The 71,537-nt window shown below is 46.7% G+C and overlaps 1 protein-coding gene across 5 annotated transcripts; it reads right to left on the reverse strand.

Annotated features, from left to right (window-relative positions):
• Window positions 1-24,096: 24,096 nt before the first annotated feature.
• On the reverse strand, window positions 24,097-59,005 carry LOC105493900 (WD repeat domain 13). 5 transcript variants are annotated; one of them, XM_011761859.3, is made up of 10 exons: window positions 58,879-59,005; window positions 58,456-58,535; window positions 57,547-57,787; window positions 57,044-57,153; window positions 56,790-56,920; window positions 55,873-56,180; window positions 54,537-54,717; window positions 54,295-54,436; window positions 52,239-52,357; window positions 51,441-51,780 (listed from the first exon to the last, which is right to left on the reverse strand). In XM_011761859.3, the coding sequence occupies exons 2-10, from the start codon at window positions 58,494-58,496 to the stop codon at window positions 51,596-51,598; spliced, it is 1,458 nt and encodes a 485-aa protein (XP_011760161.2). In that variant the 5' UTR covers window positions 58,497-58,535; window positions 58,879-59,005; the 3' UTR covers window positions 51,441-51,595. The 5 variants fall into 5 exon arrangements, with proteins under 5 accessions (XP_070945001.1, XP_011760161.2, XP_011760167.1 ...); XM_011761865.3 differs by having other exon boundaries at window positions 57,547-57,753; window positions 58,879-58,948; XM_011761860.3 differs by having other exon boundaries at window positions 58,340-58,535; window positions 58,879-58,923.
• Window positions 59,006-71,537: the final 12,532 nt, after the last annotated feature.

The following is a 71,537-nucleotide window of genomic DNA, read 5'->3' on the forward strand; positions in this document are numbered from 1 at the left end:
ATTCCAAAGTCATTTTGGGCATATTGGCATCCTGAGATTATAAACAAGATTATGATTATAGGCCGGGCGCGGTGGCTCAAGCCTGTAATCCCAGCACTTTGGGAGGCTGAGATGGGCGGATCACGAGGTCAGGAGATCGAGACCATCCTGGCTAACACAGTGAAACCCCGTCTCTACTAAAAATACAAAAACTTAGCCGGGCGAGGTGGCAGGCGCCTGTAGTCCCAGCTACTCGGGAGGCTGAGGCAGGAGAATGGCGTGAACCCGGGAGGCGGAGCTTGCAGTGAGCTGAGATCCGGCCACTGCACTCCAGCCTGGGTGACAGCGAGACTCCGTCTCAAAAAAAAAAAGATTATGATTATAAACGAGGTCATGGTTATGATCAGAGGAAACTGTATGCTTTGTAGCAAACTTTCCTTGAAAAATTTCTGAACTGTACATTTGTGAGCATTAATTAAGCTGAATGGATACAGTATAAAAACACTGTCCGCCAGCTCTTTCCAAATGTAGAGTAGTTAATGGGTAAAAAGGAAGCCACTACTCTTTGTCTTCATCCACTTCCGAGAGAGAAGAGCAATACTTAAATTGTCTTTGATGGTATTTGTTTGACACCATTAATTCTTGTCATGCACTGTTTTTCTCTTTCATTTCTCAGCATGGGAAAAAAGGTGGAACAAAGAGAACCCCAGGCCTGGCTCTGTGAGTCTTCTTGGCCTTCTGTTAAATCACTGGCTTTCTAATTGGGCGACAGCTGGGGAGGATCCCCGCTGCTCCCCAGGGTTTCCTGAGGCTGCACGCAGCCTTTGCCCCCAACCCTGTAAGGGAGAGGAAATGGCATGGATCTATCCAAGCTGAAGCTAAGTGCTCTCTAACCAGAAACTGCATCTGTTAGCTCATGTCAGAGTGACCTAAAAGTTGCCTCTTGGCAACGCCTGGGCGATAGAAGAGACTCCTGCTGCCACCCTCTGGGTAAAATGAATAACTGAAGTAGATATTTGAAATCAGAGGGGAAAACATATTGGGATCTTGTTGACAATTCATCCTTTCTATCCATTCCTTTATTTTATTTTTATTTTTAATCTTTGTATTTATTAATTTTGTACTTGGTTTAGCTCATGATTTCATTGTTTTATTTTTTGGGGACAGGCTTCCACTCTGTGACCCAGGCTGGAGTGCAGTGGCATGATCTCAGCTCACTGCAGCCTCGACCTCCTTGGCTCAGGCAATCCTCCCATCTCAGCCTCCTAAGTAGCTGGGACCATGGGCATGAGCCACCACGCCCAGATAATTTTTTTTATTTTTGGTAGTGATGAGGTCTCCCTATGTTGCCCAGAGTGGTCTTGAACTCACGGAATCAGGCGATCCTCCCACTTCAGCCTCCCGAGTAGCTGAGACTACAGGTGTAAGCCACCACATGTGGCTAATTTTTGTATTTTTAGTAGGGATGGAATCTCACTATGTTGCCCAGGCTACATCTTGAACTCCTGGGCTCAAGCAGTCCGCCTGCCTTGGCCTCCCAAAGTGCTGGGATTACAGGCATGAACCACACCATGCCTGGCCTCTATCAGTTCCTTTACTAGCAATTGACATACATTTGGAATCTTCCCTATAGAAATAGCATGCATTGGCCGGGCGCGGTGGCTCACGCCTGTAATCCCTGCACTTTGGGAGGCCGAGATGGGCGGATCACGAGGTCAGGAGATCGAGACCATACTGGCTAACACGGTGAAACCCCGTCTCTACTAAAATACAAAAAAAAAAAAAAATTAGCTGGGCGCCGTGGCGGGCGCCTGTAGTCCCAGCTACTCGGGAGGCTGAGGCAGGAGAATGGCGCGAACCCGGGAGGCGGAGCTTGCAGTGAGCCGAGATGGTGCCACTGCACTCCAGCCTGGGCGACAGAGTGAAGACTCCGCCTCAAAAAAAAAAAAAAAAAAAAAGAAATAGCATGCATTGTAGGTACTTCATCAGCCACTGACTTCTACTGCATACTTGGTTGTAGTTCCCAATGATTCCAAAGACATGAGAAATTGTTTTTTAAAAAATATGTATTAAATACCTGTTGCACATGGCAGCTTGCCAGGTAATGTGTAAGGATAACGAAACCTGCCTGGCCTCTCCTCTCCAGAAATGTATCATTGCAGAGGGGCACAGGGATGAAGAGACATCTATTTGGCCAAATCCAACGTGTATTAGTGTTAAATAAAAACACTCAAAAACATTTTAAAAAGAAGAGCACAGGTGCAAGAAAAATCAGAGTCGGAGTGAACCAACACAGAAGTGGAAAGCTACTTCCCGTTAACATATTCCAGCCACAGATGTGTACATTTTGGGAACAGGGTTAAGAAAGAGTAGAAAGCAAAGAATGCGGCCGGGTAAGGTGGCTCACAGCTGTAATCCCAGCTGTGAGAAAAACGGTGTGAAACCCTATCTCTACTAAAAATACAAAAATTGGCCGGGCACGGAGGCTCATGTATGTAATCCCAGCACTTCGGGAGGCCGAGATGGGTGGATCACAAGGTTAGGAGTTTAAGACCAGCCTGGCCAACATGGTGAAACCCCGTCTCTGCTAAAAATACAAAAATTGGCCAGGCGCGGGGGCTGAAGCCTGTAATCCCAGCACTTTGGGAGGCCGAGAAGGGCGAATCACGAGGTCAAGAGATCGAGACCATCCTGGCTAACACGGTGAAACCCCATCTCTACTAAAAAAATACAAAAAACTAGCCGGGCGAGGTGGTGGGCGCCTGTAGTCCCAGCTACTCTGGAGGCTGAGGCAGGAGAATGGCGTGAACCTGGGAGGCGGAGCTTGCAGTGAGCTGAGATCCGGCCACTGTGCTCCAGTCTGGGCGACAGAGCGAGACTCCTCTAAAAAAAAAAAATAAATAAAACACAAAAATTGGCCGGGTGTGGTGGCTCACGCCTGTAATCCCAGCACTTTGGGAGGCCGAGGCAGGCGGATCATGAGGTTAGGAGATCGAGACCATTCTGGCTAACACGGTCGAGACTATTCTGGCTAAAAATACAAAAAGTAGCCGGGCGCGGTGGCGGGTGCCTGTAGTCCCAGCTACTTGGGAGGCTGAGGCAGGAGAATGGTGTGAACCCGGGAGGCGGAGCTTGCAGTGAGCCGAGATCGCGCCACTGCACTTCAGCCTGGGAGACAGCAAGACTCCGTCTCAAAAATAAAATAAAATAAAATAAAATAAATACAAAAATTAACTAGGCATAGTGGCAGGTGCCTGTAATCCCAGCTACTTGGGAGGCTGAGGCAGGAGAATTGCTTGAACCTGGGAGGTGGAGGTTGCAGTGAGCCGAGATTGCACCACTGCACTCCAGCCTGGGCAACAGAGCAAGACTTGGTCTCAGAAAATAAATAAACAAACAAACAAAAATTAGCCAGGCGTAGTGGCGCATGCCTGTAATCCCAGCTACTCGGGAGGCTAAGGCAGGAGAATTGCTTGAACCTGGGAGGCAGAGGTTGCAGTGAGCCAAGATCACACCACTGCACTCCAGCCTGGGCGACAGAACCAGACTCCAACTCAAAAAATAATAATGTAATAATAATAATAAAGCAAAGAATAGGGCCTCTAGAGAACAAAATTTTGACAGAAGTGGTTCAGATTAAATCCTATGTGGTTAAACAAAGCCCCATTAGCCAAGGGTCTAAACTTTTCTACATTGTATTCTTTCTGTCATCATCATCACTTTTTTTTTTTTTTTCTTGAGACGGAGTCTCGCTCTGTTGCCCAGACTGGAGTGCAGTGGTGTGATCTCGGCTCACTGCAACCTCTGCCTCCCAGGTTCAAGCGATTCTCCTGCCTCAGCCTCCCAAGTAGCTGGAATTATAGGCACATGCCACTATGCCCGGCTAATTTTTTGTATTTTTAGTAGAGACAGAGTTTTACCATGCTGGCCAGGCTGGTCTTGAACTCCTGACCTCAGGTGATCTACCCACCTCAGCCTCCCAAAGTGCTGGGATTACAGGCGCGAGCTACCGTGCCTGGCCTCATCATCACTTTTTAAACTGTTAAATAGCATATTATCTACTTATGGTAGCTACCACCTAGACAATATGTCCCTTTGGTCACCTCTGGTTTTAATTCCACTGTCCCCAGAATTCTTGTTCTTTTCTCTGTTTCTCTGTGTTTGTAGGGCCAAGGGAGAAAGATGACAAGCTGACAAGCCCAGGCCACACAGCAGAAAATGTAACAAAGTCAAACAGAGGACATCCACTTTCTTAGAAGTCCCCTTAGCTCCCAGCAGCTGAAGATTCCTGCTGCCCGCAGAACCCCAGGCTTACCTCTCCCTGCCCGTTTCTTCCTCACTCCGTTCCTGAAAGATTGCCTCTGGCTGCTTCAGGCAATGCCCGGCACAAGACCCAAGTTAGAATTATTACCTTCTTTCATGTTGTTCTTTTAGAAGATCCTTCCTTCTGCAAAGGTTGCCACTTTTTTTAGACAATAGGGAGAATATTGGTGATGTCATCATAAATTATTAAGATATGGTATTTACATTTTGAAATTGTAAGAAAATTAGGCAGGGCATGGTGGGCTCATTGCCTATAATCCCAGCACTTTTGGAGGCCAAGGTTGGAGGATGGCTTGAGGCTAGGAGTTCGAGACCAGCCTGGCCAACATGGCAAAATCCTGTCTCTACAAAAAAAGAAAAAGAAAAAGAAAAATTAGCTGGGTGTGGTGGTGCACGTCTGTATTCCCAGCTCCTTGGGAACCTGAGGTGGGAGGATAGCTGGAGGCCAGAAGGTCGAGGCTGTAGTGAGCTATGATCACATCACTGCACTCCAGCCTGGGTGACAGAGCAACACCCCATCACTGAAAGAAAAGAAAAAAGAAATTGTAAGAAAATTAATACATGATATGGATACTACCTCCCCTGCAAAAAGACCTAGCTGTAAACATATGTGTGTATGCATGGTACATGGGAGAGGGGCAGAGTGGTGCCACCTTTCAATTTTGCCAAGTTAGGACATTAAACAAACTAACAAAGCCTCACTGTCTAACTATTCTTGCCATCATTTTATGAAATAACAAACATGATTTTCTCATTAAAAATGAAAGCAGGGGCACACCATCCTCTAGAGCTTCAGAGGAGAAAGAATGGGTTTTTAATGTTCTCACCACACAAAAATGATAAATTGGTGAGGTGATGAGTGTTAATTAGCTTGACTCTATAACGTGTATATAAATCAAAACATCACATTGTACTGCCTGAATAAACACAATTATTGCAAATTTTTAAAAAATCATAGGCTGGGCACAATAGCTCACGCCTGTAACCCCAGCACTTTGGGAGGCTGACGCAGGAGGATTGCTTGTGCCCAAGAGGTCAGGGCTGCAGTGAGCTGTGATCACGCCACTGCACTCCAGCCTGGATGACAGAGTGAGACCTAGTCTCAAAAATAATATATAATAATAAAAAGGGCCGGGCGCGGTGGCTCATACCTGTAATCCCAGCACTTTGGGAGGCTGAGGCAGGCAGATCACCTGAGGTTAGGGGTTCGAGACCATCCTGGCCAACATGGTGAAACCCCGTTGCTACTAAAAATACAAAAATTAGCCTGCTGTGGTGGCGCACACCTGTAATCCCAGCTACTCAGGAGGTGGAGGCAAAAGAATTGCTTGAACCCAGGAGGCAGAGGTTGCAGTGAGCCGAGATCACATGACTGCACTCCAGCCTGGGCGACAGAGCGAGACTCTGTCTCAGGAAGAAGGAGAAGGAGAAGGGGAGGAAGGGGAGGAAGAAGAATGGCTGTGCAGATGTCAAGCAGGAGAGTGAGAAGAAGGAAGGAGACCTCCAGCTTTCCAGCATCTGCTGAGAGGATAAGGAAATCAGTTTGGGGTACTGGTAGACTTTCACAGACCTTTGGAATGAGTTGGGAATTTCTTCCCTGGGACAAACAAAAGATGTTTATGATGGTGTTTTGTTGGTTTTTTTTGTTTTTTTGTTTTTTTTTTTTTTTTTGAGACAGAGTCTCGCTCTGTCACCCAGGCTGGAGTGCAGTGGCTGGATCTCAGCTCACTGCAAGCTCCGCCCCCCGGGTTCACGCCATTCTCCTGCCTCAGCCTCCCGAGTAGCTGGGACTATAGGCGCCCACCACCTCGCCCGGCTAGTTTTTTGTATTTTTTAGTAGAGACGGGGTTTCACCGTGTTAGCCAGGATGGTCTCGATCTCCTGACCTCGTGATCCGCCCGTCTCGGCCTCCCAAAGTGCTGGGATTACAGGTGTGAGCCACCGCGCCCGGCCTTATGATGGTGTTAAGGCCCAGCAGCACTTGTGCTCCATCACTTCTTGGTGTAAGAATTGGTGCTAAGGAAGGAGACCACTACTACTCCTGCTGCCCTCCTCCCCCCACCTTACCTAGTTCACAAGACAGGAGGAAAGAGAGAAACCAAAAAGTTAGAAACAAAAGTAAGATAAATAGCCAGACAACTTTGGCACCACCACCCGGCCCTAGGAGTTAAAAAAAGTAATAATAACATCAACCCCTGACCTAAACTACTTGTGTCATCTGTAAATTCCAGACACTGTATGAAAAAAGCATTGTAAAACTTTTTGTTCTGTTAGCTGATGCATGTATCCCCCAGTCACATTTCCCATGCTTGCTTGATTTATCATGACCCTTTCACATGGACCCCTTAAAGTTGTAAGCCTTTAAAAAGGCCAAAAATTTCTTTTTCGGGGAGCTTGGCTCTTAAGACGTGAGTCTGCCGATGCTCCCAGCCGAATAAAAAACCTCTTCCTTCTTTAATCCGGTGTCTGAGGAGTTTTGTCTGCGGCTGGTCCTGCTACAGTGCAGCTGGCTGGGCGCGGTGGCTCACGTCTGTAATCTCAGCACTTTGGGAGGCCAAGGCGGGTGGATCACAAAGTCAGGAGTTCAAGACCAGCCTGGCCAAGATGGTGAATCCCCGTCTATACTAAAAATACAAAAATTAGCCAGGCATGGTGGCAGGCACCTGTAATCCCAGCTACTCAGGAGGCTGAGGCAGAATTGCTTGAAGCCGGGAGGTGGAGATTGCAGTGAGCTGAGATTGTGCCACTGCACTCCAGCCTGGGCTACAGAGGGAGACTCCATCTCAAATTAAAAAAAAAAAAAGAGAGAGAAAGAATTAGCTTGGCCTGCACCTTACTTGTTTATAGCGATGATTTGGAGGGAAACAGGTTAAGAGCACAGGAACCACGGTCCATCTGAGAGAGCCTGGGAAGGTCATATTTAAAGCCAAAAGAATGAGATATTTCTCTGTGAAGACCCATGGAAAAGCTTCTTATAACTCTAATAGCAGTTTTTTGTTTGTTTGTTTGTTTTGTTTAAAGACAGGATCTTACTCTCTCACCCAGGCTGAAGTGCAGTGGTGTGATCATGGTTCACTGTGGCCTTAACCTCCTGGGCTCAAGTGATCCTCCCACCTCAGCCTCCCAAGTAGCTGGGACTACAGGCGAGCATCACCACGCCACGCCTGGCTCATTTTTTATGGGGTTTCACCAAATTTCTCAGGCTGGTCTCAAACTCTTGGGCTCAAGCCATCTGCCTGCCTAAGCCTCCGAAAGTGCTGGGATTATGGGTGTGAGCCACGGCACCTGGCGCTCTGATAGCACGTCTTGGAGGAAGTCACCCCTCTTTGGTCAGGAGAAAGGTGGTGACAGCAGCATGCCTAGTGCTTGTTTCTCATCTCTGACATGAGGCAAAGCCCTGGGCTTATCTTCCAGGCACACACTGGTTGGTGCTACTGTGGCCACTGGTGCAAGATAATGCCTGTTGCTCTCTCCTGGTTTTGGGCTTCCTTCCCTCCTCCCTCCCTCCTCCTCCCTCTTCCCTCCCTTCCTTCCTTTCTTTCTTCTCTCTCTCCCTCCTTCCCTTCCCCCTCCCTCCCTCCCTCCTTTCTCCCCTCCCTTCCTTACTTCCCTCTTCCCTCCCTTTCTTCCCTCCCCCCTTCCTCCCTCCCTCCTTCCTTCCTTCTTTCCTTCCTTCCTTCCTTCCTTGCTTCCTTCCTTCTCTCTCTCTTTCTCTCTCTCTCCCTCCCCCACCTCTCTTTCTCTCATAAGAACACTTAACATGAGATCTACCCAGTTGAAAGGTTTCAGTGTACAATACAGTATTGTAAACTGTAGGCCCTATGCTCTAAACAGCTCTCTAGAACTTACTCATCATGCATAACTGAAACTTTATACCCATTGAACAGCAACTCGCATTCCCCATCCTCTCAGCCCTGGCAACCACCATCCTAGTGTTTTGTTTCTATGAGTTTGACTACTCTGGATACCCCATATAAGTGGAATCATGCCATAGTCATATAGCAAATGATGATGTTTCAATGACAGACCACATATATGACAGTTGTCCCATAAGATTATAATACAGCTGAAAAATTCCTATCATTTGGCCAGGCATTGTGGCTCACGCCTATAATCCAAGCACTTTGGATTATAGGAGCCCAAGACAGGTGAATCACTTGAGGTCAGGAGTTCTAAACCAGCCTGGCCAACATGGCGAAACACCATCTCTACTAAAAATACAAAAATTAGCCAAGTGTGGTGGCACATTCCTTTAATCCCAGCTACTCGGGAGGCTGAGGCAGGGAGAATTGCTTGAACCCGGGAGGCAGAGGTTGCAGTGAGCTGAGATTGCACCACTGCACTCTAGCCTGGGCAGAATGAGACTCTGTCTCAAAAAAAAAATTCCTGTCATCTAATCATAGCACAACACATTACGTGTTTGTGGTGATGCTGGTGTAAACAAACCTACTGTGCTGCCAGTCCTATAAAAGTACCGTAGCCAGGCATGGTGACAGGCATCTGTAATCCCAGCAACTCAGGAGGCTGAGGTGGGAGGATCACTTGAGCCCAGGAGATTGAGGCTTCAGTAAGCTAGGATTGGGCCACTGCACTCCAGTGTGTCGATAGAGTGAGACCCTGTTTCCAATAAAATAATAAAATAAAATAAGAGTAGAATAGAATACAGTAAGATAAAATAAAAATACTGGATAGCATATACAATTATGTATAGTACATAATACTTGATGATAATAAACAACTATGTTACTGGTTTATGTATTTATTATGCCATAGTTTTAATCATTATTTTAGAGTGTACTCTTACATACAAAAAAAAAGTTAACTGTAAAACACCCTTAGGCAAGTCTTCAGAAAACATTCCAGAAGAAGGCATTGTTTTTAGGAGATGACAGCTCCATGCCTGTCATTGCCCCTGAAGACCTTCCAGTGGGAAAAGATATAGAGGTGGAAGACAGTGATGTTCATGATCCTGACCCTGTGTAGGCCTAGGCTAATGTGTGTGTTTGTCTCAGTTTTAGCTAAAAAATTTAAAATGTTAAATATATATATAGATATAGAGAGAGAGTATACTATTTTGTGTATATATAGTATATATCTACTATATAATATACCATCTATACTATATATATAGTATATAGTATATACATATAGAGAGAGAGAGATTGAGAGAGAGAGAGAAAGACAGGGTATCACTCTTTCACCCAGGCTGGAGTGCAGTGGTGCGATCTCAGCTCACTGTAGCCTCAATCTCCTGGGCTCAAGCAGTCCTCCCACCACAGTCTCCCTAGTAGCTGGGACTACAGGTGTGCACCACCATGCCCAGCTAATTTTTCGTAGGGACGGGGTTTCACCATGTTGCCCAGGCTGATCTCAAACTCCTGGGCTCAAGCAATATGTAAAATATTTTTAAAAATAGAAAAATACAATAAGGATATAAAAAAAGAAAATATTTTTATACAACTATACAGTGTCTTTAATTTTAGACTAAGTATTATTACAAAAGAGTCAAAAAGTTTTTTAAAAAGTAAAAAGTCCATAAAGTAAAAAAGTTACAGTAAACACAGATTAATTTATTATAGAAGAAAAATTTTTTTAAATGTATTTTTCTCTTTATTTTTTTTTAATTTTAATTTTTTGAATGGTACTGCTCCTTGAGAAGCAGGGCTAACTCATAGGTAGTGTGCCCAGAGTCAGCCAAGAAAAATATTTTAAATGAGCCAGATGCAGTGGTTCACACCTGTAATCCCAGCACTTTGGGAGGCCGAAGCGGACGGATCACTTGAGGTCACGAGTTCGAGACCAACCTGGCCAACATGGAGAAACCCTGTCACTACTAAAAATACAAAAATTAGCTGGGCCTGGTGGCACGTGCCTGTAATCCCAGCTACTCGGGAGGCTGAGGCAGGAGAATCGCTTGAACCCTGGAGGCGGAGGTTGCGGTGAGCCCAGATTGTGCCGCCTCACTCCAGCCTGGGAGACAGAGTGAGACTCTGTCTCAAAAAAAAAAAAAAGAATTTTTGTTTTTTGGAAATGAAGTTTAGCTCCTGTTGCCCAGGCTGGAGTGCAATGGTGCGATCTCAGCTCACCGCAACCTCTGCCTCCTGGGTTCAAGCGACTCTCCTGCCTCAGCCTCCCGAGTAGTTGGGATTACAGGCATGCGTCACCACACCCAGCTAATTTTGTATTTTTAGTAGGGACAGGGATTCTTCCTGTTGGTCAGGCTGGTCTCGAACTCTCGACCTCAGGTGATCCACCCGCCTCGGCCTCCCAAAGTGCTGGGATTACAGGCGTGAGCCACAGCGTCTGGCCCAAAAAAGAAAAATATTTTAAATAAATGCAGTGTAGCCTAAGTGTACAGAGTTTATAATGTTCATGGCAGTGTACAGGAATGTCCTAGGCCTTCCCATTCACTTACCACTCGCACACTAACTCACCCAGAGCAACTTCTAGTCCTGCAAGCTCTATTCATGATTAATGCCCTATACAGGTGTCCCATTTTTACAGGGTCAGGTCTTACATTTAAATCCATTTATTTAAAAATAAATGTATTTATATTTATTTAGAAATAAAATTTATTAAAATAATGGAATAATTAAAATAAATTCCAAATAAATTATTTTTGTGTGTAGTGTAAGATAAGGGTCTAATTTCATTATTTTGCATATGGATATCCAATTTTCCCTATACCATTTGTTGAAGAGATTATCTTTTTCCTATTGTGTATCCAGAGTACCTTTGTCAGATTAGTTGGCCATATGTGTGAGGTTTATTTCTGGGCTCTTGATTCTGTTTCATTGGTTTATATGTCTGTCTGTTTTTATGCCAGTAGCATACTGTTTAAATTAGATTTTGAAAGCAGAAAGTGTGATGACTCTAGCTTTGTTCTTCTTTCTCAAGATTGTTTTGGCTATGGGGCCTTTTGTAGATCCATATGGATTTTTGGATTTTTTTTCTATTACTGTAAAAAATGTCATTGAGATTTTGATAGGGATTGCATTGAATCTGTAGACTGCTTTGGGTAGTATAGACGTTTTAACTATATTAATTTAAGTCTAACAATCCACAAGCCCAGGATGTCTTTCTATTCATTTGTATTGTCTTCGGTTTCTTTAATTAATGTTACGTAGTTTTCAGTGTACATGTCTTTCACCTCTGCTTAAATTTATTCCTAAGTATTTTGTTCTTTTTAATGTTATTGTAAATGGAATTATGGAATTATTTTCTTAATTTCCCTTCCAGATAGTTCATTGTTGGTGTATAGAAATGCAACTGATTTTTTTTTTTTTTTGCAACAGAGTTTCGCTCTTGTTGCCCAGGCTAGAGTGCAATGGTACGATCTTGGCTCACTGCAACCTCCACCTCCTGGGTTCAAGCGATTCTCCTGCCTCAGCCTCCTGAGGAGCTGGGATTACAGGCGCTCGGCACCACGCCCAGCTAATATTTTATATTTTAGTAGAGACGGGGTTTCACCACGTGATCCAGGCTGGTCTTGAACTCCTGACCTCAGGTGATCCACCCACCTCGGTCTCCCAAAGTGCTGGGATTACAGGCATGAGCCACCGTGCCTGGCACAACTAATTTTTTAATGTTGATTTTGTATCCTGCAACTTTACTGAATTTGTTTATTAGTTCTAACAGTTATTTTGTGAATTTGTTTATTAGTTCTAACAATTATTTTGTGAAGTGTTTAGAGTTTTCTAGAGATAAGATTGTATCATCTGCAAGCAGAGATAATTTTTTTTCTTTCTGATTTGGTTGCCTTTTATTTATTTATTTATTTAGGAGACGAAGTCTCACTCTGTTGCCCAGGCTGGAGTTGCACCCTCTGCCTCCAGGGTTCAAGCAATTCTCTCACCTCAGCCTCCTGAATAGCTGGGTCTACAGGTGCGCACCACCACGCCTGGCTAAGTTTTTGTATTTATTTATTTATTTATTTATTTATTTATTTATTTATTTAAGACGGAGTCTCGCTGTGTCCCCCAGGCTGGAGTGCAGTGGCGCGATCTCGGCTCACTGCGAGCTTCGCCTCCCAGGTTCACGCCATTCTCCTGCCTCAGCCTCCTGAGTAGCTGGGACTACAGGCGCCCACTACCGCGCCCGGCTAATTTTTTGTATTTTTAGTAGAGACGGGGTTTCACCGTGGTCTCGATCTCCTGACCTTGTGATCCGCCCGCCTCGGCCTCCCAAAGTGCTGGGATTACAGGCGTGAGCCACCGCGCCCGGCCAAGTTTTTGTATTTTTAGTACAGACGGGGTTTCATCATGTTGGCCAGGCTGGTCTTGGAACTCCCGACCTCAAGTGATCAGCCTGCCTCAGCCTCCCAAAGTGCTGGGATTACAGGCGTGAGACACCGCACTTGGCCTGTTGCCTTTTCTTTTTTGTGCCTAATTGCTCTGGCTAGGACTTCCAGTACTGTGTTGAATAGGAGTGGTGAGAATGGGCATCCTTGCCTTGTTCCTGATCTTAGAGGAGAAGCTTTTAGTTTTTCACTGTTGACTACATGATGTTAGCTGTGGGCTTGTCATATATGGCCTTTTTTTTTCCCTAAGCCATTTGCACATACAGATTGAATCAGATTAAAATAAACAACACAAAGTATATTTAAATGAGAAACTGAAACATTAAAAATAATATTAGGTGACATTAAAACTGTCATGGAGGCCGGGCGCGGTGGCTCACGCCTGTAATCTCAGCACTTTGGGAGGCCGAGGCGGGCGGATCACAAGGTCAGGAGATCGAGACCACGGTGAAACCCCGTCTCTATTAAAAATACAAAAAATTAGCCGGGCGCGGTTGTGGGCGCCTGTAGTCCCAGCTACTCGGGAGGCTGAGGCAGGAGAATGGCGTGAACCCGGGAGGCGGAGCTTGCAGTGAGCCGAGATCGCGCCACTGCACTCCAGCCTGGGCGACAGAGCGAGACTCCGTCTCAAAAAATAAAAAATAAAAAATAAAACTGTCATGGAAATAAACTGTATATACAACAAATAAATCAATGATTGTTAACTTTTTTAGACAGTTTGAATATCAGATTAAAATGAATAGCATTATTAGTCAGTAAAAAGAGCATATAAATTATTTTCAAATTCCAAATAAAAATATTTAAAATTTTGAAATTTTGGACCCAAAATTATGTCAGTAATTTCATGAAAGTAGATCTCCAATAGGTCCTATATTCTAGACTCTGTGAAATGACATCAGAAACTGTCAATTAAAGTGTAACTCACAAATAATATCTAGCTACATACAGGTTTAATTTTCGATCAGTTTGAATAACTATTGAATTTAAAAGAAAATTGATGCTGAGGTTAATTTACAGAGTCAATGAAATGCCAAGAAGAAAGCATTGAGACTGAAACTAAAGAACCAAATATTGCATAACAAATACCAGTACTAACTTAACATTTATAGAGAGAAAAATCTATTCTGGCCATGTGTAGCTGCTAATATTAATAAACTAATCACATTCTACACATCAGTGTTCCATACTGTATATTGGGGAGGGGGTGTTTCAAGTAAAGAGGCTCAAGATTTCTCATAAGATGCTGATGTGTGGTAGCAATACATAACTAAAATATTTTACTTATGTGTGCAGTGTGAAAGTTTGCATCAGAAGTTACAAAAATCTCCAGAATGCCCAACGGGGCTGAAAGGAAAAATATCAGAACTTTTCAGGAACACAAATGAGTCAAGAAAAGATTAAAAGGCTTTATCAACGTGAGAAGCCAATGGCTGATCACAAGGCAAAATTGATAATATTGTGCCAGGTTAAGTAGAACAAACAAATATACTGATTGAAGACATTTACATGGAAAGATCTCCCAATCGTGACAGCTAAATTATAAGTTATGAAGTACACACACACACACAAAATAAGCTTCCATAATTTAGAGTAAGAAGAAATTGGATGCTACATAAATTAATAATATTGGAATTGTATTTAAAATGTTTAAGTCAATTCAGTGATAAAATAAGAGACAAAAATAATGTTTAAAGAGGAAGAAACTTTAAAATTGAAGAGCATCCATGGAAAGAGATAACTGTAAATTGAATAAATGAGAAATAAAAATCTATAAATTCAATATACATTGTATTGGGAAGCTATTGACTCAGAATAAGCTAATGAGAGAAATAGTGCACTGGAAGATTAAGGAGAGAAAATCGATGCTAATAAAAGTAAAGTGATATAAAATGTAAATATATTTATGGATCTATAAAGACAAAGATTAGAAGGAATAAAGTATATTCAATTGTTTCACTGAAATATATACAAAGAATAAGACACAAATATAGTTTTAAAAAGAAATACTTTTTTTGTAAAATTAAAAGCCAGAAAAAATTCTCGAATTCAGAAGTACATAGTTTTCAAAAAAAAAGGTAAATACAGGTGATCATTTATACAGAAATAATAGTCAAGCTGTATAACACTAAAAAGAAATAAAAATCTTAAAAGTAGGGAGAAAAAAAACAGAGGTAAGCCACAAATTTGTAGGCACCATCCACACAGCCTTGATAGAAGCCAGAACAAGGAAAAGTAAATATTGAGTGTAAGAATTTAATATTTAGTCAAATATCTTTAATAAATAAAAATAAAACATTCTCAAAAGTACGAAGACAGAGAGCTTATATTACCAGAAGGATATTCTTAATATTACACTTCAAAAAGAAGTAAAAATGTTTTCTATATTAAGGCCTGAAAATCAAAATGAAAAAAGAAGACACTTGTAAACATATGGGAATATCTATCCATCATGTATGTTAAACTAAAAAAAAAAAAAAAAAACCCACAGAGAATTGGCAGCATTTGTTTCAAAAGTATTTAGACATATTGAAAGTGTAAATCCATACATTTAAGTTAAATTAGATAGCAAGTTCTGTACTACTTAAGTAACTTAACTGGTGACAGAATAATCTGTTTTCAATAAAAATAACTTGTTAAGCTTCTGTCTCACAGTTTGTGTCACACTGATTATCCTTTTATCAGATCTGAGTAGCACCAAAAGACTGACAGTGGCAGTATACATTGCCCACAAGCCTCTGGACACCCAGGACAACAGGGTCATATGCCCATAGCAAGGTTAAGGTGCATGAGATGATGAAATCGACCCAGTAGATGACCACAAAGAAACTCACCAGCAGCAGGATGGTCTGAGTGGCACTTTTCTCTGGGGAAGGTCTTGGGGAGAGGCTGGTGCTGTGAAAGTATCAGAATTTCTTCTGGTGCCTGAACAAAAGAACCACCCTGTATGCACTTGAGAGCAGCATTGTTCCTATAAGAAAAACATATCTGGAGTAAGAAACAGTCTTCTGATGATGGAGTTCACGGTGGAAAAGTGAACAGTCTTTACTGGTATGCAGAAGATGGCTCAGGGTCACAACGGAAGACGCCACAGTGCACAAGATGAGATTACTACTGAAAAAAAACCTGAGAAAATGTGAAAAGAAGAAATGGCAGGTGAAAATGATATATATTTATGGTTAAACCGAGAGCTTCTGGGGCTGATGATTATGGCCTGAAGTACACTCAGGAGGCTGGTGGTGCAGATGGAGAAACTCCTCATCACCTTGTTCAGGTAAAAAAAAAAAAATCCTTTACACTTGAAGTCGTTCTGAAAATACAGTAATTCAGACAGACCTGGAGACAACAATGGCACCACAGTAAGGAGGGTCACTGTGGATGAAGGCCAGGTGATAAATGCTCAGGTCTGTGGGCTTAGGCCTGCATTACAGAAGAAGTGTGAAGACGTGGAAGAAAATGAGGAAACTGAGGGTCAAGATTCCAATGCCACCTTGAAAAAAAAAGGGCATTTTTCAATGAAAACATAACTGGAATGTAATCATCTAAATTGCAAAAGAGAAACATATTTTGAATGTCTGAAAATAATAGACTTTACATTATAAATGTTATTGTATGTTCAAAATCACTTTTTTATCATAAAATTCTTGATTCTATTGCATAAATTTTCAAAAGTACAGTCAGCATTATTTTTCACACTATATATATATATATATTCTAAGAATATTTGTGTGTGTGTATATATATATATTTTGAGATGGAGTCTCTCTCTGTCGCCCAAGCTGGAGTGCAGTGGCATGATCTCGGCTCACTGCAACCTCCACCTCCCAGATTCAAGCAATTCTCCTACCTCAACCTCCTGAGTAGCTGTGACTAAAGGTGTGCACCACCACGCCTGGCTAATTTTTGTATTTTTGGTAGAGACAAGGTTTCACCATGTTGGCTAGGCTGGTCTCGAACTCCTGACCTCAAGTGAACCACCTACCTTGGCCTCCCAAAGTGCTGGGATTACAGGCATGAGCCACAGTGCCTGGCCGTGTATACATCCTTTTTTTTTTTTTTTTTTTTTTTTTTTTTGAGACGGAGCTTTACTCTTGTCACCCAGGCTGGAGTGCAATGGTGTGACTTCAGCTCACCACAACCTCTGCCTCCTAGGTTCAGGCAATTCCCCTACCTCAGCCTCCCAAGTATGTGGGATTACGGGCGCCTGCCACCACGCCTGGCTAATTTTTCTATTTTTAGTAGAAATGGGGTTTCACCATGTTGGCCAGGCTGGTCTCAAACTCCTGACCTCAGGTGATCCGCCCACCTTGCCCTCCCAAAGTGCTGGGATTTTGGGAGCCACCACGCCCAACCCAACATAACTTAAAAAATTGAAAACAAAATCTGACTGACTCTCATATCACAGCATTAATTTTCTTAGCCTCTCTTTCACATTTAAGAACTTTTATGATTACCCTAGGCTCACACTTATAATTCAGATAAGATCAGGTGCATTCAGGGTGGTATGGCTGTAGACACCAAACTCATAATTCAAATTAATCTCTTTATTTTAGAGTCAACTGATTATCACCCTTGATTTTATCTACAGCCGCTATTCTTCTTTGTCATACACCATAATATATTCCTAGGACCCAGGGGTTAAGACATGGGCACTTTTGTGGGGCATCATTTCATTTATCACAACTCCTATTAATTGTATTTTATTAAAATAATCATGGCTCTGTCCAACTTTTGTTTCCATCCCAGAGAACCCTTATGTAAATATTTTTATCTTAGAAGAAAATTGCAGCCGGGCGCGGTGGCTCACGCCTGTAATCCCAACACTTTGGGAGGCTGAGGTGAGGCTCATTTGAGGTCAGGAGATCAAGACCAGCCTGGCTAACATAGTGAAACCCTGTCTCTATTAAAAATACAAAAATTAGCCAGGCATATATGGCCTTAGGTAAATTCCATCTATACCTAGTTGATTTAGAGTTTTATCATGAAGTTGCATTGAATTTTTGTGAAATACTCTTTCTGAATCTTTTGAGATGATTGTTATCCTTCCTTCTGTTAATGTGGTATATCACATTTATTAATTTGTGTATGTTGAACCATCCTTGCATCTTAGGGATTAATCCCATTTGGTCATGATGTATGATCCTTTTAATGTGCTGTTGGATTTGGTTTGCTAGTATTTTGTTGAGGCTTTTTGCATTTATGTTCATCAGGGATATTGGCTGTAGCGTTCTTTTCTTGTAGTGTCTGACTTTGGTATTAGGGTAATGCTGGCCTTGTAAAATGAATTTGGCAAACACAGGCAACCAAAGCAAAAATGGGCAAACGGGATCACATCAAGTTAAAAAGCTTCTGCACAGCAAAGGAAACAATCCACAAAGTGAAGAGACAACCCAAAGAATGGGAGAAAATATTCGCAACTACCCATCAAGGGATTAATAACCAGAATATATAAGGATCTCAAACAACCCGAGAGGAAAGAATCTAATAATCTGATCAAAAAGTGGGCAAAAGATCTCCATAGACATTTCTCAAAAGAAGACATACAAATGACAAGCAGGCATATGAAAAGTTGCTCAATGTCACTGATCATCAGAGAAATGCAAATCAAAACTACAATGAGATAACAATCTCACCCCAGTTAAAACGGCTTCTGTCCTGCCAGATGCGGTGGCTCATGCCTGTAATCCTAGCACTTTGGGAGGCCGAGGCGGGTGGATCACGAGGTCAGGAGTTCGAGACCATCCTGGCCAACATGGTGAAACCCCTGACTCTACTAAAAATACAAAAATTAGCCGGGCCTGGTGGCGTGTGCCTGTAATCCCAGCTACTCGGGAAGCTGAGGCAGGAGAATCGCTTGAACCTGGTTGGCGGAGGTTGCAGTGAGCTGAGATTGCACCATTGCACTCCAGCCTGGGCAACAGAATGAGACTCGGTCTCAAAAAAAAAAAAAAAAGGCTTCTATCCAAAAAACAGGCAGTAACAAATGCTGGCAAGGATATGGAGAAAAGGGAACCCACGTACACGGTTGGTGGGAATGTACATTAGTACAACCAGTATGGAGAACAGTTTGGAGCTTCCTCAAAAAACTAAAAATAGGGCTCTCGTATGATCCAGCAATCCCACTGCTGGCTATATACCCAAAAGAAAGGAAAGGAAATCAGTATATGGAAAAGATATCTGCACTCCTATGTTGCATCACTGTTTCCAATATCTAAGATTTAGAAGCAACCTAAGTGTTCACCAACAGATGAATGGATAAAGAAAATATGGTACTTGTACACAATGGAGTACTATTCAGCCATAAAAAAGTATGAGATCCTGTCATTTGCAAAAACATAGATGGAGGCTGGGTGCAGTAGCTCACCCCGTCATTGCAGCACTTTGGGAGGCAGAGGCAGGCTGATTACTTGAGTCCTGGAGTTTGAGACCAGCCTGGCCAACATGGCGAAACCCCATCTCTACCAAAAATACAAAAATTAGCTGGGCGTGGTGGCACGCAACTTTAATCCCAGCTACTCAGGAGGCTGAGGCAGGAGAATTGCTTGAACCCAGGAGGCGGAGGTTGCAGTGAGCCTAGATTGTGCCACTGCACTCTAGCCTGGGTGACAGAGCGAGACTATGTCTCAAAAAAATAAATAAATAAAAAGATGGAACTGGAGATCATTGTTAAGTGTAATAAGCCAGGCACAGAAAGACAAACATCACATGTTCTCACTTATTTGTAGGATCTAAAAATCAAAATGATTGAACTCATGGACACAGAGAGTAGAAGCATGGTTACCAGAGGCTGAGAAGGCTAATAGGGGGATTGGGGGAAGGTGGGGATAGTTAATGGGTACAATAAAAAATAGAATGAATAAGACCTAGTATTTGATAGCACAACTGGGTAACTATAGTCAACAGTAACTTAGTTGCACATTTTAAAATAACTAAAAGAAGGCCAGGCATGGTGGCTCATGCCTATAATCCCAGCACTTTGGGAGGCTGAGGCAGGCAGATCACTTGAGGTCAGGAGTTCAAGACGAGCCTGGCCAATGTGGTGAAACCCTGTCTCTACTAAAAATACAAAAATTAGCCAGGCATGGTGGCAGGTGCCTGTAATCCCAGCTACTTAGGAGGCTGAGGCAGGAGAATGCCTTGAACCCGGCAGGCGGAGGTTGCAGTGAGCTGAGATCACGCCACTGCACTCCAGCCTGGGCAACAGAGTGAGACTCTGTCTCAATAAATAAATAGACCAGGTGCGGCGGCTCACGCCTGTAATCCCAGCACTTTGGGAGGCCAAGGCAGGCAGATCACGATGTCGGGAGTCCGAGACCAGCCTGGCCAACACAGTGAAACCCTGTCTCTACTAAAAATACAAAAAATTAGCCAGGCGTGGTGGTGTGCACCTGTAATCCCAGCTGCTCAGGAGGCTGAGGCAGGAGAATTGCGTGAACCTGGGAGGTGGAAGTTGCAGTGAGCCGAGACCGCGCCATTGCACTCCAGCCCAGGCGACAGTGCGAGACTCCATCTCAAAAAAATAAATGAATAAAATAACTAAAAGAATGTAGTTGTGTTGTTTGTAACCCAAAGGATAAATGCTTGAGGTGATGGATACCCCATTCTCCATGATACAATTATTTTGCATTATGCGTTGCACATGGCATGCCTGTATCAAAACATCTCATGCACCCGGTAAGTATGTATACATGTTGTGTACCCACAAAAATGAAAAGTAAAAATAAATAAAGTAAAATGAATCTGGAAGTGTTCCCTCTTCTATTTTTGGAAGAGTTTAAGAAGGATTTATATTATTATTTTTTAATGTTTGGCAGCATTCACCAGTGGAGCCCTCTGGTCATAAAGCAACAGAAAATCTGAACAGACTAACAATGAGTAGCAAGATTGAAGCAGAAATCAAAAACCTCTGGGCACATATTTATAGCTTTATTGAGGCTTAATTTGCATACCATAAAATTCACCCATTGTGTCAATTCAATGATTTTTTAGTAAATTTCTAGAGTCGTCCCAACATCATCACAATCCCATTTTAGAACTTTTCCATCAACTCCAAAATTTCCCTCAAGCCCACTCATGGCGACTCTCCACTTTCTAACCTGTAGCCTCAGGCAACCACTGACCTTTCTGTTTCTATAGATTTGCCTTTTCTGGACATTTTATATAAATGGAGTCATACAGTATGTGGTCTTTTGTATCTGGCTCATCCGTGTGGTGCTGTGTCAGTATTTTGTTCCTTTTACTGCTGATAGTACTCCATTGTATGGCTATATCACATTTTGTTTATCTGCGCACCACTAATAGACATTGGGATGATTTCTAGGTTCTGGTTGTTATGAATAATGCTGTAATTCAATATGTATGAATAGTGTATATTTGGCCGGGCGCGGTGGCTCGAGCCTGTAATCCCAGCACTTTGGGAGGCCGAGATGGGCGGATCACGAGGTTAGGAGATCGAGACCATCCTGGCTAACACGGTGAAACCCCGTCTCTACTAAAAAATACAAAAAACTAGCCGGGCGCGGTGGCGGGCGCCTGTAGTCCCAGCTACTCTGGAGGCTGAGGCAGGAGAATGGCGTGAACCCGGGAGGCGGAGCTTGCAGTGAGCTGAGATCCGGCCACTGCACTCCAGCCTGGGCGGCAGAGCGAGACTCCGTCTCAAAAAAAAAAAAAAAAAGAATAGTGTATATTTGCATGCAAGTCTTTAGTGGACATGTTTTTATTCTCTTGGGTAGATGCCTAGGAGTGAAATCGCTTGGTCAGGTTTTTTTTGTTTGTTTGTTTTTGAGACGGGGTCTCATTCTGTCACCCAGGCTAAAGTACAGTGGTGCAATCATGGTGCACTGCAGTCTCGACCTCCTGTGCTCAGTCTCCTGAGTAGCTGGGATTACAGGCATGCATCACCAAGCCCGGCTAATTTTTGTATTTTTAGTAGAGACGGGGGTTTCACCATGTTGGCTAGGCTGGTCTCGAACTCCTGACCTCAAGTGATCCACCGCCTCAGCCTCCCAAAGTGCTGGGATTACAGGTATGAGCTACTGCACCTGGCCTCGTTTCCAATTTTTATGTTGGTATTACATAAATTATTTTTAAATAATTGTATATTAGCTGACTTTTGCTACATTAGAAACAACACCAAAACTTAGTGACATAAGGCAATAAACATTAAATTATTTTTATGTCTTTGTGGGTCAGCTGGATGGTTCTAGTGTGGGCCAGCTCCTGTGGGGCTGGAGTGTATAGGATGGCCTCGTTCATATGTCTGGCAGTAGGCAGGCCGGTGGGTATAAGAGTGTTCTCCACTGGGTTGGTTTACCTTTGCTCCAGCAGGCTAGCCCAGGCTTACGGTTCCCAAGATCAGCATCTGTAAGCACTTCTCAGGCCTCTGCTTGCGTCACATTTGCTACTGTCTCACGGGCCAAAGCAAGTTCTAAGGCCAGCTTACATTCAAAGAGTGGTAGAGACTCTGTCTTGATTGGAAAAGGTGTAAAGTCATATTGCACAGGGGCATGGACACAGGGAGGGGTGGAGAATTAGGGCCATTTCTGTAATCTACCACAAATAGGTTTGACTTCTTTCTTTTTTTTTTGAGACGGAGTCTTGCTCCATTGCCCAGGCCTGGAGTCTCGCTCTGTTGCTGCCCAGGCTGAAGTGCAGTGGCACAATCTTGGCTCACCGCAGCCTCCGCCTCCTGGGTTCAAGCAATTCTCGTGCCTCAGCCTCCCAAGTAATTGGGATTATAGGCGTGAGTCACTGTGCCCAGCCTAGGTTTGATTTCTAGCCATTAGATTCTTAGGTGTTACTTAAGTGGATTATGAATTTTATGTTTGTCAACAAAATGTGCAGACACAAAGCTTATAATTTCCCTGAATCTTCCTTAATTGTGTTTTTCACACATTCATTTTTCTTCAAATCATCTAAGTATGATGCTGAATTTTGGAGCACAGAAAAGAAACTGCTTCCAAAGTCACCTCCTTGTAAAGTCACATTTAGATCAGAGGAAGCCATGGACCATTTAGAATCTTGGGAAAATGAAGGCCTTTGCTTGGGAGGCAATCTTGCATTCAGGCTGATTGGGGCATCCACATGGGGCTGAAGCTTCCTGTAACTTCACCCCAGTGCTCACACACGTGGGGGCCTAGACTCGCAGAGGACACTCTGCATTCAGTTCCACTGTTAACAGGAATTACTCCTACTTCACAAGGAGCAATGACATTAAAGAAGTTACCTCTGTGGCCCAGGTAGAGGCTGGGGGACAATTGTCAGCAGCTTTCATGGAACTTTTGGTTTTTTGTTTTTGTTGTTGAGACAGAGTCTTCCTGAGTAGTTGAGACTACAGGTACCCACCACCATGCCTGGCTAATTAGTTGTATTTTAGTAGAGACGGGGTTTCACCATGTTGGTCAGGCTGGTCTCTTAACTCCTGACCTCAAGTGATCCACCCACCTCGGCCTCCAAAAATGTTGGGATTACAGGCATGAGCCACCGCGCCCAGCCAGCGAACTTGGTTTGATGGAGGAAACTTGGATTGGAAGGATTAAAGAAGCAAACGGCAGCCTGAGCCATGCATCCCATCTATTTTCCCGCCCATCAGCACCTCTATTCTGTACCTGGGCATGTGTGAACCCTCTTTGCACAAGCAAAAGGATAGAAATGGCTGGACTGTCAGCATGAAACAAAACATACTATGAGAATAAAGGATTAAAAAAACACATGAGGCCAAGCATAGTGGCTCATGCCTGTAATCCCAGCACTTTGGGAGGCCGAGGCAGGCAGATCACCTGAGGTCAGGAGTTTGAGACCACCCTGGCCAACATGGCAAAACCCCGTCTCTACTTAGAAAAAACAAAAATTAGCCAGGTGCGGTGGCGTGTCTGTAATCCCAGCTACTAGGGAAGCTAAGGCAGGAGAATTGCTTGAACCTGGGAGGTGGAGGTTGCCGTGAGCCGAGATCACGCCACTGCACTCCAGCCTGGGAGACAGAGTGAGACTGTCTCAAAAATAAATAAATAAATGAATAAATAAATAAAAATAAAATTGTAAAATATGCATTCACAAATTAGTGTTACTGGAAAACTGCATGTTACGTAACAGTATATACAAAAGTGAAAAAGTAAAACCAAAATGATATATCACCAAAATTAAAAACACAAAAATTTAAAATAAAAACAAAATGACACGTACAAGTAAACCGTTTTTTAAAAACTTTATGTAAATATAAACACGGACATTTAGAAATATAAACATTCAAAGGATAGAAATGAGAAATTACTCCTTGGGTGTTGGGTGTCTGTTTGCCATTTATTTCTACAATGTAGTCCCCTCTTTTCCGAAAAAGTTGCAAGCAACATGGATGACTTTTCCAAAGATAAGAGAGACCCGGCATGGTGGCTCACGCCTGTAATCCCAGCACTTGGGAGGCCGAGGCAGGTGGATCATCTGAGGTCGGGAGTTCGAGACCAGCCTGGCCAACATGGCAAAACCCCCATCTCTACTAAAAATGCAAAATTAGGTGGGCGTGGTGGCGGGCGCCTGTAATCCCAGCTACTCAGGAGGCTGAGGCAGGAGAATCGCTTGAACCCGGGAGGCGGAGGTTGCAATGGGCCGAGATCGCTGCCACTTCACTCCAGCCTGGGTGAGAGAGTGAGACTCCGTCTCAAAAAACAAAAAACAAAACAAACACAGAAGAGAAAACACTCTCTGAAATTAAAGGGAATAGAAAACAATGGGAAGCTAGTTGGTAGTAGGGGAAAGGGCTATTTTCCAATGGCGAGTGACAAAACCACAAGGCAAAACTGTCCCTCCCCCTCCAACTGGAGCCCATACAGGGAGGTATGCACACGGGCGCACGTGTGTCCCTCTGTGAGCGTTGTATGGTGCGCACTGATAGACTGATGGGGACCCTCTGACCGTTCCTGTGAGGACTTGAGCCAAAAAGCTACTTCCCGCTTGGCACAGCTGGCCCAGCCCAGTGTGCTTCTGAAACTCTAGGAACCATCGTAGTCCACTGGAGGGTTTCTGAAAACACCAACTGCTGGGCCCCAGGCCCACAGCTTCTGATTCAGTGGGTCCTGGGTGGGGCCCGGGAATATGCATTTTTAATAAATTCCCAGCGAGGCAGCTGCTGCCTGCCAGGGAACCCCACTTTGGGAACCACTGGACTAGTGTCTGGGTCAGCGAATAGAGGAGGCCACCCGGAGGCCGGAAGGTGCTTGAGGCCCTGGGCCTCGTGGCTGGTGGCTGGAGATGCCCTCCTCCAGGCCTCGAGCTTCCTCAACCTGACAACTTGCCAGTAAGGGAAATGGGCGCGATCTAACGTGCCGCGAACTAGTGCAGATTCACACAGCCGAGGTCGAGTAGAAATGGAATTCTAGAAATGATGTATGCCAAGAGTTTGCAGTGTAGACCTCAGAATCATCTCAGATTCTAAGGGGAAACCAAACGACTGCAGCAGCAGCAGCAGCAGCAGCAGCAGCAGCAGCAGGGAACAGGTTGGCTACAGAGCCAGTGGCCACACCCGGCTTTCTGCAGCCTTTTTGGCTCCGCAGCATTTTTTTCGGAGCCTAAGGGCGGGAGGAGATGCCGTATATTTAGGGGTGAAGTGAGAGATAGCGGAGCTTTCTGGCATTTCTGGAGCAACACTGCCCCCAAGAGGAATCTGATAAAGCCTCAAAGCTATGTGGACGAAAACAACATGAACCCACAACGTTTGAAAGGCGAGGTAATGAAAAATAGATCCGGAAAGATCCAGCAGCCAACCTGACGATCCTCGCTGATTGAAGATTAACGCACTACGAGTGCAGCTAGGTTCAAATAGCGGTTCTGCCACTTACTCACTTTGTGACCCTGGGCAAATTAGTCAACGTCCCTGTGCCTCAGTTTCCCCTACTTGTACCTACTTCATGGGGGATTAATGAACCAATATATGGAAAATATTTAAAGCATTTCCGCTGACTACAGAAACTCTTTACAACTCCCCCAGAAATAATCCAGGTCATCATGCATTTGCCCACATTCCGTCTTTGTCAGGAATTGTAGGCCAAAATGTTTTTTATTTTTAATTTTAATTTTTATTTTTATTTTTGAGACGGAGTCTCTAACTCTGTCTCTCAGGCTGGAGTGCAGTGGCGTGATCTGGGCTCACTGCAACTTCCACCTCCCAGGTTCAACCAATTCTCCTGTTTTAGCCTCCCGAGTAGCTGGGATTACAGATACTCGCCACCATGCCTGGCTAATTTTTATTTTTTTAGTAGAGACGGGGTTTTGCCGTGTTGCCCAGGCTGGTCTCAAACTTCTGACTTCAGGTGATCCGCCTGCCTCGGCCTCCCAAAGTGCTGGGATTATAGGTGTGAGCCACTGCGCCCGGCCCAAAATGTACTTATTTTTTAAAGACAATGCTTTAGTTCTAGTTCTCCACAATTAAACCCAGCATAGTGGCCAGGTGTGGTGGCTCATGTAATGCCAACACTTTGGGAGGCCGAGTCAAGAGGATCGCTTGAGACCAGGAGTTCAAGACCAGCCTGAGCAATATAGCGAGACCCCCGTCTCTATTTTCAAATATAAAATAGGCCAGGCACAGTGGTTCATGCCTCTAATCCCAAGATTTTGGGAGGCTGAGGAGGGAAGATTGCTTGAGTCCAGGAGTTTGAGACCAGCCTGGGCAACATGTCGAGGCCCCGTCTCTACCAAAATTTTTAAAAAATTAGCCAGGTGTGACGGTGCATGCCTGTAGTCCCAGCTACTTGGGAGATTGAGGTGGGAAGATTGCTTGAGCCTAGGAAGTCAAGGCTGCAGTGAGCCGAGATCACACCACTGCACTCCAGCATGGGTGACAGAGCAAAGACCCTGTCTCAAAACAAACAAATAAACAAAATATAGTAAAATAAAATAAAAATAAAATAATATAAAATATAAAGACATTAGTTGGGTGTGGTGGTTCGTGGCCGTAGTCTCAGCTACTCAGGAAGCTAAGGTGGAAGGATCGCTTGAGCTCAGGAGTTCGAGGCTGCACAGTGAGCTATGATCGCACCATTGCACTCCACTCTGGGCCACAAAGTGAGACCCTGTCTCTAAAAAAATATTTTTAATTACATTAAAATAAAATTTTTTTTAAAGTCAGGTCTGGCTTTTTTTTAAAAAAGTCATACTCTCAATATAGGCATAGAACACTGTTTACAGCTTTTGCCTCCATAAAATTATTTTTCTGTTACAGAAAATTTCAAGCGTATAAAAAAGTAGAGAGAATAATACAATAAATCTCCATGTAGTCATCGTCTAGTTCAATACTGATCAATTTACAGCCAATCTTGTTTCTTTTATGTCCTCTACCCACATCCCCACTGGATTATTTTGAAGCAAAACCCAGATATTACATAATTTTACCCATGAATCTCTCAAGATGTTGCTGTAAATGATAAGAACTTTTTTTTTGTTTGTTTTTTGTTTTTGTTTTTGTTTTTTTTGAGACAGTCTCGCTCTGTTGCCAGGCTGGAGTGCAGTGGTGCAATCTTGGCTCACTGCACTCTCCACCTCCCGGGTTCAAGCGATTCTCCTGCCTCAGCCTCCTGAGTAGCTGGGATTACAGGTGCCCGCTACCACGCCCACCTAGTTTTGCATTTTTAGTAGAGATGGGGGTTTTGCCATGTTGGCCAGGATGGTCTCGATCTCTTGACCTTGTGAACCACCCACCTCAGCCTCCCAAAATGCTGAGATTACGGGCATGAGCCACTGCACCCGGCCCAAATGATAAGAACTTTTAACAAGTTAGCTGTAAATCATGATCATATCTCAAAAATAATAATTATTTAATCAATTATCTAGTCAGTTACTTTGTCTCTCTCTTTATCAGTTTTCAGAATGAGTTGGTTCGCTAGCATCCTCCAAAGGTGGCCAGGGAGATTTTGTGGCATCATTGTACTCTGAGGGCTAGGAGATGTATTTCGATCTATTGCAGTTATTGTTCTTTTTGATGCTCAAATTGCCCCATCTTTGGCCAATGGGAGCCTTTGAAACTGCTTGATATGACCCCAGTAATCTATAACTTCCTTTTGATATGATGCAGTTTTTAAATAATATATAATTTTATATTATAATGATTATATAATAATATTGTGTTTGCATGGTTCTCAATAATAGTATGGTATATTCAAACGATAAATAATAATAATATGTGCCAGGCACGGTGGCTCACGCCTGTAATCCCAGCATTTTGGGAGGCCGAGGCGGGCGGATCACGAGGTCAGGAGATCGAGACCATCCTGGCTAACATGGTGAAACCCCATCTCTACTAAAAATACAAAAAAATTAGCCGGGCATGGTGGCGGGCGTCTGTAGTCCCACCTATTCGGGAGGCTGAGGCAGGAGAATGGCATGAACCCAGGAGGCGGAGCTTGTAGTGAGCAGAGATTGTGCCACTGCACTCCAGCCTGGGCAACAGAGCGAGACTCCGTCTCAAATAATAATAATAATAATAATAATAATAATAATAATAATGTATATTTAGATAAATCTAGCTTCTATCCCTGTCTCCTCAACCTTCTTCCCTCTTCCTCCACCCATAATAAACCATTTTATCTTTTTTTATTTACCCCTTTACAAATAGCTGTTTGTATATTTTTGGTTTACCCGTCCATCAAAAATATGCAGACAGCTAATTTTTTTAAAGTAAATTTACAAAGAAAAAAAAAACAGAAAAAGAGCAAATTCCTAGCAAAAAAAAAAAAAAAAATTCATGGATCAAAACGTATATAAATGTAAAACTTTGAGAAATACTGTGAAACTTCTTCTAAAATGCTGGTTGAATTTTATACTGCCACCTGTTATATATTATCAGTTTTCCTCATACTCTTGACAGCACTGAATATTATAAAAGGTGAGAGAGCTAAGTCTTTTTTCCCCGAGCTATTGGAGTTTTCTGTTTTTATTTTTGTTTTAAAAAATCCAAGTTTGGCCAGACCTGGTGGCTCACACCTGTAATCCCAGTACTTTGGGAGTCCAAAGCAGGAAGATTGCTTGAGCTCAGGAGTTCAAGACCAGCCTGGGCAACATGGCAAAACTCTGTCTCTACAAAAAGATACAAAAAGTTAGCTGGGCATGGTGGCTCGCGCCTGTAGTCCCAGCTTCTCAGGAGGCTGAGGTAGGAGGATCACTTGAGCCCAAGAGGCAAAGGCTGCAGTGAGCCATGATCGCACCACTGCTCTCTAGCCTGGGTGACAGAGCGAGACTCTGTCTCAAAAAAAAAAAAAAAAAAAAAAGTCCACATTTATTGCATTATGGTCAAAGACTGTGGTCTGTATCCATTCTACTTTTTGGATTTACTACACTTTTCTTTGTGGCCTAATATTATGGCCAGTGATTACTAATGTTCCATAGTCGCTGACTGACTAAAAGATGTATTCATGGTTTTAAGAAAAGAGAATTTGATATAGCTTTATTAATTATACTATTTTTGCTTTTGTCTACTAGAGCTGTCATTTGCTGACAAAGGTAAGTTAAAGCCTCCTGCTTTTGGTATATTTCTATCATTTATTTATTACATTTCCTAGAGGTTATACTTTTTGCATCTTGCTACTCTATTAATTAGTACTTACAAATTTATGACAGCTATAGCATTATTTCATTTTAAATTTTTTCTTTTTTTTTATTTGCCAAGTTTTCTTTTTTATTTATTTATTTATTTATTTATTTATTTATTTATTTATTATTATTAAGGCTGAAATGCAGTGGTGCCATCATGGCTCACTGCAGCCTTGAACATTTCTCAACCCTGGTCTCAAGTGTTCCTTCCACTTCAGCCTCCCAAGTAATTGAGACTATGGGCATGAGCCACCACACCCAGACATACACACTGTTCTATTGTATTTATTTATTTATTTCATTTCACAATGGGTCAACACAGTGTTCTAAACCTTCACCCCCAAAAAGCACTATCTCTACAAACAACAATTATTATTTTTTTTAATTAGCTGAGCATAGTGGCTAGTGGCATCACGCCTGTAATTCTAGCTACTCTGGAGGTCAAGGTGGGAAGATCATTTGAGCCCAGGAATTTGAGGCTGCAGTGAGGTGAGATCACGCCACTGTATTTTAGCTTGGGTGACAGAACAAGACCCCATCTCTAAAATAAATAAATTAAAATCTTCATCAATAAATCACAATACTTCATGGACTCATGATCTTGTAATACATTTTGTATTTAAATTGTTTATATAGACAGAGTCCCTGCACAAAATACTTGTCTGGGGCCCCATACATTTTAGGGGCAGTACTGTGGTTAGCCTTTGAGAGATGGTCCCTGATTCCCCATCCTGGTGTCTGTGCCCCCCGCGTTGAGTATGGTCTGGATTTTGTGACTCAAAACAAATAGAATATGGTAGAAATGATGAGATACCACCTCTGAGATTCGTTTATAAAAAGATCCCTCTCTCTCTCTCTCTCACTGGAGCCCAGCCATCAATTAGAAAGGCTATATGAAAAAAATTAGCCGGGCGCGGTGGCTCACACCTGTAATCCCAGCACTTTGGGAGGCCGAGGCGGGCGGATCACAAGGTCAGGAGATCAAGACCACGGTGAAACCCCGTCTCTACTAAAAATACAAAAAATTAGCCGGGCACGGTTGTGGGCGCCTGTAGTCCCAGCTACTCGGGAGGCTGAGGCAGGAGAATGGCGTGAACCCGGGAGGCGGAGCTTGCAGTGAGCCGAGATCGCGCCACTGCAGTCCAGCCTGGGCGACAGAGCGAGACTCCATCTCAAAAAAAAAAAAAAAAGAAAAGAAAAAAATTAGGCCCTGGAGATTGAGAGGCCACATGGAGGAGAACTGAAGTACCCCAGCCAACAGCCAACACCAGCCATCAGCCAGGTGAGTGGACCTTCTTGGGAGCAGACACCCCCAGCCCCAGTCAAGCCTTCAGATGACTGCAGCCCTAGATGCAACCTCGTGGGAGACCCTGAGCCAGAACTATCTATTAGTAATAGCAAAGATACACCCAGATCCCACAGGTATAGAAACTGTAAGATAAAAATGTTTGCAGTTTTAAGTCATTCCTAATTTTTTTTTTTTAGACAAAGTGCCTGTAAAGATAATGATTATTTGTATTTATTTATGTTTTGAGACGGAGTCTTGCTCTACCACCCAGGCTGGAGTGCAGTAGCACAATCTCAGCTCACTGTAACCTCTGCCTCCCAGGTTCAAGGAATTCTCCTCCCTCAGCCTCCGAGTAGCTGGGACTACAGGTGCGCACCACCAGGCCTGGCTAATTTTTTTGTATTTTTAGTAGAGATGGGGTTTCGCCATGTTGGCCAGGCTGGTCTTGAACTCCTGACCTCAAGTGATCCACCCGCCTTAGCCTCCCAAACTGTACAGGCATGAGCCGCCATGCCCCGTCTTTTTGAGACAGAGTATTGCTCTGTCTCCCAGGCTGGAGTGCAGTGGCATGCTCTTGGCTGACTGCAACCCTACCTCTTGGGTTCAAGTGATTCTCGTGCCTCAGGCTCCCGAGTAGCTGGGATTACAGGCACCTGCCACCATGCCCAGCTAATTTTTGTACTTTTAGTAGAGACGGGGTTTCACCATGTTGGCCAGGCTGGTCTTGAACTCCTGACCTCAGGTGATCCACCTGCCTTGGCCTCCCAAAGTGCTGGGATTGCAGGCATGAGCCACCGCACCCAGCCAAAGTTTATTTCCAAAGACATCTGTGAATGCTACCTCTCATTTATAAATATGGATGAACACATTTTTATAGAAGAAAAAAATCTTTATTTTTACTTTTATTTTTTTTTTTAGAGACAGGGTTTTGCCCTGTTGCCCAGGCTTGAGTGCAGTGGTACAATCACAGCTCACAGCAGCCTTGACCTCATGGACTCAAGCAACCCTCCCACCTCAGCCTCCCCAGTAGCTGAGATTATAGGCACATGCCATCATGCCCAGGTAATTTTTTGTACTGTTTTGTAGAGACTGGGTCTTGCCATGTTGCCCAGGCTGGTCTCGAACTCCTGGGCTCAAGTCATCGCCTGCCTTGGTCTCTCAAAGTAAGGCCCCACGTCCAACCAGAAAAAAAACTTGTATATAATACATAATAGTCCTGAGACATAGCATACATAACATACCAAGAATATAAAATAACGAGATTCAGTTTGGAGTAGAATCTAAACATCTGTATTTTAATAAAACTTTATGGGTAAGTCTGATGTGCACTGAGCGTCACTGGCCGAGAAGATGTCAGATTCAAATTAAAGAAGGCTGTGAACAAGTAAGCATTTACAGTAATATCCAATTATGATGACCAATAATACTCTATACCACTGTCGTCTAATAGCATCAAGCAAAGCACCACCAGGACTCTGATGAGTACAGGAAAACTCAACGAAAATATTTCTTTTTTCTTTTTTTTGAGACAGGGTCTTGCTCTGTTGCCATGGCGCAATCTGAGCTCACTGCAGTCATGACCTCTGAGGCTCAAGCAGTCCTCCCACCTCAGCGTCCTGAGTAACTGAGAGTATAGGTGCATGCCACCATGCCCGTTTAATTTTTTTTTTTAATTTTTAGTAGAGATGGGGTCTCACTGTGTTGCCCAGGCTTGTCTTGAATTCCTGGGCTCAAGTGATCTTCCTGCCTTGGCCTCCCAAAGTGCTGGGATTACAGGCATGAGCCACCGCCCTGCCCAGGAAATATTTCATAAGAGTTTCATTCAGTGTTTCCTCTAAGTTGCAACATATTATGAAAAGCAAGGGCACACATCTCCAGGGACTTCCGATAAAGCATATACTTTCTGTTTATTTCTTTGTTTGTTTTCTTTTTTTGAGACAGAGTCTCGCTGTCACCCAGGCTGGAGTGCAGTGGCGCCATCTTGGCTCACTGCAACCTATGCCTCCTGGGTTCAAGAGATTCTCCTGCCTCAGTCTCCTGAGTAGCTGGGATTACAGGTGCCCGACACCACACCCAGATAATTTTTGTATTTTTAGTAGAGACGAGGTTTCCCCATGTTGCCCAGGTTGGTCTCGAACTTCTGACTACAAGTGGTCCACCCGCTTTGGCCTCCCAAAGTGCTGGGATTACAGGCATGAACCACTGCACCCAGCCATGTTCTGTATTTTTTTTTTTTCTTTTTTTTTTTTTTTTTTTTGAGACGGAGTCTCGCTCTGTTGCCCAGGCTGGAGTGCAGTGGCGCAATCTCGGCTCACTGCAAGCTCTGCCTCCTGGGTTCACGCCATTCTCCTGCCTCAGCCTCCCAAGTAGCTGGGACTACAGGCGCCCGCCACCGCACCCGGCTAATTTTTTTGTATTTTTAGTAGAGACGGGATTTCACCGTGTTAGTCAGGATGGTCTCGATCTCCTGACCTCGTGATCTGCCCGTCTCGGCCTCCCAAAGTGCTGGGATTACAGGCGTGAGCCACCGCGCCCGGCCCCTTTTCTTTTTTTTTGAGACGGAGTCTCACTCTATCACCCAGGCTGGAGTGTAATGGCATGATCTTGACTCACTGCAGCCTCCATCTCCCAGGTTCAAGAGATTCTCTCACCTCTGCCTCCTGAGGAGCTGGGACTACAGGCACGCACCACCATGCCCAGCTAATTTTCATATTTTTAGTAGAGATGGAGTTTCACCATGTTGGCCAGGCTGGTCTCCAACTCCTGACCTCAAGTGATCTGCCTGCCTCGGACTCACTCCCAAAGTGCTGGGATTACAGGCATGAGCCACCATGCCCAGCCTAATTTTTGTATTTTTAGTAGAGACAGAGTTTCACTATGTTGGCAAGAACTCCTGGCTTCATGTGATCTGCCTGCCTCAGCCTCCCAAAGTGTTTACAGACATGAGCCACCACACCCGGTATCTAACATCCTTTTTAAATAAAGTGAAATAACTGATCCTTGTAATTTTCTAGGGTCCCTGTGTGAAATGTCAAAGATAGTTTTAGGTACAAAGGAGATCATGAAAGTTTTTTTTTCTATATTTAGGTCTGGCTTTGGGAAGATAAAAGTAAAAAACTAGGCCAGGCGAGGTGGCTCACACCTGTAATCCCAGCACTTTGGGAGGCCGAGGTGGGCAGATCACCTAAGGTCAGGAGTTCGAGACCAGCCTGGCCAACATGGTGAAACCCCGTCTCTACTAAAAATACAAAAATTAGCTGGGCGTGGTGGCACATGCCTGGAATCCCAGCTACTCGGGAGGCTGAGGCGGGAGAATCGCTTGAGCCCAGGAAGTGGAGGTTGCAGTGAGCCGAGATCGTGCCACTGCACTCCAGCTTGGGCACCAGAGAGAGAGTCCCTCTCAAAAAAAAGAAGGCCAGGCGTGGTGGCTCATGCCTGCAATCCCAGCACTTTGGGAGGCCGAGGTGGGCAGATCACCTGAGGTCAGGAGTTCGAGACTAGCCTGGCCAACATGGTGAAACCCCGTCTCTGCTAAAAACACAAAAATTAGCTGGGCATGGTGGCAGGTGCCTGTAATCCCAGCTACTCGGGAGGTTGAGGCAGGAGAATCACTTGAACCCAGGAGGCAGAGGATGCAGTGAGCAGAGGTCACGCCATTGCACTCCAGCCTGGGTAACAAGAGCGAAACTCCGTCTCAAAAAAAAAAAAAAAAAGAAAAAGAAAAAGAAAGAAAGAGAAAAAAGAAAAATTCAGAGGAGTTTTATACACTTGAGTAAGACAGTATTATAGGTACCTGAGAAACAATAATGGTGACCAAAGTGACAACAAAACATAAAAATACAGATAGAGTAACATGATTATAAATCACTTGAGAGAAAATTTTTTTCTTTGTATTTCTTTTCTTCAAAAATTAAGGACATAGAGCCAGACACGGTGACTCACGCCTGTAATTCCAGCACTTTGGGAGGCTGAGGCGGGCGGATCATGAGGTCAGGAGATCAAGACGATCCTGGTTAACACGGTGAAACCCCATCTTTACTAAAAGTACAAAAAGTTAGCTGGGCGTGGTGGCAGGCGCCTGTAGTCCCAGCTACTCAGGAAGCTGAGGCAGGAGAATTGCTTGAACCCAGGAGGCAGAGGTTGCAGTGAGCCGAGATCGCGCCACTGCATTCCAGCCTGGGCGACAGAGCAAGACTCTGTCTCAAAAAAAAAAAAAAAAAAAAAAAAAAAAAAATTAAGGACATAATAGGCTGGGCACAAGGCCAGGAGCAGTGGCTCACGCTTATAAGCCCAGCACTTTGGGAGGCCAAGGCGGGTGGATTACCTGAGGTCAGGAGTTCAAGACCAGCGTGGCCAACATGGTAAAACCCCACCTCTACTAAAAAAAAAAAAAAAAATACAAAAATTAGCTGGGCCTGGTGGTGTGTGCCTGTAGTCCCAGCTACTCGGGAGGCTGATGCAGGAGAATCGCTTGAACTCAGGAGGCAGAAGTTGCAGTGAGCCGGGATTGCGCCACTGCACTCCAGCCTGTGCGACAGAGCAGCGAGACTCCATCTCAAAAATGAAAAAGAAAAAAAAAAGAAAGAATCACCAAGCATGTTGTAGGCCAAGGAAAGAAACGTAAGACACGAATACATTGCATAGCTTCCTCCATAACTCAGGTGTTATCAACCAAGGCAAATAACATTCACTTTCCAAGTTTCATATCATGGAACAAACTGACACTTTACTTGAAGACAGATGTCAGGGGCCCAAAGGTCAGAACTAATTTCATAGTAATACCAAGATACATTTTTGTTTTGTTTTGTTTTATGAGACAAGGTCTTGCTCTGTCATCCAGGCTTGAGTGCAGTAGCACCATCATAGCTCACTGTGGCCTCAAACTCCTGGGCTTGAGCAATCCTCCCATCTCAGCCTCCCACGTAGTTGGGACTACAGGCATGCCCCATCACACCCAACTTTTTTTACTTTTAAATAAAATTAAAAGTAGAGACAAGGTCTCTATGTTATCCACGAAATCAAAAAAAGTTTGATTTTCTAATTTTCCTATAATTTTAGAAATATTTGATTTGTATATGTGCTTATTTCTCTCTATCAGCCAATCAGAACAGAGTTCCTTTAATTTAAGTGACTTCACAAAATAATTTACGGATACCCTCCAGGGACAGGAAAATATTGCTCACTCACCTGAGGAGTCTGACTGCAGCCTCAAGCGATCCTCCCACCTCAGCCTCCCAAAGTGCTGGGATTACAGGCATGAGCCACTGCACCCAGCCCTAAGATATTCTTTATGTTAAACATGTTAATGCATTTGTTATTATTATGACTCAATAAATATTGACAATTTTCTGTTTTAATTTCTAACCCAATAAGTATCAATAGCCATAACCCACATAAATCAAAGCTCTTTGGGGTCTTTAATAAGCCCTAAGAGATTAAACAGAACTAGCTTTGACTTCACTGAGGTGTGGACAATTGTGAAATGTCATTTTAATCAACTAGCCAAGCTCAGGGCTACACCTAAACCAGCTCCCTAGAACGGCCCACGTCCCTTATATGACATCTTGACGTGGCAAAAATGGACATGTTGATTGATAGACCCCAAAAGAGGGCCTCTCTGTAGCACATACAAATAAACAGCAGGCCAGGCACAGTGGCCCACACCTGTAATCCCAGCACTTTGGGAGGCCGAGGCAGTTGAATTGCTTGAGCTCGGGAGTTCCAGACCAGCCTGGGCAACATGGCGAAACCCCATCTCTACAAAAAATACAAAAATTATGGCTGGGTGCAGTGACTCAGGCCTGTAATCCCAGCACTTCAGGTGGCCGAGGCGAGAAGACTGCTGGAGTCCAGGAGTTCGAGACCAGCCTGGGCAACATGGTGAAACCCTCTCTCAAAAAAAAAAAAAAAAAAACACAAAGTAGGCTGGGCGCAGTGGCTCATGCCTGTAATCCCAGCACTTTGGGAGGCCAAGGCAGGCAGATCACGAGGTCAGGAGATCGAGACCATCCTGGCTAACACAATGAAACCCCGTCTCTACTAAAAATACAACAACAAAAAAGACATTAGCTGGGTGTGGTGGCAGGCACCTGTAGTCCCAGCTACTCGGGAGGCTGAGGCAGGAGAACAGTGTGAACCCGGGAGGCGGAGGCTGCAGTGAGCCGAGATTACGCCACTGCACTCTAGCCTGGGAGACAGAGTGAGACTCCATCTCAACAACAACAACAACAAAAAAAACACAAATTAGCTGGGTGTGGTGGTGTGTGCCTGTTGTCCCAGCTACTTGGGAGGCTGAGGTGGGAGAATCACCTAAGTTTGGGAGTTTGAGGCTGCAGTGAGCCGAGATCAGGCCACTGCACTCCAGCCTGGGCAACCGGAGTGAGGGCAATCCTGTCTCAAAAAACAAAAAGCGAAAACTAGCCAGGCTTGGTGGCATGCACCAGTAGTCCCAGCTACTTGGGAGGCTGAGGTGGGAGGATCGCTTGAGCCCGGAAGGTCAAGGCCACAGTGAGCCGTGTTCACACCACTGCATTCCAGCCTGGGCGACGGAATGAGACCCTGTCTCAATTAAAATAAATTGAATTAAATTTAAAAATAAGAAGCAGCAAAATTATACAAATTTAAAATTGTGCTTAGTAATCAGTGTTTCTGTTTTCTTCCTTACTCAGAAATGATCTGGGCATCCAATGAATATCCATTAATTAAGTACATTGAGTATCAGTCAGAATTTTCAATTACCTAAAGATCTTGGAAGTTATCTTCAAGGTGACATACTACAAAACATAATTACGGTGAAATAAACTTATTAGATTAATGATTTATTTTAGTCAAATGCAAGGATACATTTTTTTGTAATCTTCAACATTATGTAGAAGTGGTAGCTTACTTGATCAGTAAACCTTCATCAATTTAGGAAAACACAAACTTAAACAGATAAATGCACACTTGTATTATCCTTAACACTAACAAATCAAAGAGAAAACATCCATAATAATTACAGGATAATTACATAATAATAGCATAATATTGTTTTTTGTTGTTGTTTTGTTTTGTTTTTGAGACAGGGTCTGGCTCTGTCACCCAGGCTGGAGTGCAATGGCATGATCTCAGCTCACTGCAACCTCTGCTTCCCAGGCTCAAACCATCCTCCCACCTCAGCCCCCCGAGGAGCTGGGACTACAGGCGCACACCACCACTACTGGCTAATTTTTGTATTTTTGGTAGAGACAGGGTTTTGCCATGTTGGCCAGGTTGGTCTCGAACTCCCAGGCTCAAGGGATCCTCCCACCTTGGCCTTCCAAATTTGCTGGGACTACAGGCGTGAGCCACTGCGCCCGTCCTATACTGTTTTTATTAAACTCAAATAATTAAACTAGTGTCATTTGCCAGAGATTTATCTTAATTATGAGAACTTGGATTCTGAATTGGTTTCTGAAGGAGGAATCTTTTTCAAGTCTAGTGCATTGACAGTATTGAAAGTTCAATTTCTTCCTGGACTACAGAGGACAGCCCTTTAAAAAGTTTGATTCCCTAATTTTCCTATAATTTTAGGAATATTTGATTTGTATAAATGCTTATGTATCTCTTTCAGCCAATCAGAACTGAGTTCCTTTAAGTGACATTACAAAATAATGTCTGGACACCCTCCAGAGAGGGGAAAACATGGCTCCCTCACCCCAGGAGTTTGACTGCAGCCACAGAGGGAGCTCAATGACTCATTTTCACACAGTTAACCACAGGGCAAGAGATTCGAGAGGCACAGGCTAACATGCCTGACTCCTGCTGTTCTCTGCCAACATCCGTTCATTGATTCCTAGAAGTCACCAAACGGTCAGATCAGAAAGCCAATTTCCCAATCATCACTGCCACCACTAGGGAATAACTCAGCTATAAACAAACCAAAACCAAAACCAAAAACATAACAGGGGACAGGGTGGCCTGGCCTCGCCTGTCTATTTGCCTTAATTTGACTCACCTAAGGGGCAGGGTGACATGCTCAAGGACCCACAGTGGCTCCCTCCTTCCTGTTACCATGTGGATGCCACTGATTCTTTCCTCAGCTTCCATGTCAGGCTGTCATCTGTCTGAATATGCAGTGAGGCCACGGTGCTCTCTGTGCATCACGATCATTGCAAGCAAGGCCAGGGTAACATCTGCCCTCACTCTGGGTCACTGCATAGATCTGAGGGGTTCTTGGCAATGTCAGCTCCCTGAGGGCAGAGGTTTTGTGTGCCTTGTTGACTGTTATAACTTGGCACAGTGCCTGGCACATAGAGATACTCAGTCAATATAGGTCAGAAGAATGAATGGATGTACTCCCCAACCCTCAACTGAGTCTTGAGGAAACTGAGGCACAGAGTGGTAAAGTGACTGGCTCAGGACCATGTGGGTGAGTCATGGGAGTAACAGGATTTTCCCTGGGTCCCCAGTTACTTACCCAGTGGCCACCCATTTCTTTTCACAGTCCCTCCCCATACCTTTCCTGACAGTGGGAGACAAAGATGTGTACCACTGGCCGTGCATGGTGGCTCACGCCTGGAATCCCAGCACTTTGGGAGGCCGAGGTGGGCAGATCACTTGAGATCGGGAGTTTGAGACCAGCCTGGTCGACATGCTGAAACCCCATCTCTACTAAAAACAGTAGAGATGTGTGGTGGCGCACGCCTGTAATTCCAGCTACTTGGGTGGCTGAGGCATGAGAATCGCTTTAACCCGGGAGGCAGAGGTTGCAATGAGCAAAGATCATGCCACTACACTCTAGCCTGAGTGACAGAGCAAGATTCTGTCTCAAAAAAGCAAGCAAACAAACAAACAACAACAACAACAAAAAAACGTGCACCACTGAGACACCGTTCAAGGAAAGGCTCGCTGTGCAGCTGCAGGGAGTGCGGTGGGCAGGCAGCCTCCAGCTGTCAGCTCCTTCAGGATCTGCAGAGAACCACTTCCCCAAGCTCATGCCCTTTACCCCAAAACACTCTGCCACGCCATCCCTGCTCCAGAGCTCCCCGCTGGGCTGGCCAAGGCTTTGTGCGGTGCGGCTTGCATCTGTACTCAGCTCTCCCCCTGCCCAATCCTGCTTCCTCCTCCTTCCCTTTACATCAACTGATAAACCTCCTGTGCCCCAAGTTCCAGCTCAAATTCTGCTTCTAAAGAGCCTGCCCTGTGACACTGCCCAGTGAAACTAAGGGGTGCCAAGACTGCATCCACCAGGAGTTACCCCAGGGGAAAGCACATGAGTGGAATGGTCACTTTGTTTATCAGCTGAAGAGTAGTGGAAAGAGTCAGGAAAGCTCACCTGAGAAAACCAGAGGGTTGCAGCTCAAAGTCAAGGGTACAGGAAGTGACCCTGAGAAGGTCTCTGGCACTGTGTTCTATAAGGCTCAGCCCAACACAACCAAGCCGGTGAGCAGAGCAAGAAAACCCAGGACTGGCTTTTATTCAGAACATGTTTCCACCTGGTTCTGAGGGAATCGATATATCAAAAAGCTGGGCAGAGTGGCTCACACCTGTAGTCCCAGCCACTTGAGAGGCAAGGGTGAGAAGATCTCTTGAGCCCAGGAGGCCAAGTCCAGCCTGGGCAGCATAGTGAGACCCTCCCCCATCTCTAAAATGAAGAAAGCAAAAAGTCCAAGGGAATAACAGATGGATTGCATGTTTCCGGAGCTGGGAAATCAGTCTGCGGGGAGTTCCTGAAACATGTAATATGCAGCATAGCTCAAGAAGCAGGTTGTTTTAACTTAGAAAAACTCAACAATGAAGAGTTTGAAAGTGGCTGGGTGTGGTGGTTCACACCTGTAATCCCAGCACTTTGGGAGGCCAAGGTGGGTGGATCACTTGAGGCCAGGAGTTCGAGACCAGCCTGACCAATGTGGCAAAACCTGTCTCTACTAAAAATACAAAAATTAGCTGGGCGTGGTGCCGTGCATCTGTGGTCCCAGCTACTCGGGAGGCTGAGGCACGAGAATAGCTTGAGGTTGCAGTGAGCCCAGATGGCGCCACTGCACTCTAGCCTGGATGACACAGCAAGATTCTGTCTCAAGGGAAAAAAAAAGAAGAAGAAGAAGAAAGTGGTGGTACTTGGCACTTGAATAATCTCTCTGATGCAAGAGTAAGTTATGTCGATGTGTTGAGAGCTGACCAGACCAACCCTGTTATGTAATGCTAGAGCATCACCATGGACAGATGGAGGACAAAGCCCCAGAGCCACCAGCCAGAACCTCAGTTAGCTGTGGTAGGAGGGGCTTAATGGCTTCTTCTGTATAATCGACTACTAATTTCTAACCACGATTACATTGTGGTCTGGAGCTTATGGCCACTATAAGTTGTTGTTTTGTTTTTTTTTGGAACTTACTGTTACTATTTAGAGAGAAGGTCTCACTCTGTTGCCCAGGCTGGAGTGCAGTGGCACGATCACGGCACATCTTTTCTATACAGATGAGGCTGTGAGTTAGAATTTGCCATCAGTGACTTCCCCTTTGAATAAGCACCTGAAAATGAACTTAGTATAGTCATGTCAAGGTCTCATAAGAGTGCTCAACATTGTACTGTAGCCACTTATATTCACTGCACGAGAGAACACCCAAGGTCACCAAAGTATCCTTTCTTGGGTCCACGGTGAGAAAATGGGTAAACCATGTGTCCACTTCCTCGCTTTTCCTCTATTGTCCACTAACCCTAACTGATACGCCCATTTCAATTTTTAGTGTCTGCTGTGAAGACTGCTTAATTTGATCCAACCATATGCATGAGCTTGGCTAGGATTCAGTTGGCTCTCTTCCATTCCTTTAGCTAAAGATTTGGTCTCTTGTATGGAATACAGGAATTCATGACTTGTATTTTCAATGTTGATCATGCCCTTCATCAATAAAAAGGGTCCTCTTTGACTGTCTAATGCTTTTTTCCCTTAATTTTATCTTGAACTTCTATTGTAACTGCTGTTTTCTCTCTTTACTTTTCTCATGCATTTTTATGCATCATTAAAAAACTTTCTGAATCATATTGATTCAGATATCATTTGGTTGTTTCTTGGAATATTCATTCAGTCTGAGTGCCCTTGTCATTTTTTTTTTTTTTCCTGAGACAGGTCTCACTCTGTCACCCAGGCTGGAGTGCAGCGGCACGATCTCGGCTCACCATAGCCTCTGCCTCCCAGGTTCAAGTGATTCTCCTGCCTCAGCCTCCTGAGTAGCTGGGACTACAGGTACATGCCACCACATCTGGCTAATTTTCGTATTTTTTTGGTAGAGACAAGGTTTCACTGTGTTGGCCAGGCTGGTCTCAAACTCCTGGCCTCAAGTGATCTACCCACCTCAGCCTCCGAAACTGCTAGGATTACAGGCGTGAGCTGCTGTGCCAACCTATCCCTGTTTTTAATTCCACTTGTGATTACCTTTAGGTTAAAAAAAAAAATACAGTTGAGGCCAGGCGCGGTGGCTCACGCCTGTAATCCCAGCACTTTGGGAGGCCGAGGAGGGTGGATCACAAGGTCAAGAGATTGAGACCATCCTGACCAACATGGTGAAACCCTGTCTCTACGAAAAATACAAAAATTAGCTGGATGTGGTGGTGGGCGCATGTAATCCCAGCTACTCGGGAGGCTGAGGCAGGAGAATCACTGGAACCCGGGAGGCAGAGGTCACAGTGAGCCAAGATCATGCCACTGCACTCTAGCCTGGCGATACAGCTAGACTCCATCTCAAAAAAAAAAAAAAAAATTGAATCTACATTTCTCTAATTATCAGCAGCAGAAATGAAAGAATATATATTCTCTCCTTTGTGAATGGGAATGTGAACTCTTCTGAGATCACAGAAACAGGGGTTTCGATGCTGTGAGAGTCACACAGGCAGGGTGGAGGCATACTTGAGATGTGAACCCCATGGGTCACATAGACTGCAGTTTGGAAATGCTGGGGTCAGACACACTAGGTATAGATCCTCATATTGACTGTGATATGAACACTTCTGGGTTCACACAAATAGGAATTTGGACACCTATGGGTCACACAGACTGGAGGGTGAACTTACGGGTTCAGGGACCAGGATGCCAACAATCCTCAGGCCACAAAGACTAGAATGTGGACACTCCTGGCCACATACATACTGGGACATGACTACTTCTGGTGTCACACAGAGCAGGGTGCAGAAATTCCTGGGGTCACACAGTGTCAGGTATAGATCCTAGGAGTGTCCACACCCTAGTCTGTGACTCCACTAGAACTCACATTTATTTCTGTGGACACTTTTGTCCACACTGCAGTCTCTCACCCCATTTTATCTGGACTGCAGTCTGCATTTCCTTAATAGTGACCACTGTGAAGCCCTTATAAGTCCAGTAATTTAATCTCCTATATTTGGGTTCAGATCTGAAGGCCACTAATGCTGAAGTATTTGCCATAAGCCCAGGTTTAAAGTGTAACCGAAGAGGCATGGATATAGAGACACTTAACAATGGTCCAGTCGGGCGCGGTGCCTCACGTCTGTAATCCCAGCACTTTGGAAGGCTGAGGCGGACAGATCACCTGAGGTCAGGAGTTCCAGACTAGCCTGGCCAACATGGTGAAACCCTGTCTCTACTAAAAATACAAAAAATTAGCCAGGCCTGGTGGCGCTCGCCTGTAGTCCCAGCTACTTGGGAGGCTGAAGCAGGAGAATCACTTGAGCCCCAGAGGCAGAGATTGCAGTGACCTGAGATCGTGCCACTGCACTCCAGCCTGGGCGACAGGGCAAGACTCCATCACAAAAAAAAAAAAAAAAAAAAAAAAAGAAACTCTGTCTCAAAAACAAACAATGGTCCAAGTTCAAGGTCAGAAAATAGGGCATGGGTGATGGACTAGTTAACACATGCCAGGGCCAGTGCTTTATAAATAGGAAGGTATCAGCCAGGCGTGATAGCTCACCCCTGTAATCCCAGCACTTTGGGAGGTAGAGGCAGGCGGATCCCTTGAGGTCCAGGAGTTTGAGACCAGCCTGGCCAACATGGTGAAACCCTGTCTCTACTAAAAATACAAAAGTTAGCTGGGCATGGTGGTGCATGCCTGTAATACCAGTTACTCGGGAGGTGGGGGCAGAATCACTTGAACTCAGGAAGCAGAGGTTGCAGTAAGCTGAGATCGTGCCACTGCACTCCAGCCTGGACAACACAGTGAGACTGTCTCAAAAAAAAAAAAAAAAAAAAAAGTTAGGCCGGGCGCGGTGGCTCACGCCTGTAATCCCAGCACTTTGGGAGGCCGAGACGGGCGGATCACGAGGTCAGGAGATCGAGACCATCCTGACTAACACGGTGAAACCCCGTCTCTACTAAAAATACAAAAATTAGCCGGGCGCGGTGGCGGGCGCCTGTAGTCCCAGCTACTCGGGAGGCTGAGGCAGGAGAATGGCGGGAACCCGGGAAGGCGGAGCTTGCAGTGAGTGGAGATCGCGCCACTGCACTCCAGTCTGGGCGACAGAGCGAGACTCCGTCTCAAAAAAAAAAAAAAAAAAAAAAAAAAAAAAAAAAAAAAGTTAACCACACGTGGTGGCACGCACCGGTAATCCCAGCTACTCAGGAGGCTGAGGCAGGAGAATCACTTGAACCCGGGAGGCAGAGGTTTCAGTGAGCCAAGATCGTGCCACTGCACTCCAGCCTGGGTGACAAGAGCAAGACTCTGTCTCAATAAAAATAAAAAAATAAAATAAAACAGGAGGGTATTGATGGTAAACTCACTAACCAAAGTCCTTGTTTAAGGGGGCATTAACAGTGGTAGTTTTATCAGAGGTCTGTGTGGAAGGCAACACTACCAGAGAGGAATTTATAGCGGAAGAATGAACAGAGACCATAGTTTAAAGTCAGATGCGGACATTAATGATAAGAGAATTAATACACAGAGTTCAATAATAGACCAGAAAAAGCACTGATGATGGAATAAAGACACCCAGATTTGAGGTCAAGTAAGAGGGGCAAGGATTTTTAAATAGTTCTGCTTTAATTATTCTGTTAAATATCTAGACAAAGAGGAGGGATTTGATATTGGGATAGTTAGCAAATGCTTGAACTCAGACTAGAGGAACGTTCCAGGCATAACAGTTAACAGAGACCGTGGTTTAGGGTCAGACCAGAGAAAAAGGGATGAGGACAATCAAATTAATATCTAGGTTTGAGGTCAGTTCAGAGTGGACTCAAGTCTAGAATACTTAATAGAGCCTGGGGTTTGAGTTCACACTCTAGGGGCACTGGTGTTGGAAGAGATAACTATACAATTTCAATGACAGATCCACAGGACACTGGCGATGGAGCAGTTATCAGAGGATCAGATTCAAGGTCAAACCAGATGGGAGTTGGTGGTATATTTAACAGAAGACTGGTTTGAGAAGGCTTGGAGTGGAAGGATTTGGGGATAGTTAAATGGCTGTGTTGGCTAACTAGACCAGTAGATCTTTAAATATGAAATAGGAAATGTAAGTCCTGGTTAAGAATCAGACAGACTAGAGAGCAAGGATAGTGGAAGAGCTCTGATTAGGGACCAGGATGATACTGAATGTGGAATGACTAGAAAAGAGAACCCGGTGGCCAGGCGCGGTGGCTCATGCCTGTAATCCCAGCACTTTGGGAGGCCGAGGCGGGCAGAGCATGAGGTCAAGAGATTGAGACCATCCTGGCCAACATGGTGAAACCCTGTCTCTACTAAAAGTACAAAAATTAGCCGGGCGTGGTGGCACGTGCCTGTAGTCCCAGCTACTCGGGAGGCTGAGGCAGGAGAATCGCTTGAACCTGGGAGGCGGAGGTTACAGTGAGCTGAGATCGCGCCACCGCACTCCAGCCCTGGCAACAGAGCGAGACTCCGTCTAAAAAAAAAAAAAGAAAAGAAAAGAGAACCCAGATTTTGAGAACATGTTCAGCCAGAAGAACATTGATGCTTAACAGGAGACCAGATTTGAGATCAGACCAATTGATGGTGTGAGTCAAAATGGCCTACATTCAAAGTCAGATGAGAAGAGACTGAAGGTTGAACAGTTAAAAAGAAGACCAGGCATGACCCATGTGGCACTGTTGGATGAAAAGTGAACCGAGGTTCAGGTTTGATTCGAGACCAGAAGGACCTTGAAGCTAGAACATCAAATGAAGGTCAGCCGGGTGCGGTGGCTCACGCCTGTAATCCCAGCACTTTAGGAGCCAAAGCAGGAGGATCACTTGAGGTCAGGAGTTTGAGACCAGCCTGGCCAACATGGTGAAACCCCATCTCTACTAAAAATACAAAAATTAGCTGGGCGTGGTGGCAGGCACCTGTAATCCTGGCTACGCGGGAGACTGAGGCAGGAGAATCGCTTGAACCCAGGAGCAGGAGGTTGCAGTGAGCCGAGATCATGCCGCTGCAGTCCAGCCTGGGCAACAGAGCGAGACTCTGTCTTAAAAAAAAAAAAAAATAAAAATAAATAAATAAAGTGCCTGGGTTTGAGGTCATAGGTGCTGGTGAAAGAATCATTAAGAGATGCCCAGGGCCGGGTGCAGTGGCTCACGCCTGTAATCCCAGCACTTTGAGAGGCGAAGGCGGGCGGATCATAAGGTCAGGAGATCGAGACCATCCTGGCCAACATAGTGAAACCCCGTCTCTACTAAAAAATACAAAAAAATTAGCCAGGTGTGGTGGCAGGCGCCTGTAGTCCCAGCTACTCAGGAGGTTGAGGCAAGAGAGTGGCATGAACCCGGGAGGCGGAGCTTGCAGTGAGCCGAGATGGCACCACTGCACTCCAGCCTGGGCAACAGAGCAAGACTCTATGTCAAAAAAAAAAAAAAAAAAAGAGAGAGATGCCCAGGTCTGAGGTCAGACCAAAGAGTCAATGATAGTAGACTAGTTAACAGAGGCCTGGGCTTAAGTGTAGACTCCATGGGCATTCATGGTACAACTGTTTTGTTGTTGTTGTTGTCGTTTGGGGTTTGAGACGGAGTTTTGCTCTTGTTGCCCAGGGCTGGGGTGCAATGGCGCGATCTTGGCTCACTGCAACCTCCGCCTGTTGGGTTCAAGCTATTCTCGTGCCTCAGCCTCCTGAGTAGCTGAGATTACAGGCATGCACCACCACTCCCAGCTAATTTTGTATTTTTAGTAGAGACGGTGCTTCTCCATGTTGGTCACGCTGGTCTCAAACTCCCGACCTCAGGTGACCCGCCTGCCTTGGCCACCCAAAGTGTTAGGATTACAGGCATGAGACACTGTGCCCAACCAGTGGTACAACCATTAATACAGAAGTGCAGATTGGAATTGACACCATAAGGGCATTGGTGGTGAAATAATTAACAGAGGCCCAGATGCAAGGTCAGGACTGAGGGTCCTCGAGGTTGGAACGGAGCAAAAGGGCGCTGATCACAAAATACAGTAGTCAATAGAAGCCCAAGTTCAGTTCAAGGTCAGATCAGAAGTCAATTGCTAGTGAAATATTATACAGTAGCCCTGGTTTGAGATTTGACCAGTGGTACACCAGTGGGGTAATAGTTAACAAAGGCCCAGCTTCGTTCTGAGACCAGAGAGGCTTTTTTTTCTTTTTTTTTTGACAAGTCTCGCTCTGTCACCAGACTGGAGTGCAGTGGCGCAATCTTGGCTCACTGCAACCTCCGCCTGTTGGGTTCAAGCTATTCTTGTGCCTCAGCCTCCTGAGTAGCTGGGATTACAGGCACACGCCACCAAATCCAGCTAATTTTTGCATTTTTAGTAGAGATGGGGTTTCACCATGTTGGGCAGGATGGTCTCAATATCCTGACCTCGTGATCCACCACCTCGGCCTCCCAAAGTGCTGGGATTACAGGCGTGAGCCACTGCGCCCAGCCATTTTTTTTGTTTTTTTGTTTTTTGTTTTTGACATGGAGTCTCCCTCTGTCGCCCAGGCTGGAGTGGAGTGGCGCGATCTCGGCTCACTGCAACCTCCGCCTCCCGGGTTCAAGCGATTCTCCTACCTCAGCCTCCTGAGTAGCTGGGACTACAGGTGCCCGCCACCACGCCCAGCTAATTTTTTCATATTTGTAGTAGAGACAGGGTTTCACCGTGTCAGCCAGGATGGTCTTGATCTCCTGACCTCGTGATCTGCCCGCCTTGGCCTCCTAAAGTGCTGGGATTACAGGTATGAGCCACCGCGCCTGGCCCAGAGAGGCTCTTGATGGTAAAGTAGTTGACAAACACACAGGTTCAAAGTCAGACAAAGGGCAGGGAACAATTAATCAAAGCCTCGATTTGAGGCAAGACCAGAGGGGCATTGATAGTGGAATGGTTGACAGAGCTTCAGATCTGATGTGAAACCAGTGATGCTGGACAAGTTAACCGAGGCCCGAATGCGACTGATAACACTCTTTTTATTCTTTCTGCATTATCTATTCCCCCTCAGGTGGTGAGTCAAGAAAAGTACCACCAAGATGAGTTTAAAGTAGAATGTCAAATCTGCCACCTCAAAATTTCACAAAGAGGAGACCCCCAAAATCATGCACAATATTCATGATCAATCATCTTGAATCTAGACTCAATAGAGAATGTGGAGTGTAAACAAAAGAAGAAAAATGTTAGCGAAAAAGGAGGTTCCTCAAAATTATCTTGCCATCCACAGACCTTGGTGGAAACTGGGCATCTGTGTGGTGTTGCATACTGTGCAGAAAAACAGTAACAGAGCAGGCCTCAACTGCGATCTTTGGAAAGGCCTGCTTCAAGGTTGGCCCTTGACTGGTGTCTAGGAACATAGATTCCAGGAGGGTTCCCACCATTCCCTAAGAGATAAGAACGGCTCACTCTGGCCGGGCGTGGTGGCTCACACCTGTAATCCCAGCACTTTGGGAGGCCAAGGTGGGAGGATCACTTGAGCCCAGGAGTTCAAGAACAGCCTGGGCAACATGGTGAAACCCATCTCTACAAAAATCAGCTGGGGTTGTGGTGGTGCATGTCTGTGGTCCCAGCTACTTTGGAGGCTGAAACAGCAGGACTGCTTGAGCCTGGGAGGTTGAGGCTGCAGCGAACTGTGTTTGAGCCACTGCACTCCAGCCTGGGCAACAAAGTGAGACCCTGTCTCAAAAAAAGAAAAAAATAAAAAATAAAAAAGAATGGCTTACTCTACCTAAGCTGTTTGTATAAAAAAGTGGGCCGGGAGCAGTGGCTCACGCCTGTAATCCCAGTATTTTGGGAGGTCGAGGTGGGCGGATCACAAGGTCAAGAGATGGAGACCAGCCTGGCCAATATGGTGAAACCCCGTCTCTACTAAAAATACAAAAGTTAGCTGGGCATGGTGGCACGCGCTTGTAGTCCCAGCTACTCAGGAAGCTGAGGCAGAATTGCTTGAACCCAGGAGGCAGAGGTTGCAGTAAGCCGAGATCGCACCACTGCACTCCAGCCTGGCGACAGAGCGAGACTCCGTCTCAATAATAATAATTTAAAAAGGTGATTTATGCTGAGCCCCTGCTTTCCTTTTGGGAGTCTGGGATTTGGGTAGGTGCCAGGCAGGGGGTGCCTGTGTGACCATACCCCAGTAAAAACTTGATACCAGCCAGGCGCTCACGCCTGTAATCCCAGCAGTTTGGGAGGCTGAGGTGGGAGGATCACTTGAGGTCAGGAGTTCAAGACCAGCCTGGCCAACATGGTGAAACTCCGTCCCTACTAAAAATACAAAAATTAGCTGGGCTTGCTGGTGTGCTCCTGTAGTCCCAGCTATTCGAGAAGCTGAGGCCCGAGGATCGCTTGAACCCAGGAGGTGGAGGCTGCAGTGAGCCGAGATCACGCCATTGCATTCCAGCCTGGGCATCAGAGCAAGACCCCCCCCAAAACAAAACAAAACAACAACAACAAAAAAAAACTTCTGAGTGCTGAGTCTCTAATTGAGCTTCCTTGGTTGACAACATTTCGCATGTATTGTCACAACCCATTACTGTGAACCGAGCACATCTTCTGTGACTCCAATGAGAGAGGAGCCCTGGAAACTTGTCACTGGGTCTCTCTGGGAGTTGGTCCTGCACACCATTTCTTTTTGTTGATTTTGCTCTTTATCTTTTTGTTGTAATAAATCAATCATAGCCATGAATACAACCACATACTGAGTCTTGGAAGTCCTCCTAGCAAATCACTGGGCCTGGGACTGGTATTGGGGACCATGACACACACACACATACATGACCTTTACCACGGGAACAATCTAGCTCACTGATGTCCCTATCTCACCACCATGTACCCTGAGGTCTATTAGATGGAAGTGCCAGATAGAAATGCTTGGGGTAAAAGTAACCACACTGTCAAATAACTGGACTGAACAAACAGGAGATTATTTCCCTCCAACAAGACTGTTGGTGCGAGTTCAGCAGCTCAGCAACACTGGACCAAGCTGGAGTCTCTACCAAGCTGTGGACTGACCCTAAGGTCCCAAGATGTCAGTCGCAGTTCCAGTCAACGCATATGTGGCAACAAATGGAGCTGAGGAGGAAGGGAGGGGATGGAGCAAGAGCCTCTTTGCCGCTTCAGGTAACTTTGACATTTTCTGGTGACACAGGCCACTGATAAGCGATTTTGGTTATTTACTCCCATCAATACTCAAACCTTTTTCTCCTCTCTCGGGGCTCCCCTCAAATACTTAACATCATTTTTTGGTCTCTAAGCTGTTCCACGGCTGGAATTTGCACCCTGAATGGGGCTGGGAGGAGACAAGGGTGGTCTGAGGGATGGAGATTCCACCACACAGCAGGAGGCCCCAGGTCAGCCTTAACTTCCAGTTGCTCCTGCACCAGCTTGGGGCTCCAGGACCCAACACGTCTGCTCCCTGCTTTCAAGAAACAACACTATGCACAGAGAGAGGTGGAGCCCAGGCAAGGGCTGCTGTGTGGAGGAGTCTGGGAATATCGCCCCCTGAAGAGGCAGCAGAGTCCTGCAGCCTAACATGGTGAACCCGCTGGGGGTCCAACCCAATGTTCCCTGCCAACTCCTCCACTGTCACTACCCTGGTGCAAGTCCCCATCACTGCGCTCAGAGGGGTCTCCTGCTGGGTCCCCTGCTTCTACGCCCACCCCCAATTTGTTCCCTTCAGCAGCCAGAAGGAGCCTCTATGACCAAGTCAGATCATACCCCTCCTCTGCTTGAGACCTTCTGGTCACCCCCACTCAGAAAAAAAGCCAAAGTCCTCACTGTGGCCCACGAAGCATCTGGCCTGTCTGACCTCATCTACTGTCACACTCTGGTCCAGCAAGACTCTGGCATACACAATGATCCTTCTGGAGCGCTCTAGCCTAAGTGCCTTTAGGCTGGCTTTCTCTCTGCCTAGAATGTTCTCCCCCTACACTATGACTCCCACTCACTTCATTCAAGTCTTTATTTAAATGTCACCCTGAGCCAGGTGTGGTGGTTCACGCCTGTAATCCCAGCACTTTGGGAGGCTGAGGCGAGTGGATCGCTTGAGCCCAGGAGTTCGAGACCAGCCTGGGCAACATGGCGAGATCCCGTCTCTACTAAAAATACAAAAAGTACCCAGGTGTGGTGGCACACACCCATAGTCCCAGCTACTTGGGAGGCTTAAGTGAGGGCCACTTGAGTCCCGGAGATTGAGGCTGCAGTGAGCTATGGTCATGCCACTGCATTCCAACCTGGGTGACAGAGTGAGACCCTGTCTCAAGAACAAAAAAGTCACCCTGTCAGGATCATCTTCCCTGATGCTGTCACCATAAAGAGCCCACTCCCCCAACTTCTGTAGCTCTGTCTCCCATCCTTGCTTTATTTTCTTCACACCACTCATCATTAGCTGGCCTGTTCCGTATTTTTGTCTACTGTCTCCATTATGATGCAAGCCCAATGAGGGCAGGCATTTCTGTCAGTTTAGGTCAGAGCAGTATCCCCAGTGCCCAGAACGGTTCCTGGCACACGGTCGGGGCTCACTAATGTCTATCGAATGCATGAGTATGTAAAACAGTTAAGGCGGTGCCTGTGACCCAGCAGACATTCAATCAATGCTTGTGGAATGAATGAATCCGTCGATGCATGAATGCACGAATGAGTCAATGAACCCCGTTCCACTGTGTTCCTGGAGCTGCCCGCTGCCCTGCCCGTCCCTGGCAGAGTTGGGAGCTGGCCCTCAGCACGACCACCGAAACTTTATTTACAACACGAGGCTGGAGTAAGAGGGGTGGGATGGAGGACAGCAGCAGGGCTGACAGGACCCTACTTCTGCTCCCGCCTCCAGACGATGACCATGCCGCTGGCGTCACTGGAGGCCAGTAGGCTCTCGTCGCAGTTGAAGCTGACATCAAGCACAGGTGCACTGTGGCCCTGCAGCTTGTTGACGGCAGCCTTGGCCGCCCGCTCCACATCAAAGAAGTGCACGCACATGTCCTCACTGCCCGTCACTGTCGGGGTGAGAGGGAGAGGCCATCGGGAGGCGCCTGGGGTGCCCGTGGTGGGAAGTCCCTGAGGTGTCTGAGGTGTTGAAGGGTGTATGTCCGAGGTGTGAGGTCCTAGCATGGCTTAGGGAGGTTTGAGGGGGCCCCATCCCTAGATGGGAGGTCGCCTGGCTGTTTCGGTACTGTGTGCAGAGTGCGAGGTCTCTGGGCTGTTTGGGGGGAAGTGCGTTCAAAGTGTGAGTTTTCATCACTTCTCGGCCTTTTGGCTGAGACCAAGTGCAAACTGTGAGTTCTCTGAGCTGTTTGGAGCTGTGAGTCCCAGAGTGAGGCTGTTGGGGCAGGAGGGGTCATGAGGCCTAGGAAGTCAGGGCATCAGAGTGTCATGATGTCTGAGCCAGGCTGGCACCAGCCCTGGCTCCTGCCCCTCCCCAGTCACCCAGATCCCCTGTCCCTACAGGACTCACCCACGCAGGCCCCCTGGCGGAACGACATGAGGGGACAGAAGATGCTGCGCACAGGATGTGAGCTCTGCTCGATGGGGAAGCTTCTCTTCAGCTGCAGGGTCCCCTCGTTGTCTACCACCCTGACAGGAGGACAGACCGGGTCAAAACACAGCCCCAGCAGGGAGACAAGTTGTGGGCCTATGTCCCCACCCCTGTGCCTAAGTTCTTTTCAAGGTGCATGAAACCCGTTTTTTTTTTTGTTTTAGTTTTTGAGACAGGATCTCACTCTGTCACCCAGGCTGGAGTATAGTGGTGCGATCATGGCTCACTGCAGCCTCAACCTCCCAGGCTCAAGTGATCCTCCCGCCTCAGCCTCCCGAGTAGCTGGGACTACCTATAGGCACACACCACACCCAGCTTATGACACCCAATTCTGAGATGACTGCATAAACTATAAATAGGGGCTGATGTGTGAGTTACTGATGGTTCAGAAACCATCTCTGTTGGTATAAATGGGAGCCTCTGCAGTTTCATTCACTAGCTTTTCTTTCTAAGGGTCTCTAAAAGATCCTGGTGTTAAGACAGGCACAAAGAGAGGAAATAAACACACTATGGTACGCCCACACTGTGGAAAACTGCACAGCCCTTAGAATAAACCACAGTCCCCACAGGTGACCTGGGGGGTTGCCACAAGGCATCACATGGTGAGAAACTTGAAATGTAGGAAAGGCCATTTCTTTTTTCTTTCTTTTTTAAGAGATGGAGTCTGGCTCTGTCGTCCAGGCTGGAGTGCAGTGGCACCATCTCAGCTCACTGCAACCTCCGCCTCCCAAGTTCAAGCAATTCTCCAGCCTCAGCCTCCCGAGTAGCTGAGATTATAGGCACCTGCCACCAAGCTCAGCTAATTTTTGTATTTTTAGTACAGAAGGGGATTTGCCATGTTGGCCAGGCTGGTCTCGGACTCCTGACCTCAGGTGATCCACCCGCCTTGGCCTCCCAAAGTGCTGGGATTACAAGCGTGAGCCACTGTGCCTGGCCGGAAAAGGCCATTTCTTTAAAATGTCTTTCCTTCAAAACTGTGGTGGGAGCTAGGCAAAAAATAGATTAAAAAAGTTGGCCGAGCATGGTGGCGTGTGCCTGTAATCTCAGCTACTTAGGCTGAGGTGGGAGAATCGCATGAGCCCAGGAATTGGAGGTTGCAGTGAGCCATGATCATGCCACTGCACTCCAATCTGGGTAACAGCAAAACCCTGTCTCACAAACAAAAACACACGCGGATATGTGTACACGCCTAGGATTTGTAGACAGACAAGGATATGTGGAAAGATGTGGATCGTTAATGGGCTTTACTGTGGCAGAAGGAGGCCAGAGGTGGCAGGAGGAAGAAAGGAGAGGCTGTGGGAAATGGGTACAAACTTAAGGGTACACTTAAATTTTTAAAAATTTAAGTATATATAGAAATTGTTTAAAAAGGAGGAGAGAAATAAAGGGGTAGAATAAAAAGCATCCTCTTAGGCAGTGGTTTTCAGGCCTGGCTAGATATCGCTTAGGGAATTTCTCAATCTACCAATGCCCAGGCCCATCCCAAAGCTTCTGAAATTACTGGCCTGCAGAGGGGCCCGGGCAAGAGTTTTTGAAGCTCTTCAGGTCATTTCAATGTGTGGCCCAGGCTGAGAACTGCATTTGGGCAACATGACAGATGTGAGTGGGGACAGTAAACCCCAAATTGCCCCCCGCAAAAACAAAAACAATAAAAGAAAAAAGAAAGGAAAACAGGCCTCTGCTTTAGGTAGCCCTAATCTATTTTATGCTTCAGTTTGCTCGCCTGCAAAATGGAAATAATAACAGCACCTACCTCACAGGTCGGTGCAAGGATTCAATATGGTGATACGTGGAAACTGCTTCGAACGGGCCTGGCCGCAGTGATTGCTGTAAACGCGCTCACTATTGCTATTACTGTTAACTGCTACTACTGCTCCCTCAATTAAATTAACCTGATGGAGGAGATGAGCTACTGTCCCAGTGTGCTGGAGGAGGCAGGCCCTCCATCTCCAGGAGGCCCTGATGGGGGACCCACCTGTAGAGCAGCAGCTTGTTGAGGCAAGCATTGATGAGCAGTGAGGGATCCCGGGCCTCGCGGCTGACCCAGGACCGGGCTGAGATGCTGGTCACAGGGCTCCCCTCATGCACCACCAGACGCTTGGCTTTAGTCAGCTTCCCTGCAGCAGCAGAGGGAGGGAAGGCAAAGGCGAGGGTGAGGGCTGTGCCCTGGAAGGGCTGGAGGGCGAGCACTCAGATGCAGGCCTGCTGTCTGCCTACCCGTGGCCATGTCGAAGAGGAAAGAGAAGACACTGCCCCGGTCATCACCCGCCCAGAGCAGCCGGCCAGGGGCATCAAAGGACAGAGCAAGGACACGGCCCGTCAGCTTGCTGGAGCCCCCCTTCACTTTCTTGCCCGTGGAGATGTTCATGACATGCACGTTGTGCTTGGCGTTCCCCACCTGTGGGGAGAATGCACAGACCATCATCCTGCTCCCAGCCAGGCCCTCCTTGAGTCTGACCACAATGGGGCTGCTGTTGATGCGACTGGCTAGTCCCTGAGTCTATTCACAGTGCGGCTGTGGCAGGTAGACAAGGTGACCAGGCATGAATCCACCTCCCTAGCCAGCCCCTTTTGCAATCTGCCCAGAGTAGGCCACCTGCCTATGGGACTAAAGGGCCTTCGGAGCCATCATGCTGCCCCTTGGTTGGTCCTCCCACAGTGTGAGAACCACAGGGCCCATCTAGGCCTGTGATCCCAGCTTTCCCCTGCTCCCTGGCTGCTCCTTTCTGGAACTTGTGGGGCTGCTGCTGATGTGGGGAGAATCCCGGCCCACAAGCTCACCCTTAGTCGGTTCCTCTGCAGTTCACCCCACCCCACTCCGGGTTACACCAGACTTTCTAATGTCCTTCCCCTGCTCTCTGACCAATCTACCCTGGAGTCTGACATGGTGGGGCCACTGACAGACCAGACAAGGCTCAGCCTCATCATCCTGCTCCTCAGAGGTAGCCCCTGCAGTTGGAAAACTGTAGGACTGCAGCTGATGGGACCAAAGGGGCCCCAGAGCCAGAACCCTGCCCCTGGCCAGTGCTCCCTGGAGTATACCACAGCAAGGCCATCCCAGACCAAGAATGGCACTCCCCTTTTTTTTTTTTTTTTTGAGACAGAGTCTCGCTCTGTCACCCAGTGGCGCCAGCTCGGCTCACTGCAAGCTCTACCTCCCAGGTTCATGCCATTCTCCTGCCTCAGCCTCCCGAGTAGCTGGGACTACAGGCGCCCGTCACCACGCCCGGCTAAGTTTTTGTATTTTTAGCAGAAACGGGGTTTCACTGTGTTAGCCAGGATGGTCTCGATCTCCTGACCTCGTGATCCACCCGCCTCAGCCTCCCAAAGTGCTGGGATTACAGGCGTGAGCCACCGCGCCCGGCCCACTCCCCTGTCTTCTGATTTGCTTCCCTTTTAAGTCTGACCACACTAGGACTGCTGTGACGAGATTGGGCGGGTGCGGGGGGATCCTAGGCCCCCCTGGCTGTCCCTCCTTATACTCTGAATCCCTCAGATGGCCTTCCTGACCCAGCCCATCAGCCCTTGATGAGTGGGTGTCCTGGAGCCTGACCACGGTGAGGTTGTTGTTGACGGGCTGGAAGGTGCAGCAGAGCAGTTCAGCGCCATCAGGGTCAGGGATCTCCCGGATGCAGCGGCCATCCTCAGAGGCCCAGATGCGCATGGTGGCATCCAGTGAGGTGGACACGAGGATGTCATTGGAGAGGGACCAGGCGAAGTCAGAGACACCACGGGTGTGGCCCCGTAGCACACGAAGCACTGTGGGTGGGGCGGGCACCAGCTGGCACAGGGAGATGCTGCCGTCGAGTGAGCAGCAGGCCAGGCGGTGCCGGTCATCATTCGCGAAGCGCACCCTTGGGACTGCAATGCCAAGAAGCCATTAGTGGGAGTCTGCACACTCATTGGGCACTTTTCTCTCTAAAAGGCTCTGACGTGTGTGCCAGGGGCTGGGGCCCCACGGCATGAGGCACAGTGGCCTCAGCAAAGGGCTTTCCTTGGCTGACAAAGGGAACTGTAACCCCAGAAGACTCTCTGCCAAAACTCCCTAAGTCTTAGCAGCTCCTTTGCAGATTGCAAGTCTTCTGCAATGTGAGAAAGTTCCTGTCTTAGGGAACACTTTATAATCAAGTTCTTGGCAGTTTGCAAAACCCTTGACACTGTAGCCCACTCTGCCCTCTGCAAGGGGATTTATCATCAGCAAAGGCTTTGAACTCTTCCAAGTGACTCAGGAACCCAGGCAGCCTGCTGCAAAGGGCTCTCTTAGGCTTCTCAGGCCCTTTCCAATAGACGAAGCACTGAGACTCTGCAGACCACTTTGCAGAGGGATTTTCAGTCTGCAAAAGGCTTTACGGATGGTCATTCCTCCTTTGGAGGTGTGCCAGGGGCCTTGGATTCAGAAAAGGATGCCTTGGTTGGTTGTCACAGTTTGGGCAAATGCTTGGTGATGGAACCCGCCACCCACTGGCTCACCTGCCTCATCCACGTGCTGGTCAAAAACATGGTACATGCCCGCAAAAGCATAGTTCTCGCTCAGTGATGTGTCCCCGGCCATGGCCCGACTTGCCTCTGCCGCTGACGTGGGCACCACGCTGCCAGGGGGCCTGGGCCCCAACAGGAAGTGAGGGGTGACAGGAGGTAGATGCAAAAGTGTTCAGTCTGCCATTGCCCCAGGGCCCCTCTCCTCCTCACAACCCACCCCCAGCCTTGGTTGCCTCTGTGCATACCTGTCCTCATAGACAGCACGGTTCATCTGTGCCTGCAGCTGGTAGGAGCCTCGGCTGACAGAACGACGGTGCCCACGGGCCCCCAGGGCCCGAGGATCATCCTCAAAGTCCTGCAAATGGAAAGGGTCAGGGTGGGTGCATCCTGCAAAAAACCCGAGAACCTTTGAGGTGTGGAGCCCTGAAAATCTACCTAGAGCCAGATCACTTCTCACCGTGCCCCCTGCCACCACCACCGCTGCCCGCTTGTACAGTGGCTTCCTCATGAGTTCTGCTGTTCCTGCCCTCCCCCTGCTCAGCAGATACTCAAGACAGGGCTTGCTATATGTTTACTGACCTGTTTACCAAGTTTATTGTCTGTTTATTGATTTACTTGGCATATTATATTTTTGTCCTCTGCTGATGCAGAACAGTGCCCAGCAAAGAGCAGGTGCTTGATGAAAGTCAGTGGAGTGAATGTGTGCAGGCAGGGTATGCCCAGGGGGTGAATGTGGCCAGGAGCTCACCTCCATGCGGTCAAGGGTAGTGCGGCTACTGCGGACGATGCTGTTGCTATAGGCACGAGCACTGCCTGGCTCGGAGAGGGGTCCGTAGCGCTGGCCCAGCAGCTGTCCCCGAAGCCTCAGGTACTGCCGACGCAGCGCTGGGGGGTGCCCAGCCTTGGCATTCTCCCGCAGCAGCTGGCTGCGCCGGCGGATATACTGCGTCCGAAACTGTGGAAACGTTGGTGTGCGGTACGCGTTGTACCTGCAGGGTCAGGATGCAGGGCAGGCAGCAGGCACAGGACAGAGGGAATCAATCAGCTCGGGAGATAGGGCAGGAGAGTGAGGTGTGTGGCAGTGACTGGGGCCTGGGTGGTTAGAATGACTAGCAGTGGTGATGGGGGACCTCTTGGTCCTGCAGTGGGAGTGAGTCTGCAGTAATAATGAGCATGGTCATGAGGTCAGTTTGCAGACAACAGTGTCAGTCTGCTGCCCTGCTGGGGTCCATACGGGGTGACTGAGTCAGTGCAGACAATAATTGGGGTCGGTATACCAGGGCGACAGAAGTCAGAATGACATTAAGGGGGTCAGCGTTGGGAGGTGATGGGGTCAGAATGGGGATGTAAAAAAAAAAAAAGTCCAGGGGACACCCATAGGGGATAGGATGTCACTAGCCTGAGCCCCACCTCCCTCTCACAGGCAGCGTCGTTGCGCATGCCTGTATCTGACCACACTTTCCCGGCTTGCTGTTTAGAATCCTCTCCGGCCCAGCCAACTCACCGCGGGCGTGCCCGCCCCCGCTACTGCGCATGCTCACCTCCGGCATGCCCACGCAGCCGCATTAAGGCAAGTTCTCCGCCCAGCCTCACTTATCGCCATTGCGCATGCACCACAGTAAGTTCTGCTCCCATGGGCTTCGACCCCACGCCTCACCTCGCGTCCACTGCTAAGACTTGCTGCCACACCGCGGCCATTCCCCGGCCTCCTCCTCTGGCGTGTCCGCCCGCGGGAGCCTGCAGGACAAGGGCCTGGAATGTGAGCGTCCCGAGCGAAGGGATCTAGTTCCGTCCCGTCCGCCAGGCGACCACTGCCATAGACATCGAGTCCCTCCGCGCCGGAGATGTCACGAACTCCCACCCGGCTGTTACCATGGTCATCACCCCAGCCCTGCCCTTCCTGGGCAGCGCCGGGGTGACACACAGCGATTCAGAACAGACACCGCCCCTCCCCAGTCGCCATAGCAACGCCCCTCCCCCGCCTAGCATTCCTTGCTTGACATTCCCCATCCATCCTGTCCCCGCCGCCCTCCGCCTTCCCTTCTCAGGTCCAAGAGCATAGCCCGGGATCGGGAACCACCTCCGGGGCTGCCTCCGGTTCTTGAGGCCCCCCGGAGCGGCCCTGAGACCACTGTCGCCGGTTCCTTCTGTCTCTCCTCCCTTTCTCAGGCTCCAAGCAAGATGGCTGCCTGCTATCAGAAAGAGCTGCCGAGCCCAGAGCGAATCGATAGACATCCTTCCCAGGGTGTGGGAGTCTCGCAGGCGCATTGAGGGACATTCGCTTCAGGCCCAAGGACGGAGGCTCCACCCCTCGAGTTCTACCCACTCGTTAATGGCACTTTTTGTATATGGAAGGATAGTGTCTAAGGGACATAGCGTCAGGGGTGAGTTTGCGAATCATTCCCTAGAAATCAGAAGTACATTATAAAAAAGAGAAGAAACACGACTTTTAAAAGTGGTGTAGGGCCGGGCGCGGTGGCTTACGCCTGTAATCCCAGCACTTAGGGAGGCCGAGGCAGGTGGATCACTTGAGGCCAGGAGTTCAAGACCAGCCTGGCCAACATGGTGAAACCCTGTCTCTACTAAAACTACAAAAATTAGCCGGGTATGGTGGCGGGCGCTTGCAGTCCCAGCTACTCGGGAGGTTGTGACAGGAGGATTGCTTGAGCCCAGGACGCGGAGGTTGTAGTGAGCTAAGATCGCGCCACTGCACTCCAGCCTGGGTGACGGGAGTGAAACCCTGTCTTAAAAAAAAAAAAAAAAAGGGGGTGTAGGCCACTTTTTAGCAGCACAATCTTGTCCAAGCAAAACTTGAATAATGTAATAAAAAATCATCATATATGTAAAGACGCCTTGAAAGTTCACCAGTTCTTGCAGTGGGCCTCTGCACACCCCTGGGATGAATAAGGTCGGTTGTGTGTGTGTGACTGGGATGGTTGGACTTGGATGCCCCCAGAAAGCTTGAGGCTTGAGTTTCTAAAGACAGAAGATAGAATTAGGCAAAATAAGCTTTGGGGTTTGGATCCAAGGAGGCTATCTGAATCATCTCTATTTCAACTTCCAGCAGGAAGCTGCGTTTCAAATTGTTCATCTTAACGTTATCAGGGTAAACTTCCTGTTGGATCTTAACATCAACTGACATAAAATTCGAAGCTGTTATTTTCCACACTATTTTTATAACAAATACAATCGGCCGGGTGCGGTGGCTCACGCCTGTAATCCCAGCACTTTGGGAGGCCGAGGCGGGCGGATCACAAGGTCAGGAGATCGAGACCACGGTGAAACCCCGTCTCTACTAAAAATACAAAAAATTAGCCGGGCGCGGTGGCGGGCGCCTGTAGTCCCAGCTACTCAGGAGGCTGAGGCAGGAGAATGGCGTAAACTCAGGAGGCGGAGCTCCCAGTGAGCCGAGATCGCGCCACTGCACTCCAGCCTGGGCGACAGAGCGAGACTCCGTCTCAAAAAAAAAAAAAAAACAAAAAAAACAAATACAATCAATTGAACAATGCTTTAAAGTCACTGAAAGATCCCACTGTGTTGTATTGACTCAGCATCTCCCTTGTCCATGTAACAAGCTTATCAGTGTCTTTTAATATTAAATACTCTTTTGTAACATGATTGATAAAGAATAGACTCTATTTCACTGCACAAACGTGTAACGTTAACAAGAACAATATTTATGAGACAATGTGCTGGGTACTGTTCAAGGTATTTTATATATGTTAATCTATTTAATTTTTTTTTTTTTTTTTTTGAGATGGGGTCTCACTCTGTCACCCAGGCTGGAGTGCAGTGACATGATCTTGGCTCACTGCAATCTCTGCCACCTGGGCTCAAGCAGTCCTCCCATGTCAGCCTCCCGGGAGCTGGGACCACAGGCATTTGACACCATGCCCGGATAATTTTTCTATTTTTGGTAGAGACAGGGTTTCACCATGTTGCCCAGGCTGGTCTCAAACTCCTGAGCTCAAGTGATTCGCCTGCCTCAGCCTCCCAATGTGCTAGGATTACAGGTGTGAGCCACTGCACCCGGCCAATTTAATCATAATAACTGAAGGTTGTGGGTCCTATTACTATCGCCAATTTACAGATGAGGATATTTGAAGCCCAGGGAATTCAAGGGTGACATTTTATGGAACTGGTTCCCTTAAGATTTTTTTTTTTTTTTTTTTTAAAGACATGGTGTCAACTGGGCATAGTGGCTTATGTCTGTAATCCCAGCACTTTGGAAGGCTGAGGTGGGAGGATCACTTGGGTCCAGGAGATTGAAACCAGCCTGGGGAACAAAGTGAGACCCCATCTCTACCAAAAATTAGTCAGGCATGGTGGTACATGCCTGTAGTCCCAGCTACTCGGGAGGCTGAGGCAGAAGAATTGCTTGAGCCTGGGAGGTTAAGGCTGCAGTGAGCTGTGATTGTGCCACTATACTCCAGCCTGGGCAATAGAGCGAGACCCTGTCTCTGAAAAAAAAAAAAAAGCTGGGTGTGGTGGCTCACACCTGTAATCCCAGCACTTTGGGAGGCTGAGGCGGGCAGATTACCTGAGGTTAGGAGTTCGAGACCAGCCTGGGCAACATGATGACTCTGTCTCTACTAAAAAGATAAAAATTTAGCCGGGCATGGTGGCAGGCGCCTGTAAAAATCCCAGCTACTTGGGAGACTGAGGCAAGGACAGTCACTTGAACCCTGGAGGCAGAGGTGGCAGTGAGCTGAGATCGTGCCATTGCACTCCAGCCTGGGCAACAAGAGCAAAACTCCATCTCAAACATAAATCAATTAAAAAAGAGAGAGAGAGAGATGGGGTTGGCTGGGCATGGTGGCTTGCACCTGTAATCCCAATACTTTGGGAGGCCAAGGCAAGAAGATGACTTGAGTCTAGGAGTTTGAGACCAGCCTGGGTAATACCTTGAGACTACATCTCTACAAAAACAAAATTAGCTGGGTGTGGTGGTGTGTGCTTATAGTCCCAGCTACTCAGGAGGGTGAGGTGGGAGGATCACTTGAGCCTGGGAGGTCAAGGCTGCAGTGAGCCATGACACTGCACTCCAGCTTGGATGTTAGAGTGAAACCCTGTATTTTAAAAAAAAAGAGATGGGGGGATGGGTCTTGATATGTTGCCCAGGTTGGTCTCGAACTTGTGGCCTTGAGGCATCATCCCACCTCAGCCTCCCAAGGAGCTGGGATTTATAGGCATGAGCCACCACACCCAGCCCTGAACTGGTCCCCTATTTGTGACCAGCATTGGGTTTATTTCCATGTTCTTTTTTCATCATAAAGAGTGTTGTGATAAATGCCTTTCCCATTCACTTCCACCTACTCTCAACAGAGCCCTGCCCCTTCATCCCACCACTCTGCTTCCAAAGAAATGTGATGGAATGAAATCACAGGAAAGTCAGGAATTCGAGTCAGGGATACCTGGAAAATTCTATTTTACCATTGGAATGAATTATTTTATTGTTGTTTTTCAATATTCACATATTAAATTTATAAAAATTATTTTTAAAACCTCTTCTATAAGGCTATAAGATACTAGACAAAACAAACTAATGAAAGGTTTGTTGCCCAGGCACTGTGGCTCACGCCTGTAATCCCACCACTTTGGGAGGCTGAGGAGGGTGGATCACTTGAGACCAGGAGTTAGAGACCAGCCTGGCCAACATGGGCACCTCTGCCTCCCGGCTCAAGCAATTCTCGTGTCTTAGCCTCCCAAGTATCTGGGATTACAATCGTGGACTACCATGCCTGGCTAATTTTTGTGTTTTTAATAGAGACAGGGTTTTACCATGTTGGCTAGGCTGGTCTTGAACTCTTGGCCTCAAGTGATCCACCCGCCTTGGCCTCGTAAGTCCTGGGATTACAAGCGTCAGCCACTGCACCCAACCTGTTTGAATTGTTTTAACATGTATGTGCTGTCATTAGATTAAAAATGGTTTTTGTTTTTGTTTTTGAGACAGAGTTTCCGAGTTTTTGTTTTTGAGACAGAGTTTTTGTTTTTGAGACAGAGTTTTTGTTTTTGAGACAGAGTTTTTGTTTTTGAGACAGAGTTGTTTTTGAGACAGTTGTTGCCCAGGCTGCAGTGCAATGATGTGACCTCGGCTCACTGCAACCTCTGCCTTTTGGGTTCAAGCCATTCTCCTGCCTCAGCCTCCCGAGTAGCTGGGATTACAGGCACACACCACCACATCTGGCTAATTTTTTGTATTTTTAGCAGAGACGGTGTTTCACCAGGCTGGTCTCAAACTCCTAACCTCACGTGATCTGCCCACCTCTGCCTCCCAAAGTACTGGGATTACAGGCGTGAGCCACTGCGCCCGGCCTAAAAATGGGTTTTGAACAACAAGCCGATGAAAGAAGGCAGTTGCAGCTTGTTGAGAACTTGGAGAGAAAGGGGCAGTTTTATCTGTGGGAATGGCAGGTCAGTGAGTCGGGGAAATGAGGGTCTCAGGCCTGGGGGTATCAAGGAGAGATTGTGAATGACTTTGGTTGCAATCATGACATCTAGAAAAAAAAGCTCAAACCCATGGAGGACCACACACCCCATTCACTCTAACAGGATCCAGGGCTGTTTTACTGTCAGAGTGATGGGTAAAGGTCCCAGCCAAATGAACAGCAAAACCAGATTTGGACAGAAAAGACAGGTAAGCCTGAGTTGTTTGAAGATGATACTCATCACAACAGTGACTATGAGGGTGGAAGAAACGGGCAGGGGCTGTCTTTTTTCCAGACTCGTCCTTCCTTTATGAGCCCCCTGCCTATCTGGCTCCCAGAGTTTAGAAATGCAAAGGAAAGGCTGGGTGTGGCGCCTCACACCTATAATCCCAACATTTTGGGAGGCTGAGGCAGGAGGACTGCTTGAGCCCCAGAATTTGAGATCTGCCTGACAACATGGTGAGACCCTATCTCTACAAAATAGAAAAAAATAACTAGGCGTGATGGTGCACACCTGTAGTTCCAGCTACTCAGGAGGTTGAGGTGGGAGGATCATTTGAGCCTGCAAAGTTGAGGCTGCAGTGAACCGTGATCACACCACTGCACTCCAGCCTGGGCAACAGAGTGAGACCCTGTCTCCAAAAAAAAAAATAGGCCGGGCACGGTGGCTCAAGCCTGTAATCCCAGCACTTTGGGAGGCCGAGACGGGCGGATCACGAGGTCAGGAGATCGAGACCATCCTGGTTAACACAATGAAACCCCGTCTCCACTAAAAATACAAAAAAATTAGCCGGGCGTGGTGGCGGCGCCTGTAGTCCCAGCTACTCGGGAGGCTGAGGCAGGAGAATGGCGGAAACCCGGGAGGCGGAGCTTGCAGTGAGCCGAGATGGCGCCACTGCACTCCAGCCTGGGCGACAGAGCGAGACTCCGCCTCAAAAAAAAAAAAAAAAAAAAAAAAAAAGAAAGAAAGAAATGCAAAGGAATGCAGTGGACCACATTGGCTGTGTCTGCCTTTTTTTTTTTTTTTTTTTTTTTTGAGACCGAGTCTCTAAGCTCTGCCTCCGGGGTTCACGCCATTCTCCTGCCTCAGCCTCCTGAGTAGCTGGGACTACAGGCGACCACCACCGCGCCCGGCTAATTTTTTGTATTTTTAGTAGAGATGGGGTTTCACCGTGGTCTCGATCTCCTGACCTTGTGATCCGCCCGCCTCGGCCTCCCAAAGTGTTGGGATTACAGGCGTGAGCCACCGCGCTGTGTCTGTTTTCATTGCTCCCACAGGCTGAAATAAAATCTCAAGTTGGGCCCCAACTTCAGGGGACAAAGTAAAGCATGATTTGAGGGAAAGTGTGGGTGGTTCAGGGGACAAAGTAAAGCATGATTTGAGGGAAAGTGTAGGTGGTTCAGGGGACAGGTGTGCTGAGAATCAAGGCCAGAGACAGAAACGGGAGGAGCCACAGAGCTGAGGTGTAATTGGAGTGGAGACACGGAATCGTCATTCACTTATCTCACCCCTGGTTTCTTCCTAGATGGGGTGAGTGGGGGTTAGGATATGAGGTCATAACTTTCATCATTTCCTGATGGGAAAACATTTGCCTCTGAAGCCAAAGTTCTCACAACCCCCAAATGGGGGTTGGTGACAACTCTCTATAGCCAAAGTCAGAAACGAGATTTCTGCCTTTGGAAGAAGCCTCAACAGAGCCCTGAGCGGCCCCTGGCATGCTGAACTAGTGAGCCAGCCTTCTGACAGATACTTCTTCAGTCCCTGGAGCTACGATTCTAACTGCCAAGATCAACAGTAAGAAAATAATAATGTAAGAAATTGGTAAACTTGTAAATGAAATAGTAGTTTGGCCGGGCATGGCGGCTCACACCTGTAATCCCAACACTTTGGGAGGCCATGGTGGGTGGATCACTTGAGGCCAGGAGTTTGAGACTAGCCTGTTCAACATGGTGAAACCCCTTCTCTATTAAAAGTAGAAAAATTAGCTGGGCATGGTGGCCGGTGCCTGTTATCCCAGCTACTGAGGAGGCTGAGGCGGGAAAATTGCTTGAACCTGGGAGGTGAAGGTTGCAGTGAGCAGAGATCACAGCACTGCACTCCAGCCTGGGCAACAGAGTAAGATTCTTCTTTAAAAAAAAAAAAAAAGTAGTTTGGTTATTGTTGCTGGGGGGCAGGTGTGAAAAATAAATTTGAACTGAAACCAGAATGCACAAAGCCTTGGACTGCTGAGTGTGAGGATAAGGCGGCTGTTGAAGCCTGCCGGCCACGGATTCAGAGCCAGCGGAAATCACTTCACAGGGGTAGGACTAGGGTCACTCTGGTCTTGAGCTCTCAATTCAGCTTGCCCAGTGAGGCATTCAGGGCTAGACTGCAGGTCTGGGAGGGTTTAGCCCTTGGATCTGATATCACAGTCCCAGGCGATTACAGCCCTTGATTCTCTTTCTTTGCTGCTAATATGTTAAACTACATCTCATGCTTTTCAAATGTCAAGCCACCCTTGCTGTCCTGGGATAGGTCCCACCTGGTTGTGGTGATAGCCTGCATTACTGAGTGCTGACTATACTGATCTTATATGTACTGTCACAAACCTAAGAAGGTAGGTATGATATTTAAACCCCATTTTGAAGATAAGGAAAGTGAACTCTGGAGGGGTTTACTGCCCATGGCCACAGATGTAGACAATATTAGAACTAGTGTTTGGACGCCAGTGGGAAGTCGAACTGTTTTTGTTTTGTTTTGTTTTGTTTTGTTTTACTTTAAGTTCTGGGATACCTGTGCAGAACGTATGCAGGTTTGTTACATAGGTATACATGTGCCATGGTGGTTTGTTCCACCTATCAACCCGTCATCTAGGTTTTAAGCCCTGCATGCATTAGGTATTTGTCCTAATGCTCGAACTGGACTGTTTCTTATCCTGGACACCAGAAACCACCAACCCCTAGTAACCAGCCAGCATTGTTGACAATAATGACCGGTCCCTCTCCTAGCTCTGTGCACCCCCAGCACTAAGTCCCAGATCTAATTATGTTCCTGTGTCTCTTCTGACCTCCAGGACTGCTATATGCGCCAAGGTCTGCAATGGTGTCCAGCTACCGTGAGGGGCTGATCTCCACCTAGGCTTCCTCTCCAACCTCACCCCTTGGCACTCTTACTCCATCAGGTTATGTTCCAGCCACGCTGGCTTCCTGTCACATGCTTTGAAAACTGTACAGTGTTTCTGGTATCTGGAATGCTCTCTGCTATGACTCACTTCCCTGACACTTCTCATCCTATGGTCATGTCACTAATAACAAGCACTTTATTTATGCCAGTCATAATTTATTTATTCATTTAAATTAATTAATTTATTTGAGACAGAGTGTCGCTCTGTCGCCTAGGCTCTGGAGTGCAGTGGCGTAATCTCTGCTCACTGCAAGCTCCACCTCCTGGGTTCATGCCATTCTCCTGCCTCAGCCTCCCGAGTAGCTGGGACTACAGGCACTCGCCACCACCCCCAGCAAATTTTTTTGTATTTTTAGTAGAGACAGGGTTTCACTGTGTTAGCCAGGATGGTCTTGATCTCCTGACCTTGTGATCCGCCCGCCTCGGCCTCCCAAAGTGCTAGGATTACAGGCGTGAGCCACTGCGCCCGGCCTAATTTATTATTTTTTTGAGATGGAGTCTCACTGTCATTCGGGCTGGAGTGCAATGGCACAATCTCGGTTCACTGCAACCTCTGCCTCCCAAGTTCAAGCAGTTATCCTGCCTTGGCCTCCCGAGTAGCTGGGCTTACAGACATGTGCCACCATGCCTGGCTAATTTTTATATTTTTAGTAGAGACGGGGTTTCTCCTTGTTAGCCAGGCTGGTCTCGAACTCCTGACCTCAAGTGATCCACCTGCCTCAGCCTCCCAAAGTGCTGGGATTACAGGTATGAGCCACTGCGCCCAGCCTGAAGCACTTTACATTAATAGAAAATCTTGTGTAATCCTTACAACAGCAGCCTTGTGAAGTAGATACTATTGCCATCTCATCTCACAGGTGAGGAAATGAAAACAGAGGAAGTGACCTGCCCGAGGTCACGCAACCAGTAAGCAATGGAACTGGATTTATACATAGGCCACTTGGCTCCGAATCCCTGTTCTTAACCACAACACTAACACCAACTGTCAAGTTACTTTTTGTGAGCTCGTCTAGTGTGGATTCCTAACAAGTACTTTGTCATCCTGCCCCCGCTTTGATCTGTCAGCAAACCCTGTGAGTTCCACCTTCAGAATATGCCAGGATCTGAGCTCTCATCTCCGCGTCCACTGCCGCCACCACCATCGCTGGTCTGGACAATTGCAGCAGCCTCCTCACCACTGCCGTCCTCGCCCCCTCTCCTCAATCTGTCCTCACGGCAGCCAGAATGATCCTGTTGCAACCCAAGTCAGCCCAGGGCTCTCCTCTGCTCGGAGCCCTGCCGTGGCTCTCATCTCTCTCAGAGAAAAAGCCAAAGTCTTCTCCGTGCCCCACGAGGCCCTCCGGACCCTCCCTGACCTCACCACCTGCCACTGGCCCCTGGCTCACTCTGCTCCTGCCCCACTGGCTTTCTTGGTGTTCCCCACACACCAAGCAGCTCCCTCCTCAGGGCCTTTGCACCTGTTTGCTTTTCCCTCTGCCTTTAATTCTCCTCTTCCAGATGTCGTAGCAAGGTAAGGCTGACAGGTTTGGCTGGAAATGAAACGAGCCCTTGTTACATTCGGATGTTATATACATGGACCACGAAAGCAAGAACAGCCACAGATTCTGGCTCATGTCTCTTGGGCCGGGCAACACCAAAATGAAAGGGGCGAGATGACCACACCCCAGGTGGCAGGACACCTTGTTGCTGAGGAGCTCATTTCATGCTGCAGCTAAGCAGTTCTATAACCCAGAGGTGAGGGGTAGAAAGCCTCAAACCCCACCAGAACCTCAGGAGGTGGGGAGAAAACTCTCACAACAGGCTACTTGGTAGATAGGGAGGTGAATGGTAAATGGCCTCGTGAGAGCTCCCCACAAACCTTCCGTGCTCTGTGTTCCAAAGATTACAGGGCGTTCTGCCAAGACTTACATCAACTTAGCTGCGTGGCCTGTGTGGAGACATGCAAGGGAGCCAGAGCACTGTGGAGGAACCATTCCCACGAACTAGATCACTGGATATCCTCCTTGACTGCTCTCCCTCAAACATCGGGTCTCTGTTGAAAGGCACCTTCTCAGAGTCACCTTCCCTGACTGCCATGTGTAAACCAGCACGTCTCACTCTCCACCCCAACCCTGCTTTATTTCCCTTAATGCTTCCCACTCCCTAACATTACATTACACAGCAATGTTTTAGCTTATTGTAGGTGGACCCCACCAATGCATGATTCCTGAGGGAAAGACATGTCCTGTCTGCTGTGGTGTCCCTGTTGTTATTATGTGACACACAGAATAAATGCTAACATTGACTGACTCCGTCCCAACTACCAGACACTGATCTAGGTGTTTCCATGTCTTAACTCATTGAATGGGCTACCTTTATTATCTCCATTTAACAGGAGAGGAGACTGGTGTTTAAAAGAGGTCCTGGGTTCGAGAGGAGAGAAATAAGGACTTCTGATGCTCAGCAAAAGGATGGTCTTTCTGCCTGAGGAAGCCAGGGGGGTCCTGAGGGCTGTCACTGGGGAGGGGAAGCAAGTAGGGTTCTAGAGCTAGTGTCTGGAAAATGTCAACTTTCTTTATTTTTATTTTTATTTATTTAGTTTTTCTGAGACAAAGTCTCAAGCTGTCACCCAGGCTGGAATGCAGTGGCGTGATCTCAGCTCACTGCAACCTCCACCTCCCGGGTTCAAGCGATTCTCGTGCCTCAGCCTCCCGAGTAGCTGGGATTACAGGCACATGCCACCACGCCTGGCTAATTTTTGTATTTTTAGTAGAGACGGGGTTTCACCATGTTGGCCAGGCTGGTCTCAAACTCCTGACCTCAGGTGATCCACCCACCTCAGTCTCCCAAAGTGCTGGGATTACAGGCGTGAGCCACCGCGCCCAGTCAAATATCAACTTTATTAATGAATGTCAGATATCGGGAAATAGAAGGTAGCAATTATAGAACAGGGCTTCTTGAGGCCTTTGGAGTAGAAACGCCTGTAACTAAGGAGAGGGCTGTGGGAGACACAGTGAGCCTGCAGAAAACACCTGAGGGTCTGCACTGCCCACACCAATGTGGAAGGGGAACAAACCACATCCCTGATAGCTTTCTTTTTCACTCTTTTAATGGAAAATTTCAAACTTACACAAAAGAATAGTATTGGTATAATGAACCTTCACAAAATCAAGTTTTAACAAGTTTAAGAAGAATGAAATCATATCAAGAGCCTTTCTGACCACAATGGTATAAAAGTAGAAATCAATAAAAGGAGGAAAATCAGAACACTCACAAATATGTGGAAATTAAACAATACTCTTCTGGCTGGGCACAGTGGCTCACGCCTGTAATTCCAGCACTTTGGGAGGCCAAGACAGGAAGATGTGTTTGTGCTTTGTTTTTTGTTTTTGTTTATTTGTTTTTCAGACGGAGTCTCACTCTGTCTGGAATGCAGTGGCGCTCTCTCTGCTCACTGCAACCTCCGTCTGCCAGGTTCAAGTGATTCTCCTGCCTCAGCCTCTCAAGCAGCTGGGATTACAGGCGCCTGCCACCACGCTCGGCTAATTTTTTGTATTTTTAGTAGACACAGGGTTTCACCATGCTGGCCAGGCTGGTCTCAAACTCCTGACCTCAAGTGATTCACCCACCTCGGTCTCCCAAAGTGTTATGATTACAGGCGTGAGCCACTGCACCCCGCCAGGAAGATCTCTTGAGGCCAGGAGTTCAACACCAGCCTTGGCAACATAGTGAGACCCTTGTCTCCACAAAAAATAAAAGAATTAGCCGGGCATGGTGGTGTGTGCCTCTCAGCTACTCGGGAGGCTGAGGTGGGAGGATCCCTAGAGCCCAGGAGATGGAGGTTGCAGTGAGCTGTGATCTTGCCACTGCACTCCAGCCTGGGTGACAGAGCAAGACCCTGTCTCAAAAAAAAAAAAAAAAAAAAAAAAAGAGAAAAGAAATAAAGATCTCAAATAAACAACCTAACTTTATACCTCAAGGGACTAGAAAAAGAATGAAGTTCAAAGTTAGCAAAAAGATGGAAATAACAAAATCAGAGCAAAAATAAATGAAATAGATGAAAAAAATAGAAAAGATTAATGACACTAAGAGTTGGTTTTTTGAAAACATAAACGAAGTAAATAAAATCAGAAACATTACAAGTGAAACCACAGAAATACAAAGGACCTGCCAGGCACAGTGGCTCATGCCTGTAATCCCAGCACCTTGAGAGGCTGAGGTGGGAGGATCACTTGAGGTCAGGAGTTCGAGACCAGCCTGGCCAACACGGTGAAACTCCATCTCTACTAAAAATACAAAAATTAGCCAGGCGTGGTAGTGTGTGCCTGTAATCCCAGCTATCCAGGAGGCTGAGGCAGGAAGGATCACTTAATTCTGGGAGGTTGAAGCTACAGTGAGCCGTGACTGTGCCACTGCACTCCAACCTGGGTGACAGAGTGAGACCCTATCTCAAATAATAATAATAAGCCTACTAAAGACTACTATGAACAACTGATACACAAATTGGATAACCTAGAAAAAATGGACACACTCCTAGAAATATACACTCTACCAAGACCGACTCAGGAATAGAAAATCTGAACAGACCGGTAACAAGCAAGCAGACTGAATCATTCATCAAAAATCTCCCAACAAAGAAAAGCCTAGGACCAAGATGGTTTCACAGTGATATCTGCCAAGTATTTCAAGAAGGAGTACCAATCCTTCATAAATTCTTTCAAAAAATTGAAGAGGAAGGCCAGGAGCAGTGGCTCACGCCTGTAATCCCAGCACTTTGGGAGGCCAAACTGGGCAGATCACCTGAGATTAGGAGTTCAAGACCAACCTGGCCAACATGGTGAAAACCCATCTCTACTGAAAATACAAAAATTAACCGGGCATGGTGGTGGGTGCCTGTAATTCCAGCTACTCAGGAGGCTTAGGCATGGGTGATGCATCCCTGTAATTCCAGCTACTCTGGAGGCTGAGGTGGGGGGATTGCTTAAGCCTGGGAAGTCGAGGCTGGAGTGAGCCAAGATCACGCCACTGCACTCCAGTCTGGGTGACAGAGCAAGATGTCATCTCAAAAAAAAAAAAAAAAAAAAAAGGTGGCCGGCGCCTGTAGTCCCAGCTACTCGGGAGGCTGAGGCAGGAGAATGGCGTGAACCCGGGAGGCGGACCTTGCAGTGA

This window comes from Macaca nemestrina, chromosome X (assembly GCF_043159975.1).
Source record: "Macaca nemestrina isolate mMacNem1 chromosome X, mMacNem.hap1, whole genome shotgun sequence".
NCBI classification, from domain to species: domain Eukaryota; kingdom Metazoa; phylum Chordata; class Mammalia; order Primates; family Cercopithecidae; genus Macaca; species Macaca nemestrina.

Coding starts and splice junctions, on each gene's coding strand:
- LOC105493900 (XM_011761860.3), bottom strand. CDS start 58,401: ATGGCGATAAGTGAGGCTGGGCGGAGAACTTGCCTTAATGCGGCTGCG. Junction 57,788..58,339: donor GCTGCGTGGGCATGCCGGAG/GTGAGCATGCGC, acceptor CTGACCCTGCAG/GTACAACGCGTACCGCACAC. Junction 54,718..55,872: donor TCAACAACAACCTCACCGTG/GTCAGGCTCCAG, acceptor TTCTCCCCACAG/GTGGGGAACGCCAAGCACAA.